The 70,612-nt window shown below is 35.8% G+C and overlaps 5 protein-coding genes, 1 long non-coding RNA gene and 2 pseudogenes across 12 annotated transcripts; 6 read left to right on the top strand and 2 right to left on the bottom strand.

The window, feature by feature from the left end:
- Positions 1-6,403: 6,403 nt before the first annotated feature.
- Positions 6,404-7,801, bottom strand: LOC147483875 (uncharacterized). The gene is made up of 2 exons (XR_015205312.1): positions 7,664-7,801; positions 6,404-7,301 (listed from the first exon to the last, which is right to left on the bottom strand). It is a non-coding gene; the product is annotated as an uncharacterized LOC147483875 (long non-coding RNA).
- Positions 7,802-13,876: 6,075 nt separating this feature from the next.
- On the top strand, positions 13,877-14,839 carry LOC147483874 (protein IWS1 homolog 1 pseudogene; annotated as a pseudogene).
- Positions 14,840-15,193: 354 nt separating this feature from the next.
- Positions 15,194-29,691, top strand: EMB2247 (protein EMBRYO DEFECTIVE 2247). 3 transcript variants are annotated; one of them, XM_086577430.1, is made up of 27 exons: positions 15,194-15,335; positions 15,431-15,521; positions 15,607-15,733; positions 16,687-16,770; positions 17,341-17,435; positions 17,889-17,980; positions 18,130-18,183; positions 18,804-18,856; positions 18,945-19,012; positions 20,890-20,965; positions 22,137-22,220; positions 22,429-22,577; positions 22,668-22,785; positions 22,901-23,017; positions 23,321-23,541; positions 24,864-24,953; positions 25,443-25,554; positions 25,637-25,747; positions 25,848-25,985; positions 26,737-26,787; positions 26,876-26,988; positions 27,141-27,288; positions 27,578-27,682; positions 27,795-27,896; positions 28,611-28,683; positions 28,801-28,967; positions 29,087-29,691. In XM_086577430.1, exons 1-27 carry the CDS (start codon positions 15,194-15,196, stop codon positions 29,201-29,203), a joined length of 2,898 nt encoding a protein of 965 aa, XP_086433556.1. In that variant the 3' UTR covers positions 29,204-29,691. The 3 variants fall into 3 exon arrangements, with proteins under 3 accessions (XP_086433556.1, XP_086433557.1, XP_086433558.1); XM_086577431.1 differs by having other exon boundaries at positions 15,196-15,335; positions 15,594-15,733; XM_086577432.1 differs by lacking the exons at positions 15,194-15,335; positions 15,431-15,521 and having other exon boundaries at positions 15,691-15,733; positions 16,687-16,756.
- Positions 29,692-29,731: 40 nt separating this feature from the next.
- On the top strand, positions 29,732-32,786 carry LOC147483872 (uncharacterized). 2 transcript variants are annotated; one of them, XM_086577434.1, is made up of 7 exons: positions 29,732-29,883; positions 29,968-30,168; positions 30,248-30,389; positions 30,475-30,545; positions 30,646-30,785; positions 32,236-32,341; positions 32,585-32,786. In XM_086577434.1, the coding sequence occupies exons 1-7, from the start codon at positions 29,766-29,768 to the stop codon at positions 32,677-32,679; spliced, it is 873 nt and encodes a 290-aa protein (XP_086433560.1). In that variant the 5' UTR covers positions 29,732-29,765; the 3' UTR covers positions 32,680-32,786. The 2 variants fall into 2 exon arrangements, with proteins under 2 accessions (XP_086433560.1, XP_086433559.1); XM_086577433.1 differs by having other exon boundaries at positions 30,245-30,389.
- A 520-nt stretch (positions 32,787-33,306) lies between these two features.
- On the bottom strand, positions 33,307-45,826 carry LOC147483871 (ubiquitin C-terminal hydrolase 13-like). Of its 2 annotated transcripts, none has more exons than XM_086575607.1 (32): positions 45,661-45,826; positions 45,487-45,553; positions 45,176-45,329; positions 44,916-45,073; positions 43,597-43,862; positions 43,242-43,460; positions 43,037-43,145; positions 42,828-42,943; positions 42,622-42,720; positions 42,259-42,368; positions 41,226-41,300; positions 41,000-41,078; positions 40,762-40,908; positions 40,577-40,657; positions 40,357-40,476; positions 39,581-39,703; positions 38,999-39,076; positions 38,829-38,917; positions 38,636-38,744; positions 38,428-38,496; positions 38,225-38,335; positions 36,600-36,655; positions 36,310-36,487; positions 35,870-35,971; positions 35,716-35,787; positions 35,528-35,593; positions 35,140-35,205; positions 34,726-34,812; positions 34,509-34,625; positions 34,290-34,364; positions 34,105-34,191; positions 33,307-33,926 (listed from the first exon to the last, which is right to left on the bottom strand). In XM_086575607.1, the coding sequence occupies exons 1-32, from the start codon at positions 45,688-45,690 to the stop codon at positions 33,885-33,887; spliced, it is 3,357 nt and encodes a 1,118-aa protein (XP_086431733.1). In that variant the 5' UTR covers positions 45,691-45,826; the 3' UTR covers positions 33,307-33,884. The 2 variants fall into 2 exon arrangements, with proteins under 2 accessions (XP_086431733.1, XP_086431734.1); XM_086575608.1 differs by having other exon boundaries at positions 34,509-34,622.
- Positions 45,827-46,543: 717 nt separating this feature from the next.
- On the top strand, positions 46,544-47,436 carry LOC147483870 (protein CHLORORESPIRATORY REDUCTION 42, chloroplastic-like). Its single transcript, XM_086580448.1, has 2 exons — positions 46,544-46,843; positions 47,012-47,436. The coding sequence occupies exons 1-2, from the start codon at positions 46,578-46,580 to the stop codon at positions 47,115-47,117; spliced, it is 372 nt and encodes a 123-aa protein (XP_086436574.1). The 5' UTR covers positions 46,544-46,577; the 3' UTR covers positions 47,118-47,436.
- Positions 47,437-48,087: 651 nt separating this feature from the next.
- On the top strand, positions 48,088-52,419 carry LOC147483869 (leucine-rich repeat receptor protein kinase HPCA1-like). 2 transcript variants are annotated; one of them, XM_086580446.1, is made up of 14 exons: positions 48,089-48,256; positions 49,240-49,363; positions 49,468-49,539; positions 49,729-49,803; positions 49,915-49,986; positions 50,087-50,248; positions 50,339-50,413; positions 50,491-50,562; positions 50,663-50,734; positions 50,837-50,905; positions 51,038-51,112; positions 51,210-51,281; positions 51,537-51,665; positions 51,782-52,419. In XM_086580446.1, the coding sequence occupies exons 1-14, from the start codon at positions 48,160-48,162 to the stop codon at positions 52,260-52,262; spliced, it is 1,647 nt and encodes a 548-aa protein (XP_086436572.1). In that variant the 5' UTR covers positions 48,089-48,159; the 3' UTR covers positions 52,263-52,419. The 2 variants fall into 2 exon arrangements, with proteins under 2 accessions (XP_086436573.1, XP_086436572.1); XM_086580447.1 differs by lacking the exons at positions 50,663-50,734; positions 50,837-50,905 and having other exon boundaries at positions 48,088-48,256.
- Positions 52,420-53,058: 639 nt separating this feature from the next.
- LOC147483868 (leucine-rich repeat receptor protein kinase HPCA1-like) lies at positions 53,059-64,175 on the top strand (annotated as a pseudogene). Its single transcript, XR_015206015.1, has 14 exons — positions 53,059-53,392; positions 61,088-61,214; positions 61,359-61,430; positions 61,616-61,690; positions 61,808-61,879; positions 61,990-62,151; positions 62,229-62,303; positions 62,389-62,460; positions 62,576-62,647; positions 62,753-62,821; positions 62,972-63,046; positions 63,141-63,212; positions 63,501-63,635; positions 63,752-64,175. The product of XR_015206015.1 is annotated as a leucine-rich repeat receptor protein kinase HPCA1-like (transcript).
- Positions 64,176-70,612: the final 6,437 nt, after the last annotated feature.

Here is a 70,612-nt window from a genome sequence, read left to right as displayed (position 1 = left end):
AGAAGATTTGGCTGACGATTATCATTATGATAACAAGAAACGAAGAATCACGAGAGTGAAAGGAAAGAAGAATAACAAGAAAGTGGGTAAGGTGAATCTTCTTTTCTAGCATTTGAGGAATCCAAATCATGATGTAACATGGAAACCGAAACCAATTCTAACTTGACAAGGTCGATCTCTATAAATATATATTCCCATGGTGTGTGGTGCATGCATATACTTACCACTTACCGGCTTCCATCAACCAAGAGAAAAAAATACTCACCACTTACCTAGAAACAGAGATTAGTGAGAGTAACTTTTTTACATATTCTATAAAATAAAAACCTCAACATACTATTTCTATTATTATAATGAAGCCTGATATACTTGTACGTGCGTTAAAACATGTTGCAAATATGGAACGTGAAACTATGAGGGAAAATATGGACTTGGAGTTAGAAGAGGGTGAAATTCCGCTATCACCTAATGTGGGGAAGAAACTTGGTGATCAAGTAAGTGTGTTTGTTGATAGTTTTGATACTGAGACGAGGAAAGGTGATAAGGGTAAGAGAAAGCTAGAAGAGTGTTATGATGGTGAAGAAGATTTGGCTGACGATTATTATTATGATAACAAGAAACAGAAGAATGCAGTAGTGAAAGAAAAGAAGAATAACAAGAAAGTGGGTAAGGTGAATCTTCTTTTCTAGCATTTGAGGAATCCAAATCATGATGTAACATGGAAACTGAAACCATTTCTAACTTGACAAGGTCGATCTCTATAAATATATATTCCCATGGTGTGTGGTCTGTGCATATTACTTACCACTTACCAGCTTCCATCAGCCAAGAGAAAAAAAAATACTCACCACTTACCAAATAACAGAGATCGGTGAGAGTAACTTTTACATATTCTATAAATATAAAACCTCAACATACTATTTCTATTATTATAATGAAGCCTGATATACTTGTACGTGCGTTAAAACATGTTACAAATATGGAACGTGAAACTATGAGGGAAAATATGGACTTGGAGTTAGAAGAGGGTGCAATTCCGCTATCACCTAATGTGGGGAAGAAACTTGGTGATCAAGTAAGTGTGTTTGTTGATAGTTTTGATACTGAGACGAGGAAAGGTGATAAGGGTAAGAGAAAGCTAGAAGAGTGTTATGATGGTGAAGAAGATTTGGTTGACGATTATCATTATGATAACAAGAAACAGAAGAATGCAGTAGTGAAAGGAAAGAAGAATAACAAGAAAGTGGGTAAGGTGAATCTTCTTTTCTAGCATTTGAGGAATCAAATCATGATGTAACATGGAAACCCGAAACCATTTCTAACTTGACAAAGGTCGATCTCTATAAATATATATTCCCATGGTGTGTGGTGTGCATATTACTTACCACTTACAAACTTCCATCACCAAGAGAAAAAAAATACTCACCACTTACCTAGAAACAGAGATCGGTGAGAGTAACTTTTACATATTCTATAAATATAAAACCTCAACATACTATTTCTATTATTATAATGAAGCCCCGATATACTTGTATGCGTGCGTTAAAACATGTTGCAAATATGGAGCGTGAAACTATGAGGGAAAATATGGACTTGGAGTTAGAAGAGGGTGAAATTCCGCTATCACCTAATGTGGGGAAGAAACTTGGTGATCAAGTAAGTGTGTTTGTTGATAGTTTTGATAATTGAGGCGAGGAAAGGTGATAAGGGTAAGAGAAAGCTAGAAGAGTGTTATGATGGTGAAGAAGATTTGGCTGACGATTATCATTATGATAACAAGAAACAGAAGAATGCAGTAGTGAAAGGAAAGAAGAATAACAAGAAAGTGGGTAAGGTGAATCTTCTTTTCTAGCATTTGAGGAATCCAAATCATGATGTAACATGGAAACCGAAACCATTTCTAACTTGATAAAGGTCGATCTCTATAAATATATATTCCCATGGTGTGTGGTCGTGCATATTACTTACCACTTACCGCCTTCCATCGACCAAGAGAAAAAAAAATACTCACCACTTACCTAGAAACGCAGAGATCGAGAGTAACTTTTACATATTCTATAAACATAAAACCTCAACATACTATTTCTATTATTATAATGAAGCCGATATACTTGTATGCGATGCGTTAAAACATGTTGCAAATATGGAGCGTGAAACTATGAGGGAAAATATGGACTTGGAGTTAGAAGAGGGTGAAATTCCGCTATCACCTAATGTGGGGAAGAAACTTGGTGATCAAGTAAGTGTGTTTGTTGATAGTTTTGATACTGAGACGAGGAAAGGTGATAAGGGTAAGAGAAAGCTAGAAGAGTGTTATGATGGTGAAGAAGATTTGGCTGACGATTATCATTATGATAACAAGAAACAGAAGAATGCAGTAGTGAAAGGAAAAAAGAATAACAAGAAAGTGGGTAAGGTGAATCTTCTTTTCTAGCATTTGAGGAATCCAAATCATGATGTAACATGGAAACCGAAACCATTTCTAACTTGACAAGGTCGATCTCTATAAATATATATTCCCATGGTGTGTGGTCTGTGCATATTACTTACCACTTACCAAAAGCCAAGAGAAAAAAAAAATACTCGCCACTTACCTAGAAACAGAGATCGATTGAGAGTAACTTTTACATATTCTATAAATATAAAACCTCAACATACTATTTCTATTATTATAATGAAGCCCTCGATATACTTGTATGCGTGCGTTAAAACATGTTGCAAATATGGAACGATGAAACTATGAGGGAAAATATGGACTTGGAGTTAGAAGAGGGTGAAATTCCGCTATCACCTAATGTGGGGAAGAAACTTGGTGATCAAGTAAGTGTGTTTGTTGATAGTTTTGATACTGAGACGAGGAAAGGTGATAAGGGTAAGAGAAAGCTAGAAGAGTGTTATGATGGTGAAGAAGATTTGGTTGACGATTATCATTATGATAACAAGAAACAGAAGAATGCAGTAGTGAAAGGAAAGAAGAATAACAAGAAAGTGGGTAAGGTGAATCTTCTTTTCTAGCATTTGAGGAATCCAAATCATGATGTAACATGGAAACCGAAACCATTTCTAACTTGACAAGGTCGATCTCTATAAATATATATTCCCATGGTGTGTGGTCTGTGCATATTACTTACCACTTACCAGCTTCCATCAGCCAAGAGAAAAAAAAATACTCACCACTTACCTAGAAACAGAGATCAGTGAGAGTAACTTTTACATATTCTATAAACATAAAACCTCAACATACTATTTCTATTATTATAATGAAGCCTGATATACTTGTACGTGCGTTAAAACATGTTGCAAATATGGAACGTGAAACTATGAGGGAAAATATGGACTTGGAGTTAGAAGAGGGTGAAATTCCGCTATCACCTAATGTGGGGAAGAAACTTGGTGATCAAGTAAGTGTGTTTGTTGATAGTTTTGATACTGAGACGAGGAAAGGTGATAAGGGTAAGAGAAAGCTAGAAGAGTGTTATGATGGTGAAGAAGATTTGGCTGACGATTATCATTATGATAACAAAAGAAAGGAAAGAATGCAAGAGGAAAGGAAAAAGAATAACAAGAAAGTGGGTAAGGTGAATCTTCTTTTCTAGCATTTGAGGAATCCAAATCATGATGTAACATGGAAACCGAAACCATTTCTAACTTGACAAGGTCGATCTCTATAAATATATATTCCCATGGTGTGTGGTCTGTGCATATTACTTACCACTTACCAGCTTCCATCAGCCAAGAGAAAAAAAAATACTCACCACTTACCTAGAAACAGAGATCAGTGAGAGTAACTTTTACATATTCTATAAATATAAAACCTCAACATACTATTTCTATTATTATAATGAAGCCTGATATACTTGTACGTGCGTTAAAACATGTTGCAAATATGGAACGTGAAACTATGAGGGAAAATATGGACTTGGAGTTAGAAGAGGGTGAAATTCCGCTATCACCTAATGTGGGGAAGAAACTTGGTGATCAAGTAAGTGTGTTTGTTGATAGTTTTGATACTGAGACGAGGAAGGTGATATAAGGGTAAGAGAAAGCTAGAAGAGTGTTATGATGGTGAAGAAGATTTGGCTGACGATTATCATTATGATAACAAGAAACAGAAGAATGCAGTAGTGAAAGGAAAGAAGAATAACAAGAAAGTGGGTAAGGTGAATCTTCTTTTCTAGCATTTGAGGAATCCAAATCATGATGTAACATGGAAACCGAAACCATTTCTAACTTGACAAGGTCGATCTCTATAAATATATATTCCCATGGTGTGTGGTCTGTGCATATTACTTACCACTTACCAGCTTCCATCAGCCAAGAGAAAAAAAAATACTCACCACTTACCTAGAAACAGAGATCAGTGAGAGTAACTTTTACATATTCTATAAACATAAAACCTCAACATACTATTTCTATTATTATAATGAAGCCTGATATACTTATGCGTGCGTTAAAACATGTTGCAAATATGGAGCGTGGAAACTATGAGGGAAAATATGGACTTGGAGTTAGAAGAGGGTGAAATTCCGCTATCACCTAATGTGGGGAAGAAACTTGGTGATCAAGTAAGTGTGTTTGTTGATAGTTTTGATACTGAGACGAGGAAAGGTGATAAGGGTAAGAGAAAGCTAGAAGAGTGTTATGATGGTGAAGAAGATTTGACTGACGATTATCATTATGATAACAAGAAACGAAGAATCAAAGAGTGAAAGAAAAAAAAGAATAACAAGAAAGTGGGTAAGGTGAATCTTCTTTTCTAGCATTTGAGGAATCCAAATCATGATGTAACATGGAAACCGAAACCATTTCTAACTTGACAAGGTCGATCTCTATAAATATATATTCTCATGGTGTGTGGTCTGTGCATATTACTTACCACTTACCAAAAGCCAAGAGAAAAAAAAAATACTCGCCACTTACCTAGAAACAGAGATCAGTGAGAGTAACTTTTACATATTCTATAAATATAAAACCTCAACATACTATTTCTATTATTATAATGAAGCCTGATATACTTGTACGTGCGTTAAAACATGTTGCAAATATGGAACGTGAAACTATGAGGGAAAATATGGACTTGGAGTTAGAAGAGGGTGAAATTCCGCTATCACCTAATGTGGGGAAGAAACTTGGTGATCAAGTAAGTGTGTTTGTTGATAGTTTTGATACTGAGACGAGGAAAGGTGATAAGGGTAAGAGAAAGCTAGAAGAGTGTTATGATGGTGAAGAAGATTTGGCTGACGATTATCATTATGATAACAAGAAACAGAAGAATGCAGTAGTGAAAGGAAAGAAGAATAACAAGAAAGTGGGTAAGGGGGCAGTGAAAAGGACTAAAGAAAGAGCCCCGAGCCTTTGATGCCAAAAGGTATGAACGATATTATTAATAAGGTAATGAAAGTGAAAGATATTAGGTGGTTAAATACGAAATATATATATAAGAGTGATGTATGCAAGACTCAGAACCGTCTTTATATGCCAAAAGAAGTTGTAGAGCTTTTAAGAACTGAGGAATTAAATGCTCTGAATAAAACTATTCCCTTTATGGTGCATGTTTTAAGTACTAGGGATGAAGTATGGAAACTGAATTTTAACTATTGGGGTGGTGTTGATCAGTATGTTTTCATCACATGGTGGAATGACTTTGTTGTCGACCACAGGCTCCACGAGGGTCAAACTGTGGAGATTTGGTCATTTAGATATCGTAATGAGACTCTGTGTTTTGCCATTAATATTCGTGATAATGGTGCTTCCAAGAAAGAGGCTCGCACAAGTAGTCCAGTCTTCACAAATAGGGCGAGTAAAGGTGGTCATGGAGGTAATGATGATGGTGCCATCACAATTAAGGCGTAGGCAGAGGTAATGGTGTTGATGTTGTTCCGAATGGGGCTAGCACTAACGATTGAGCCTGTGAGGTGGTGGTTCCATCATCACAAATGGGGCTAGTACGAGTGATGATGGCAACTGTGGTGGTGATGCTACTCGTATGTTGCATAAAGCTACATTTGCTTCTCTGTATTTTGTTGCGCACAACCACGTACTGTATTTGTAGTTCCAATTTCAGTTAGCTCTTTAATTAAATTTTGTGTAAAAATATAAAGATTCCTGGTTCAGTTTGGTTAGCTCTCACTGATCTCTGTTTCTAGGGAAGTTATTAGACTTATTTCTTGCTTGTCTTTAAGAACTTGTGGTTAACCAAATTTGTGTATTTTGTTCTGAGTTTCATCATGCCTTCAAAAAGGTTTCTTCGATTAACTTTCCTTCTTGTCTTAAGTTCGTCTACGACTGTGGAATCATATCCACGGGTCAATAATATCGCCAAGGTGGTTTCTGATGCCGGGTACCTTGCTATGTCCACTACTTTGATCCTAGGAAGAAACACAACAACACAGATTGCCTCCGCTTTGAGTGGAAACTATACCCCAACGGGATTTACTATCTTCATTGCACCTGACAAGGATGGACTCCAATCCACAAGTGCAAAAAATAGAAATCAATAATGGGTAGATTAAGAACCTCTCAATGGTTGTGGAGTTGGGTTTCGCTTATTCTGCTCCCGTCTATATTCTCTTTTGGGCAAAGACTGCTTTGTGCACCCTTTAAACAAAAAGTGGATCGGTAAATTAAGAACCTCTTGCCGGCTGACATCATACTTCTTGTTTCCTTTGATACTGAACCACTTCAATACACACACTTCATGCGCAAGCCTAGGATCACCCTTGCAACTGCACTCCATCTTAAATGTATTTCCTCCTTCACATAATGAAATGAAGCAGATCCTGCAAACATCTTCCTCTTCTGGAATCTCTTTATCATCAGCTTCCATATCAACAAAGCATATCTGATCCTCAGTAGCAAGAAATCATAGATGCCCAGACCCAACAAAGCATAATGGTCTTGTTTCGGCCTTGATTGATTTCTTTTTCCTTGCTGCTATATGAATCTGGTGATGCCACATATGATTGACCCTTGTCATTAGGCAGATTCTTGTTTTCATCTCTACATCTTCATCAACGCAATATCCGCAAAGTTTAAGTGCTACCGAAAGTGGAACACGTGCCCGGCCGGGTTCATAATTTGCAGCCTTGGTGGAAGACAATTCGATGAAACATATAAAGGTTGTCCATCTACAAGCTCTCCTTCGAGTGAGAAATAAGTCGAAGTCTCGATGAGACGAGACATTGTATTTTGCAGACCGATTCAGTAATCACGGTTTGAATAGCCCAAGTCTTCAAAGTTATGCCCAAATTTAACAGTTCTACTCCAGTTCAGTGAATACCAAATTGACTCCAGCTTTAAAACTGCATCAGATTGGAACTTGGTTTACAAGTGAATACAAATATATACAACACATTCTAGTACAAGACCCTTTCCTCTATATTTAAATTTCTGAGTTTTTACATTAATAAAAAAAAAACAGTTATTCAGCCCCAGATTTTAGATTGTCACAATCCACCTTACCCCTAGTTTTTATTGATGTGTTTTGTTGTAGATTCTTTTTGAATCTGTGCAACATGACTCACACGATTAATCAAACAATTAGATTATGTATCAAAGTTTGTGAGGAATCATGACAAGCTTTTGCAAGACTTATTCTTCACTATACTAATTACTTTAGGGCGACAGAAATACCAATTAGCAAAAAGAAGGTAGAGAAGCTTACTTGAAAACCACAATCAACTGGCAATGAGCAACAACAGCCTCCACTAAATCAGACGAGAGTTCTGTAAAGCCTGAACAAGATCTTTTTATAAGGACATGTTACGTGGGGGAGTACTTATATGACCTACAACATCCAAACTAGGTCTGTGCTCCTTACAAAAATAGCGTGAGGACATACATGAGATCCAAATCATATGAGAAAAAGTTATTAGCCACTAGCCCCTTGAGTTAATCTAGGTTAGTCCTAGCTTAGGAACAGTGGCAGACTCTTCATAGTGGAAATGGGCCAATGATACTTATAATCCTGATACTTATATTTCCAGCAGCAATATTATGTTTTATATCCTCAATGTCAAGGAAAAATATCAATCACGTGTTTTTATATGATGACAACTAGACACGATAATAATGAAAATAACTAATGATTGTTAAGAGAAAATGATAACTTCTAAGACATGTAAACATTGCAAAACATATTAGCTAAAATACGAAACATCATTATATTATTCTCAAATCTATAGAAGGCCCAAATCTCTTTGTAGTGTATAGACCATCGATACTAATTACATGTTACTATGTAGTGATAGTCCATAACCTATTAAACTATTAGACCAAAAAGAGAACCATCACATAATGCTCCACGAATGTGTTAGATTTGAGTGTAAGGTGGGAGTGGATCAGTGAGAAAGGGAAATTTTTCTTGGAAGATCGATCACTCTATTAATGACATGAGCAAGCTAAGTAGGTGATGCAACTGCTTTGAACTAACTTCAAAGAATAATTAATGGGAAATCATAAACTAGATGTGAATACATCGATCTAACCTCAATTAACAGGAAATCGAAAACTAATAAAAGCAAACGCATCGAACTAAACTAAAAACATAATTAACGCCAAATCATAAACTAGACCCAACTACTTGGAATTAACCTCAAAAAATAATTAATGATAAATCAAAAACTCTGGACGCAAATATATTGAACAAACCTCACAAAATAATTAACGGAAATCATAAATTGGATGCAACTGTATTGAAATATCCTTATAGAATAATTAATGGGAAATAAAAAACTGGATGGAAATGTATTGAACTAACCTCGAAGAATAATTAACATAAAATCATAAAGTGGTTGGAACTGCATCGAACCAACCTAAAAGTTGAAAACTAGATGCAAATGAGTCGATCTAACCTCAAAGAATAATTAACGAAAAATCGGCAACAAGATGCAAATGCATTGAATTAATCTCAAATGATAATTAACGTGAAATCGAAAACTGGATACAACTGCATTGAACTAACCTCAAAGAATAATTAACGGGAAATTAGAAACTTGATGCAGTTGCATTGAACTAACCTCAAAAAATAATTAATGGGATATTGGAAACTGGACGCAATTGCATGGAACTAACAACAAAGAATAATTAACGGGAGATCGAAAACTGGATGCAAATACATTGTACTAACATAAAAAAATAATTAACAGGAAATCATAAATTGGATAATCTTTGATGATCACACTTAGTGAATTATGTATAATATATATATTTTTTTAGGTCAAGTTTGTAAGGAAACTACAAAAGAATCAATAAAAGTTGATATTATACACCACCTTGAAATCTTGAATAACTAATGGGAAATCACAAACTGGATGCAAATGCATCTAACTAACCTCAAAAAATAATTAACGAAAAATCAAAAAATAGATGCAACTAGATTAAACAAACCTAAACAAATTATTAATGAGAAATAAAAAATTAGGTGTAACTGCATTGAACTAACTTCAAAGAATATTAATTAACGGGAAATTAGAAACTGAATGTGAATGCATCAATTTAACCTCAAAGAATAATTAAAGAAAAATCGAAAACTATATACAAATGCATCAAACTAACTTCAAAACATAATTGACGGAAAATCAGAAACTATACGCAATTGCATGTAACTAACTTCAATAAATAATTAATAGAAAATCAGAAACTATATGCAAATGTATCGAACTAATCTCAAAGAATATTTAACGGAGAATTAAAAACTAGATGCAAATGAATTGAACTATCCTAAAGAATAACTAACGGAGAATTGGCAACATAATGCAAATGCATTGAACTAACCTCAAAGAATAATTAACGGGAAGTCCAAAACATGATGGAAATGTAATAAACTAACCTTAAAGAATAATTAACTAGAAATCGAAAACTGAAAATGCTTTTATGATCCAACATAGTGAATCATGTACTTGTATGATATTTTTTTAAGCCATGTTTACAAGGAAACAACAGAAGGATTAATAGAATTTGGTATTATACACCACCTTGAATTACTAATGGGAAATTGAAAACTGGATGCGATTGCATCCAACTAACCTCTAAAAGTAATTAACGGAAAATTGGCAACTGGATGCAAATGCATTGAACAAACCTTAAAGAATAATTAACAGGATTGTTTGTTTGTTTGTTTTTTTTTTTTTTTTTTTTTTTTTTTTTTTTTTTAAAGATAATTGTATTGATTAAGAAAAGGTTACAAGTTTAAAAAAAGAGTTAAAGTTAATATAGGTATCATGTCTTCATTTCGACAGATAGCTAATTTACAAATCTATAGTATATAAGTCATATTATTGTCTTCTATCCTGTATAGAAAATTAGGAGTACCGACCCACCATTTGTTTCCCCCTTTGCCAAGATGACAACAGTTTTAGAGCAAATGTCTGCTCCAAAGTTTACCTCTCACCATGTGCTGGTGATTAGAATCTAATTGGTTAGATGCTTGACTTTTTTCCATGTCACTCGCACTCATCAATGTATTTGGTTGTTATTAAATGACTTCATTGCAATAGTGGAATCCGACTCCACCTATATATGCTTTAATCCCAGTTCTACTACCTTGCTAATGCATCCAACTAACCTCAAAAAGTAATTAACGAAAAATAAAAAAATAAATGTAACTGCATTGAACTAACTTTGAAGAATAATTAACGAGAAATCAAAAATTGATTGTAAATGCATGGAACTAACCTAAAAATACGATTAACGACAAATTGAAAACTGGATGAAATTGCATTTATCTAATTTTAAAAGATAATTAACGGGAAATCAGAAATTGTATGGTGCATTGAACTAACATTAAATAATAACTAATGGGAAATCGTAAACAGGATGTGAATGCATCAATCTAACCTCAAAGAATAATTAATTGGAAATCATAAACTGAATGCAAATACATAAAAGTAACCTAAAAGAATGATTAACGATAAATTGAAAAATGGTTGTAACTGCATTTAACTAACTTCAAAAGATAATTAATGGAAAATCGGAAAATTAGATGCAAATGTATTAAACTAACTTCAAAGAAAAAAAAACTAACGGGAAATCGAAAACTGGATATGAATGCATCTATCTAACCTCAAAAAATAATTAACGAGAAATCAGAAGGTGGTAACAAATGCATCAAACTAACCTCGAAGCATAATTAACAAGAAAATAAAAAATTAGACGCAACTGCATGGAACTAACCTCAAAAACTAATTAACGGGAAATCAGAAACTGGGTGTAAATGCACACATCGTACTAGCCTCAAAAAATAATTAACAGGAAATCAGAAACTGAATGAAAATGCATCGGACTAACCTCAAAGAATAATTAATGAGAAATCGGAAACTTGATGCAAGTGCATCGAACTAACCTCAAAACATAATTAACTTAACGGAAAATTGGAAACTAGACGCAACTACATAGAACTATAATGATAAAGTACAAGAGTTTTGCGGGATATTCACAAGTCTACATGCAACCAAACTCGAGGACGAGTTTCTTTCAAGCCGGGAAGTATATATTATATAATTAGTAGTATTATATATTGAATTAGTAGAGTTTCTTATTTGTTCTAGATCGATATAGGTTAATTAACAAGGTTTCTATTTTGGTTTCTAAATAGAATTAGAAACATTGGTTATTATATAAAGGTAACTAGGCCTTCATAATTAGATGGTTGTTATTGAATATTTATCCTAAAGGAATTGTTTTTCATGATCGAAGGTTTATTCTAACCTCAAAGAATATAATTAATAGGGAATCGAAAACTTGATGCAAATGCAACGAACTAACCTTAAAAAATATTTAGCATAAAATCATAAACTAAATACAAATTGATCGAACTATCCCCAAAGAATAATTAAGCGAAAATTGGTAACAGGATATAAATGCATTGAACTTACCTTAAGGAATAATTAACGGGAATTCAGAAACTGAATGCAAATCATCGTACTAACCTCAAAACATAGTTGTATCATATATAATGAGAATGTCTTGACAAGTATAGTTTTTGCATTTAAAATGATGTTTATCGTAATGCTTTGTTATTCAATTAGCGTCAATGTGATCTTCGCCTCCTTAGGCATTATCCCAAAACTTCAATCAAACTTATATTATTAATTAAATAACAAAAAAAAAATTAAAGAATTTTATCAAAAGTGATTTCTTTTTTATTGAAAGTGGGATTTTTACGTTAAGTTGCAAAAAATTTGGACGAGTGGTCAATATAATATTCATATCTTATAGTTATGGATAACTACTAATACTTTTATAATGACACCCATTTCGTAGGACGGATTCAAAAGTTAGTGTTAAACTATGAGAATATTTGAAGAGTCTATTGTTAACTCGTTATACAGGTGTAATCTGCACTTATCAGGCCCTATGTTGTAGTAAAATACTATCAACAGCTAGAGTTACATCACATCTCTATACTATATGATAGTCGGGTCTTTACGAATCCCTATTTGCTCAAATTAGAAACACCCCCCTCACAAAAATTAGAACAAACCCTCCTATTTATTAATAATTTAGAATAACCTCTCTAATATCACTTAAATTATATAATTATTCCTAATTTCCTCATTGAAATTAGAATAACCTCTCTTTTATTAATAATTTAGAAAAACCTTTCTAATGTCACTTAAATAACATAATTATTTCTTATTTTTTGTTAAAAAAAAATAGATGAGCTGTCCTTATATAATTACAATTAGAATCCAAAAAAATCATACTAGTTATCAATCTCGAGGAATGGGTTTAAAAAAAAACGGATGTATAGCACGGTTTGCATATTTGTATGGTGTTAAAAGCAACAAACGCTTAGATAATGAGGCGTTCTTTCACCTGGTGTGTACAGTAAAAACTCTCATTCTCTGGCAATTCACTACAATTCCCATCTAATGCACAGAGGAACAACTTCACATGACAAAACCTTACTCCGAATGTCTAAATATCACCAGTCTCTAAAATTAAACTTACAAAAGTGAACACCAAAACGCGCCTACCCTTCTGCCTGAAGTGAAAATTGCAAGGTATACTCAAAATAATTAATCCTAACGTGTAATTCATAATTGCGGTTCGTATGCATAATAGCAAAATTTTCAAGGAATGAGTAGGTACGTCCGTGACTCCGTGAGTACGTCTACCAATATATTGCGCTGAGCTCAAGTTAGTTCTACAAGCAGAACAAATCCAGTTTTAGAAACAGAAAAAAGAAATTCCAGTTTGTAAATTTTATAGGGTCTTCTAAGCATTCTAATTTGAGTCCAACGGTTGAGGTCTTGAGGATGGCTAATGAAAATAGAATTAGAATTCAGCGCCCAAAAGGCAAACATGTACCAACAAGGATACAGAGGAGAGGTTTTAACTTTAAGGACAAGTCTCTTCTTAGTTCTCTCTATATATATATGATTCTCTGTTAACCCCTATTACTCCTTCTGTTCATGTTTTGGTTTCTTTTGTATTAAGTTTTCGTTTTTCAACAGCACTGAAGTAAAGCAGATATGGGATTCGAAGAAGACGGTGTATATCGCGATGAGGGTGGAGAACCGGTAACGGAGCTTGACGACATGCCTTCAGATAACGGTGAGGGTTCGGTTGAGTCAGAAGATCTAGATTGGAGGAGGGTTGAGAGAACTCCAACTCCTGTTCATGATTCAGGTTCTGGGGATGAAATCGCTAAACCGAGAAGAAGGCTTGTTAAGCAGAGTTTCAAGGCAGACAAAACTCCAGATATGGATTGTGGACATGATGAAGAAGAAGAAGAAGCTGGTTCTCTTGAGGGTGATTCTGGACGTGTTAAACCTTTGTCGAACAAGAGAGTTTATGGCGCGAAAGATGGTCGGAGTGGAAAGAGACGGAGGCAAAGAAAGCATGCTGATGATGGTGTTGATGATCCGGAGATATGAAAGAGATGTGGGATGCAGTTGCTGGTGAGGATACAGAAAGTGGCAATAATGGGGGTGATGTAGGAGCTTCGGGCGATGACAATGCCCCTCCTCAGGCAAACAAAATACCTGAAGAAGAGGATGACGAGATTAACATGCTATTCGGCAAGAAAAAGAGGAAAGTTGAGATGCCTCCTGCCGACATCGCAATGTTCGTCGAGAAGGTTATGGCTGAACTTGAAATTGCAGCAGAAGAAGATGCAGAATTGAATAGGCAATCTAAGCCGGCTGTAAACAAACTCATGAAGCTACCACTTTTAACTCAAGTTCTTTCAAAAAAACAGTTTCAACTTGTGTTCTTAGGACATGGAGTGCTGGGTGCTTTAAAGACCTGGCTAGAACCGTTACCTGATGGAAGCCTGCCCAACATAAGCATCCGAACTGCGATACTAGAAATTTTAATTGATTATCCACTTGATTTAGAGCAGTATGATAGGAAGGAGGAGCTTAGAAACAGTGGTCTAGGCAAGGTTATTATGTTTCTATCAAAATCTGATGAAGAAACTAACGCCAACAAAAAACTTGCCCAGAAATTGGTGGAAAAGTGGAGTCGGTCAATATTCAATAAGAGTGCACGGTATGAGGACTCGAGAAGCCATGTCGAGGAAAGAGTACCCGACAGGAGGCCCTCGAAAAAACCAGCAAGCAGACCTGCTGCTAGGATGGAATTTATTAGAGATGACGACGATGAACTTGATTTAAAGGGAGTTCCGGAGAGAAGAAAAACTCGCCAACCAATGCAAAGAGCTATTCGACCTGAAGAAATGCCAATGGACTTTGTTTTACGTCCTCCATCCAAGATAGCCCCTGCGGAAGTTAAACCAGTTAATCAGTGGCGCCTAAGGATGTCCAAAAGGTTGCAGGTGTTGAAAACACCAAAGAACAAGAAGCTTAAGCCTATAAGCTACTTTCATCTATGAGCATGCGAATACATATTTACTTTCCTTTTTGTTTCTGTAAGGCACAGTACCACCAGGAACGAACCAGAACCATTGCTGACTGTAATATATAGTCGATCAGTTATTCAATTAAACGTTATCTTTCAAAGTTTCAAACTCTCAATATATAATGTGGTGTGTGAAAACTTCAGTTCAACTTGTACAAGTTATCATTAAATGATTAGACTCTAGCGGTTTCGATAATCACATTGAACCGACACTCTAAACTTTCGTGCAGATTGATGAGATATCAGTATATACCAAAACGATATTTCAACGATACTTTGTACTATAAAAGTGGCAATTCATTCATTTCCCTCCCCCCCTTATCTGAAAATGGCTTTATCAAATTCTTCAACATTATTTTCTTCTACTCGTTCAGTTTACAGATTAAACCCACTTCTCTTCTCTCGTCACATTCGTGGAATCAATTTCTCTCTCTTGAAGTTCAATAGTTTTAACCATAAATCTCTTTCAAGTAAACTCACTCACTCACTCACTTACTTAAACTCATTTTATTATATTGCATTATTATTATTATTTTTTTTAATATTTGTTTATTTGTGTTTTTAGTATCAGCAGCATCTTCAAACGATGGTGTTTTTACTTCTCCAGAGACAGCTAAGATTTTTGACTTTACTAATGAGGAACGGATATATAATTGGTACTCATTTTTTTAACCTTTGAAATATTGTTTTGTTTTTACATGAATTTTGTTATTTATAATGTGGTGTAGTGTTGGATATTAGGTGGGAGTCTCAAGGGTATTTCAAACCAAATATTGATCAAGGAGGAGATCCTTTTGTGGTTTCTATGCCACCTCCTAATGTTACTGGAGCGTTACATATGGGACATGCAATGTTCGTCACTCTTGAGGTCGGTAGAATTGAATGTTTATGTTTATTACTTATATTTTAGCTACATATTTGTGTTTCCTGCTTTGTACTTATTTTACAGGTGAACTTTTTACTTGTAAAAATAATATCTTGTAAAACGATTATGTAGCAGTAGACAGTGCTGAAAGACAAATTTAAGGAAATTTTTAGTGGATTGTTTCTTGTATAGTCGACACATTTATCCAGTCCATGATAGGACTTGTAGACAGTCTCCAGAAATTGTACCCAAAAGCCGGAAAAGAAGGCGTCCATATTGAGTATCCCCAACCCATCATTTCACGCTGAAATCGTCTTTTAGTAAATAAATAAGATATCTTTATATGCATATGCTTTGCTTGTCTAATAATTACTTGGGCATTATTAATTCAAGATACAAATGGTAAAAGGCGTCTATACCATTGTCTCTAGTGATGGACATGATTGCTTATTCATCTTCATTCTTATAAGAAGACCTGCACTTCTCTCCTGATTCTATCTGTGAAATACTTAGATACAGTTGCATGTACAATAGCTTGTCCCTAAACTCTGGGCTTTTTGAGGAAATTTGTTTGTTTCCTGTTTTCGTTTTCACATTGAACTGTAGAAATCCGTGGCGTAATTGCCTGTCAGATTCCAAACTCTTTATGTACAAGTTTGTAAATGTTTCTTTGTTATGGAGCGTTTATGTACTTTACACACACGTTGATGTATGCATGAGTTGACGCCCTGAACATGTATTGTCACAAGGAAATCCACTGTATAGGGAGTTTGATGAATCGCTATTGCTATGATTGTATTATTTTTATATTTTTAAATATCATTACTACCACTTGTACTTGTGAAAAGTAGGATATAAAGCTTCAGTTCTCTTCAATCAAGATTTTTGGTTGGTCAAAGCCTATAAAATTGGCCCCTTTTCTGCCATCATAAGATTAATGTTATATTTCTTTTCAGGATATTATGGTTAGATATCATCGAATGAAAGGAAGGACCACACTTTGGGTCCCTGGAACTGATCATGCTGGTATTGCTACTCAGGTTTTTCTTCCATAACTTTGCTACATACGCGTGTGACTCATGAAGAAGTTTTCTATTTGGCTTGTAACAACACAAATCAGCTAAAATGTCATTGAAATCTAAATTCTCAACCCCCCCATCAGAATTGGTTAAAAAATGGAAGAACTGTGGACCATCCACTTTTACCGGTAATTAGGGGCCCGTATTTGGTAAGGTTACAAACTCCAGAGTCAGCTATATTTCCTGCAGGAAGAACTCACGAGATAATGCTCATGGAAAAATCTTATGAATCCTACATTTCTCCAAAGAATATATATATGTACTATGTTTTCTCTGGCTATTCAGATATTTTATGTGGGTCCTATTAACTTCCATCACATCTATGCGCACAATGTGCTTGCAATATTTTTAGAAAGACTAATTCGTCATGGCCCAGAGTCTTTTCACCTTTTGTAAATGGATGAAGCTAGGGTTTCTTTTAAGACTGTGCTTGTACTTGGAAATCGCATATAGGTTTTTGGAAACAGATGTTTATATTTTCAGTTTTTTTGTTTTTATTGGGTTAATATGTCGATCTTATACTTTTTGCAGTTGGTTGTTGAAAGAATGCTTGCATCTGAAGGAATAAAAAGGGTTGAAATTGGTAGAGATGAGTTTACAAGACGTGTCTGGGAGTGGAAAGCAAAGTATGTGGATTCATACTCCTCAACCGGTTTAAACTTCTCTTGGAAAGATGACATTTTGTCATGCTTATTCCTTTTGTTATCTCCAACTAAAAGTGGTTTCCCTTTGTTTCTTTACTTTTGTTTTCTGTTTTTCATTTTTTAAATTACACTAAAAAACCATATATAGATAGTGGATATAAAAGTTATGAAAATTTCCTCTAACATAGACTTCCGTACCTGAGAGCCTAACGACAACAATAATGAGTTCTGAATAAAACACATATTTTTTACCCCCAGAAGAAAAACATTCACCCATATAATAATTTATAATGTAGATATGAACAAGTTACCAAAATGTCCCTTTTTTTGTTGCGTTTTTTTAAGATGAATCTCTGCTAGCATTTGTGCTTTGCCATGAACTCAAAATTTTACAGTGGTCTTTTTGTTTGCTGATATTGTATCTCCGTTTTTCAGGTATGGTGGAGCCATTACAAAACAGATTAAGAGACTAGGTGCTTCTTGTGATTGGAGTAGAGAACACTTCACCCTTGATGAGCATTTAAGTAGTAAGATAGATTTCTATCCAATCAATGAAATTTATACTTTGTGCAAAAACTGTTTCCTAGGAGTACGCGCGTCGATGGACCACATCCTACATACTTTTGTTACATGTGGCTTTGTTATTTTTTCCCTTAATTTGTATTTCTGACTCCAGGGGCTGTGGTTGAGGCTTTCATTAGACTTCACGAGAAAGGCCTAATTTATCAAGGTAAGAACTTCAGTGCCATGGCCTTATTCATCTTTTTCAAAGGATTTGGTAACTATTGACAAGTATCATCGTTGACAATCACCACTCAAGTAGTCAAGTCACTTTGGAACTTCAATCGTGTTACTCAAATTCAGAATCTTGTCTTTTTATTCAGAGAAAGAAACAAATGCGCTCATAGTCGATCTTCGTCTCATTTTGTGTCTTTACCATCCGCATCTTTTTGTATTTTAGGACTTTTGTCTCAATTACATTTGTCTTCAGAAGGCTATTTGCATTCTGTTTCTCCTCCATAAAAATTTCATGGAAAAATAAGGTAGGACGAAAAGGCTTACGAGTACACAAGAAAATGAAATCATTACACATTTACACCAAGCAAGGAAACCTAAAATACAATTCGTCACCCATTGTCCAAAAGAATCCTGTTTGCTTTGTATGAAAATTGTACAGAATCTAGTGTGTGTGTGTGTGTGTGTGTGTGTGTGTGTGTGTGTGTTTTTTTAGTTTTTTTTTTTTTAATGTAAAAACACTGCATGGCAGGCCAAAGAACTTCTGAAATGATATTAATTGACAACCTGTTTATTTTTCTTATAGTAATCTGATAGAGTAATGTATATCTTCAGGATCTTACATGGTCAACTGGTCTCCTAGTCTACAGACTGCGGTTTCAGATTTGGTATGTTGTATTCATGGTTCACTGAGTATTCTTAAATTTATTGTCTTTGCTTTGTATATAAGACTTGATCTCGACTCTTTTTGCTTAGGAAGTGGAATATTCAGAAGAAACTGGTCTGCTTTACTATATCAAGTATCGTGTTGCTGGAGGATCCAGGTAATTTGGAGTTTGGGACATGTGTTTTACAGGTTCTTTATTAGTTTATTCATTGTTTCATATGGCATTAATATTGTTGTGCATCCTCGGTAATCCAATGCTACAGCAGTGGCAGTGGATTATATTAAGACTGCTCTGGTCCTCAAATGGAGGCTGCTTATTTTCCCTTTTTCTATTTGTTTTTGTTGTAGAAGTGATAGGAAAGAGAATGAGAGAACCAACATTGGATGTTTCCATGTGGGATTCAAAGTGGGTTTTAGGATTCCTTAGGCTGTTATTTTCTATTCGTTTTTGTTGTAGAAGTGATAGGAAACAGAATGAGTGTACCAAGATCGGCTGTTTTCGTGTGGGATTCAAAGTGGGTTTCAGGATTCCTTACCCTGGGAATTGTGTCTAACCTACTAGGGAAGAAGTTTTCAGGATCAGCACAACCCACAAGTTGGTTTTGTTGGGTGATGGTGTGCAAGGTGCCAAGGTGGATTTGTACCTAATTCCATATCTAGGCCACTCTTTAGCAATTTCTCATTGATCAAAGTTGATTTGGGCACTCATTTCTGGAGAAGTGTTATAGAATTCTCTGGCTGTAAGAGAAACCGATTTCTGAAAAGGATACTTTCCCTGATAAAGATTACCTTCTTCAACCTCCTAATATATCCGGTCATCCCATTTCATTTTAGTTGCCAATGGTTTGTTGGTTCGTATGAAGTAATTTCTTTATGGTAGGTGTCGTCTGATGAGATGGGATAACGTGTAAATTTCTTAAAAAGAAGGAGATTCAGGCAGTAGAATAGATGAGGCCATTGAGGCTTTGGAGTTCTGGGAGGAAATAGAGACTCCATTAAAGAAAGTCATAGGAATGAGGCATCAGTATAGTGGTTTGGGAGAGTATAGTTTCTAGGAAACCGTTCGGATGTGGTTTGATGCGATATTTGTAAATGAAATATGACTTTATACAAGATTTATAAACTCAGTATGGCTTCCGTTGAAGCATAACATTCCTTGGATAAAGGGGGAAAAGTTTATGTTCAAAGACATGGCTGTGCTCAGTACAAGGTTTTGCTTCCCTTTATGCTGACTTAACTATCAACAAAGAATTGCACAATCAAAATCTTCAGGTGATTGGCCTGGGGGGAGCCATTTTTGTATTTTGGCTTCATGGGTCGCTTGACTCAGAGCTGGAGGTGGTCCTATTTCATGTTGTATGTTTATCAAAGTAACATGGACACTCCATATTCTTAGATATTCTGTGTCGGACAGACAGACACATTGACACTCATGCCCGAAACCTGGACAAGCTGTGCATACGATTTTAAAGTAGCCTAAAAGACTAAGAAGATAATCAAGTAAGTTACAACTCCATGGTACGCAGTTTTCATTGTTATTTCTTTGTAAGGAGGCGCTTTGTAAGGTCTTGAGCCCAAGAAATAGTTGTGTAACAAAAGAAAAGTAATAGTTTCTTTCCAATTAACTATGTCCCTGTGTCTTACTCCATAAATTCGCCCTATCAGACACTCTGTATCCGTGTCGGACACTGACACACGTATCCTTATCAATGCGACCTAGATTTGTATCCATTATGTATCCGTATGGAGGAATGGTGGTCTTGTTGGTACTTTGAGATTCTCAAAGGCGCCTTTTGAACATCAATGTAGCCACATTAAAGCCTATAAAATAATTTCAAGGGCAGTTAAATTAGGCTGTAGATTGTGCTCATATTATTTCTTTTGTTATTTGCTATTTTCGTTTTACTATATATTTGTCGTTACGCTCCCTTATGTCTCTTATTACTCTTAATTTATCCAATTAGGGGATGTTTATGTACTTAAGATTGTATCTTTAATCTTGAATATTGAGTCTCATTTTTGTCTTTATTGAAGGGATGATTTTATGACAATAGCAACAACACGCCCAGAGACGTTATTTGGTGATACAGCCATAGCTGTGAACCCAAAGGTAGGATATGTTTTTCAATTTTAGGTGATACTTTTCAGCAGGATAATTTTTCTTTCTTTCAGAAAGTGGTTAAGGTTTAGTATGGTTTATATACTCTTGTGTTGAAGATATCTAACCCTTTGTCTGTGTTTTTCTGGGTACTTTTTTTTGTTTTCCTTTTGTACTGCTGATGAACCCGGACTGTCAAACTGTCATTTGTCTTGTTGAAAATTCCTTGTCTTCTTTCATATTTAGGTTTTGTCTAACGAATTCAAATCTCAAGTTTCAGATTTTGTGTTTGGCTGTAATTCTCTGTAGATTCTGTAATTGGGATTAAAGCTTTAGTACATGCTAAGAGGCGGGGTGACACATGATGGGTGGGCTAAGAGGTTGCAACCTAATTGGGAACTTGGGATCAATGTATTCAAACCAAGGAGGTTCAAGGGGCAAAGGCAGCAAATTTAGTGACAATAGTTGCAGTTGTTGTCAATGGGGTTCCCAAGGCGTCAGTTGGGAACCTAGCGCCTTGCACCTCACTAGCCTCGTCCTTGAAAATATAAGTTGGGATGTCTTAGTTCCATAAATATACCTATCCTTCCCCTCTCCGGTTGCATGCACTCTTAATTGCTTTTATTTTGATATAAATTCATTACCAATAATGCTAAAAATTAAACATGTAAATAAACTTGTCCAGATTTCTTAGCTGCACAGTTTCACCTTAAAACCCTCAAAGTTTTCTTTCTTGAGATATCCACCTTGCAGCGTTGTGCTTAACGTAAGATGGTTTTCGTAAAAAGAATCAAAAGAAAATAAAAAAGAAAAAGATGGTCTTGAGCGACATTTTGTTTTTTCCTCTTTGAAGACAAATCTTGTGTAGAAAAACTTGCAAGTTAAACATCCTGTCATGCCTCATGTTTGTAGGCTCTACATTCTTTGGACTTCAAGCAGTTTTTGCTCGTGACTGTTCATATTTTGTTTTCAATAATGTTATTGTAACTTTTTGAACATCTTCTGTTCTCAATATTGTCATTGGGTGCCTGATTTGTATGAGCTTGTAAAAATTGTTTTTATTATATTTGCATGTACTCCTATCTGAGTTACTTATACATAATCTAGCAATACATATTTATTCTTCTTGCAATGCCCTCAATTTGCTCGCTATCTAATTTTTTTTCTTGTTGCGTACTTGTAGGATGATCGCTATTCAAAGTATATTGGCAAGCAGGCTATAGTACCTATGACATTTGGACGTCATGTCCCCATCATAGCCGACAAAGTAAAAATTCCTTCTCATGCAGCCTATCTATGAGCTCCCATTTTTGGCCAATTTGTGTGTAGATGTGAACTCTTTCACCTCAATACATGTTGTCTTTGACAGTTTGAGTTGCATACAATTTATGTTTAAGCCCTTAATTGATGTCTTGACATATCTACATATGATTATAAACACCTTTTATCATTCAACTTTGGCATTCATTTTGCAGTATGTTGATAAAGACTTTGGAACTGGAGTATTGAAGATAAGTCCTGGGCATGATCACAATGACTATCTTCTTGCAAGAAAGCTTGGTCTACCTATACTTAATATAATGAACAAGGATGGGACACTAAATGAGGTTGCTGGAGTATACTGGTGAGTAAAATTTGGATTTAAATGCTTGAAAATATTTAGAGCTCACTAAAAATGGTTATGTATCTGTAACTTGTATTTTTACTGTTTCAGTGGAATGGATCGGTTTGAGGCAAGGAAGAAGTTATGGTTAGCTCTTGAGGAGACAGGTTTAGCAGTCAAAAAGGAACCCCATATTTCACGAGTTCCCATATCTCAGCGCGGTGGCGAAGTATGATATCATTCTTTTCTAAGTTTGTTGGCTAAGTTGATTTTGTGTTTATTCTTGTGGTAATGCTACTTGTAACTTTCTCTTTCGCTTGCTTGGCTTTTTGGTGTTTTATTAGGTAATAGAGCCATTAGTTAGTAAGCAATGGTTTGTTACCATGGAGCCTTTGGCTGAGAAGGCCCTGGATGCAGTTCAGACAGGACAATTAACCATAATGCCTGAAAGATTTGAGAAGGTACTTTGACTAAGATTTCTTTTATATGTTACCAAGTTGCCTAGGCGGCACCTAGGCCGATTTTTGAAGCACTGATCTTTCCCATCCTTTTATGCTAGTTTTGTGGTCTCTCTATCGAATGTTGATTCTATATATTCCCTAACTGTATTCTTCAAGTCTATATTGAAGGAACATTAGATTTTTCATGCTTATGGGTCATAATAAGGATCAGTATATTTCACTTTTACTGCAATGTCCTCACCTCAGTTTTGTGATGGCCCTGTTTATTTTTTTAAAATCCATTTTACTGGTTGTTGATTGTAGATATATAACCATTGGCTATCAAATATTAAAGATTGGTGTATAAGCAGACAACTTTGGTGGGGGCATCGCATACCTGTCTGGTATATTACGGGGAAAGATTGTGAAGAAGATTATATAGTTGCTCGGAATTCTGAAGAAGCCCTAGTAAAAGCTCGTGAGAAGTATGGATATGGTGTTGAAATATATCAGGATCCAGATGTTCTTGACACTTGGTTTTCAAGGTTATGACTTTTAGCACTTCGCTCTTTATATGATCACTGGCAAGTATGGTTCCCTGTTTTTGAGTTTGGTTGTTAAGTTTTACAAGTAATGGATGCAAAACTGCAACAATTTGAAAGTATTTCATTGGCTAAACCACAGTAGAAACAACTATTGAATTGGCTGTAGCATTCTCTAGTAAAGTACAGACACTCATTATGACCGTTATCGCTTAATGGGTTGAAGAGGCTACTAATTGAATGCCTTTTGCCCCCTATCTCATCTTGTCTACATATTTTTCTAATTAATACAACTACGTTAAGAAAAAAAAACATTGTGTATCCTGCTGGACAACATTGAGCTTAGAGTGTGGCTGTTGGTCTCTTTGTTGTCCTAATAAAAGTATTATTTATGAAGCATTTGGTAACATGAGAATCTAAAGGTGCATCACCATTTAGCAATCGTCATGGTTCACATGTTTACCAATGTACCATCATGATGTATAATGGTACCTAAGCAATGTGAATGTTTCCTCTGGGATATTGCCTATCAACTTATTAAATTACTGTTTCTTATGTGTTCTCTAGTATGGTTCTTTCCGAAAGTTCAACTGGACAAGTCTCTTTGATTATTTAAAGAGAATTTTCAAGTGTGGACCATAGTTGGATATAGATTACAGAAGTACATAATAATCCGTTTCCCAAGTATAAAGTAGCAAATTCTTTAAAGGATTTTTTTTTCGTATTTTCAAAAAATTGTGAATTGCGTTAATTATGATGGAAAGTGTAAAAGCTGTAGAGGATTGAACTCCAAAAAATTACATCTCTAATTCATATATATTTCTAAGCAGAACTATAGTATATCTGATCAGGATTCTCTAATCTAGGCACAAATGGTGTTCTAGACTTCTAGTGTCACTTCATAATGGGTCTCCTTTGTCAAATGAAGCACCATGTTGAGCAGCTGATTCTGCACTAAAGTTTCCTTCTTTCCAAATGCGTCATATCTTCCAAGTATGTAATTTGTTAGTTGCTCTTGTCCATCTTGATCTGAGGTTCCAACGAATGTGTCCACTGTTGAAAGCTTTAGCCACTGACTGTGAATCAGTTTCTATCCAAATATTCATCCAATTTTTGAGAAAAGCAAATAAGTCTTTTCTATTTCCATTATCCAATTCTTAAGAAATGCAAATATTTCTTAAAGCATGTGCTCTCTGCAGATATTCTCTTCCTTGATAGTGATAATTTTCTATTTCAAGTTTCTTCTTGCACTTCAGAATGGACAATTTCTCAGATTTTATATGTGCAAGTGCCTGAGTTACATTTGCTTTTGTTCTATATTCCAGTGCACTTTGGCCCTTTAGTACTCTTGGATGGCCAGATGTATCAGCAGACGACTACAGACATTTTTATCCAACAGCAGTTCTTGAAACTGGGTATGACCTTTCATCACTAGCTTGTAGCTTCACTGTGTAATACCGTGTGTGTTGTATTATCTGCAGTGTTGGTGGTAAATGGTGACATAGTTTTATCTTACCTAGTTATCTACTATATATATTGAGTCCCACATGTGTTATTTAAGGATGTAAATTATTTATATCTTGGTAATCGGCTGAAAATGTAAAGGATTACGCCTTGTTTCATAATCTCATAGGGCCGTAAGCAAATTTTCTTAGTGCATACATTTGTATCATATTTTACACAGCCCACATTGTTTGGATGATACTTTCACTAAAGTTATCATTCTTTTGACTGACTTCATTCTGTTAAGTAGATGAGGATGGTGAAACAAAATTTGGTGAAATTCGACTCTTGGAAATTAGAACTATGTTTAATTAATGTCGATGTTGACCAAATTGTAATCTTCCATAAATCGCTCTGGTTCAAACAATTTCAAGTCATATATGAGTTACGTCTTTAAACAGGCATGATATTCTGTTCTTTTGGGTGGCACGGATGGTAATGATGGGAATCGAGTTCACGGGGACTGTTCCTTTTTCTAATGTTTATTTGCATGGATTGATCAAAGACTCGCAAGTGAGTACAGTTGCTTACCTTATACTGGATCCCCAATTCTGATGGAGCCAGTTTTAACTTTTTCAAACATTGAGTTGTTTAGGGACGAAAAATGTCTAAGACATTGGGAAATGTGATTGACCCAGTCGATACGATCAAGGAATTTGGTACAGATGCCTTAAGATTTACACTTGCTTTGGGAACTGCTGGCCAGGTAATTCAAGATTTTCAGGATGTCATGCAATGTTGTCTATCCACATCCCATAATGATCATTGCCTAATTTACATGTTTTTTCCTGCCATGTGTTCTTCAGGACCTTAATTTATCTATGGAGAGATTGTCTTCTAATAAGGCCTTCACTAACAAACTCTGGAATGCAGGCAAGTTCATCTTGCAGAACTTGCCTAGTCAAAGTGATGTGTCTGCTTGGGAAAACATAATTGCTTATAAGGTTTGCCCCTTTCGCTTTTTCCTTATCCAATGTATATTTTTCATCTTACCAAGGTTCCTAAGATTAAACACGTCGTAGAATTGCATTCAAGGCTATCTTCACCACTTTGAAGTAATCGTGTGGGGTGTCTGGTAAGCCTTTTATCCTAGCTTCTAATGGGGTTTTTTTGAAAGCATATGAGCATTCTATGTTTTCATCACCATCTATAAGGTTGTCATGATCATGACAAACGTTTCTTATAGTTGGATTCATAGTTAAAAAGGCGTGCTCAATCCCTGAAGCAGAAGCCTCAAGTTTGTTGTCAGTATCATCACCGTCACCGTCATCGTCATCATCATGGTCGTGGTCATTTGTAATTATTATCAGTACTAAGAATTGAAGTTACCACTCAACTACAACTAAACCGATACAAAGACACCCTTTGCTTCAAAATAGTATCCGAATGACATTAAGTGATGAAACTTCACGTCCCTAAGAGGCAAGGCACACCCCTTGCTCAATCCTTCAAGATTTCCTTAAACTCCATCATCGTTGAATGCGTCTGCTTATGTAAAAACTCAGTTCATCATAATCCCATGATTTACATACTTAAACAACATGCATACTTCATTCAGTAACATGTTTATCATGGTGTTTCTTATATGTTCTAACTTCTAAGAAATATTGTCAAATACTGTGATGTCACCAAAATGTATTGTCTGGTATTGCTTGGTGCATAGTCGGCTAATTTGAGGGTCATTGTTTGCTCCAGTTCGATTCAGAGGAATCTCTTCTCAAACTTCCGTTGCCAGAATGTTGGGTGGTAAGTTAGTTATTATTCGATGCCATCTCTTATGTAATCTCTGTTACCCTTGGACCCATGTTTTACTGAAGGAAACAACGTTTTCCAGGTATCGAAACTTCATCAACTCATTGATGCTGTTACCATAAGCTATGAAAAGTATTTCTTTGGCGATGTCGGGAGAGAAATATATGATTTTTTTTGGGGAGATTTTGCTGATTGGTATGTACCTGCCAGTATTTCCTCGTCAGAATGAGAAACATAGGCAACAAAGACTCCGTTTTCCACTGGATAATGCGTGAAAATAACATGATATTTTTGGAACGTGTATTCAATTTTGAAACTAATCGTAGTTTTTGTTCACTTCTTTCTAGGTATATTGAAACTAGTAAAGCTCGCCTGTATCAATCTGAAGGGAATTCTATGGCTTCTGTAGCGCAGGCAGTTCTTTTATATGTCTTTGAAAATATATTGAAGATGTTACATCCTTTTATGCCATTTGTAACAGAGGAACTATGGCAGGTAATGTGGATTCTCCTTTCCTCATTCTTGTACGCGTGAATTTGTTTTTAGTTAGCACATGTTATATCCTGTTTTATATTTCTAAGGAACATGTGTTTTGACATACTCAACAGTCGACGAAGTAAAATGTTATTTTGGTCTTCTTTCCATCCTCGTAAACCTCTTTGAAAAGAAACAGTCTCTGTCTTGCCATTCCAGGATATTTGCTGTACCCAAACAACAGAGTCAACAGATATTGGACCCTTTTTTATACTCACATTATCACATTGCTTTGTTTGTCAAACCATAGTCATTACCGCATCGGAAGGAAGCGCTTATAGTGTCACCGTGGCCTATTACAAAACTTCCAAGGGATTTAAACTCCATTAAAAGGTTTGAAAATTTGCAAGCTTTGGTGAGTCTTACTAATCTGATACTTTGATCTGTATATTGCTAAGTGTTTTCTGTGGAATAAAATTGTCACTAGTCCTTCAACCGTTGGCAATTTTTTTTTAATGTTGTCTCAGACTAGAGCTATTCGGAATGCTCGAGCGGAGTACTCTGTTGAGCCTGCCAAGCGTATATCTGCATCTATAGTTGCTAAGGAAGACGTTCTACAGTACATCTCTGTAAGTTTGCTCCGTCAATCTCTCCTCATTGCTTTTGTGCAACTCATATGCTATTTCTTTTAATATTTTTTTTCATTGTTGTAAGATCTATACTAGGATCGATAAAAGTAGTAGGAATTGTGCCTTCTCTAACGAAACTACTGTGTTGAATGTACACATTGATTCACACTTTCACAGTTATTATGTGATAATGTCAGTCTCTTTGTTATGTGATGTTGAACTCAACTACTCAAATTTCAATTTTCCAGTTATTATAGAATTTGAAATTTAGGATGCTTGTTTAGCCTGCAAATTTTTTATAATTTCCCATGGTAGTATTTGAACTATAGATCATGGGTGATTCAAAGGGGATCATGTTCAGTTTAACTTTGCTGCCACCTCATCGCATAGTTGTAGGGATTTTGGTGGTGGAAAGACCTATCAAGTCGTTGAATCAGCCCCTGTTTAGTTCAAATTTCTACCAAGATAAATTTACAGATTTGCAAAGTAAACAAGCATAGCGTTGGTGTCAATATCCAAACTGTGCCATGTGGCACTGTAGTACAAAAGAGAGACCAAGACTTCCATATTTGATTAACACTGAACTTGGTATTGCCCATGTTGTGAAGACATTTTCATGTAAAGAACATCATTAGGAACTTTGCATGTGGGCTCACGTTTAAAAATGTCATACCAACTGCCAAGACAATAATTTGCGTCAATTACCTCTTGCAGACAGAGAAGAAAGTCTTGGCATTGCTCTGCAAGCTAGATTTACAGAATGTTGATTTCACAGACTCTCCTCCAGGCATGTTTCATTTTACATTTTCTATGTTATCCGAATGGAGCTTCAATTGAAATAGTTCTGTGGACATCCATATTACTTACTGGTTTCCCTGGTTGATCACGACCAACTTTACTTTAGGTGATGGGAAGCATTTAGTGCACCTTGTGGCTGATGAAGGTCTTGAGGCTTATCTTCCTCTCGAAGATATGATAGACATTTCTGCGGAAGTCCAGCGTCTTTCAAAGCGTCTTTCAAAGATGCAGATCGAGTATGATGCACTTGTAGCTCGCCTTAGTTCGGAAAAGGTATAACCCGCATTTCCACCATTATGTTTAAAGACATGCAATCACATACGGTTTTTCTATGCGTGCTTGCGTACTACATACCGGGTTGGTGGTTATACTTTTTTTTTTTTTCATTTCAGTTTGTGGAGAAAGCACCTGAGAAAGTAGTCCTTGAAGCAAGAGAAAAAGCAGCAGATGCGGAAGAAAAAATAACTCTTACCAAATCCCGTCTACAACTGCTTCAATCAACAATTTAATCGGTTATTAAATTCGTGTTCTTCAGCAATCAGCATACGCCGCATGTTACCAATTGCAGAATCAGCCCTCACCTAGCACAAGATAGTTGTATCTTGTACAGCTTGCATATGCATTTGACTGCTTTGCTCAAACCACCCGAATATCAAACTTCTCCAGGAAGTAAGCACGAAATGACTGCCAAAACAACAAAAAGTAGGCCTGGCGATATCTGCTGAAAGAGCTTTTGTCACAAAGTTTTGTAGTTCATCCACCTCCAGTTCGATTTCTTTATGAAAGAAGACCAGTGACACTGCGTTCCTTTGTATATTTTACCATTATTTACAACTGCTCATGTACATAACGACATTATAACAAGCACCTGGTCTTGGTCTTGTTTCGTTTGAACAACAACACTCTCACCTATTTGAGTCGGCCCAAATCCAAGTGAATGGGCTGTCAATCATGGGCTCAGGCCCAATGAAATAGAATCTTGATCAGTTAATAAATTGGTTTCCCTCCATCTCTCTACTGAAATTTCAAATTCATTCTGAAAGTAAAACATAAAAAAACAAAGAAGAAGAAATGGGGGATTCCTCAAGCATCTCAAATTTCTGCAAATCACTAGGCTCATTTTGCAAGCACCTACAATCCAGTTCAGAAGCTTTAAAAGAATCAGTGGAAAGAAGACCCATTCCACTTGGTAACTAATTCATTTCTCAATTACTCAATTTCTTTAATTTCTAGCTATATACTAAAACCATTTTGTTATATTAATTGTTTGAAGATTCGGCGTCTACTACTTTCATAAATTGTTTGAACAGAAGAGTGACATCAGCAAGTAATGATTTAAACATGCTTGAATCAATGGCATTTGGTACTGTTTCTTTTGAAGAACTTTTGGGCCATTGTAATGAACTTTATAAGAAGAATGAAACTGATTTGCTTGAAATTGAAGACCGGTTTATGGACTTTGGTTATGTTCCTGGTATACCCTTTCTGCTTTAAACTCTAAAATTTTGTTTGAGTTATTTTGGTAATGCCCTTTTATTTTTTGGCGGTAGAAGTTGAGATTGAGGATGAAGTAGAGGATGTGGGATTGAAGACGCCGACTGGGGTGGACTCGAAATTGTTTAGTTCTACTAAGGATGGACTAGATTTCTCGTGTGGTCGTGGTTCTATTATGAAGAGAATTGAAGAAGACCCTATGTATCCTTTTTATTGAAATGAGTATTGATTTTTATATTGCTATATATAGTGAAATCTACTTTGTGATTCCTTGATGTAATTTAAGATTCAATGAGTCATTGAGTTTACAAAGTCTTGGCCTATCAGATGTTTGTCTTGCTACTTTAGCCTCTGAAGGTTAGTGAAAAGGAATATCTGTTGAAACTAATTTGTAGTTTGATAAATTAGTTGATTTTGGTTTTGCTTGCTTGACACTGAGTGTTGTGAAATTTGGCAGGTAGTAGTACTATATCCAAGGATGAGTATGATATTCTTTTTTCTTTCTCCAAGGATAGCGCAACGAAAGCGGTAATCCATTTGTCCAAGGATGATTATGAGATTCTTCCTTCCTTTATGAAAAACTTAGCATCATGGGAGGTATGAGTTTCGTCATTTTTATTTGTGTTACTATATGCAATATATTCTGGTCTTTATGGAAAACTAAGGTAAGTAGAAGTGGATGAGGTCATAGGACTAGAACAAAGGTGCAAGTACTATGAGTATATACCTATTATCATACTTCTTAGTCAGCAGAGTAAGTTGCTAATAATACCAATAAGAAGCAAAAACTACAGCTTGTACTTAAGAGTAGTGGGATGAGAAAGTACTTGAAGTCTGTGAGAATTACTAATGAACGTGCTGTACTTCAACAAAGAAAGCTTCATTATTTGTGAATTGCTTCTCTTGTATTCCTCCTACATTGGGAATTGTCTTCTGTGTGAAAAATGCCTTCCAATCTTTATGTAGATTAGCGTATTCAATGGTAATTTGTCCTAGGAAAGGAGTGTATTTCCATTATATCCAATGGGGCATTCACATTGACCGTAGGGAGTTGAGGCCCAAACTTGAATATCATTCAAGCGAGCGACAAGTTGCTAGGCACAATCAGTTCTTTGCACCTTGGTGCAAAAGAAACAGAATACTACTCTTCTAGAGTTCTTAGTGAAGGGCGAGTAGCTAGGTCCTCTCAATTTTTAGCACCTTGGTCCAGCTTTTGCAAGACTCCCATCCTCACTTGATACCGAGAAGTGAATTTAAGCATAATATAATCGGACTTTGTGATATTTGTTATTATATACTTGTTATCACTCGAGGATCATAGTCCAGACTTGGGAAAGCTTTTAATAACACAATCAAATTAGCATTTATCTTTATCATGTACATTCCATAAGGTATGTTTTGCTGTGTTGGCTAAGCTGCAAGACTTGGGAACCACATCACACTCATTACTACAAAAGAATCCTGTTGTGGGAGAGCGTCACTCAGACCTCGTCTATGGTAGAGGTGGTGGCTTGGTGATGTTACTAAAGTGACAGCTCTGGTGGTTATTAGCATGTAGAAGTAGTTGGTAAGGTGGTAGTTCTGAAAAGGTAGGGAGTTGGGAGGGAGGGAGGAATGTTCAAAGTGGAAAATGTGAAATAGAAAATGAAAACAAGATTTTTTTCAAACATGGGAACATTGTGTTCGTCTTGCATGTTTACACTGTCACTATATACATTCACTATTATGTTCTTTGGTATCATTTTGAAATTCGTTTTCCAAACATGGGAACATTGCGTTCGTCTTGCATGTTTACACTATCACTATATTATTTTTTATTCACTATTATGTTCTTTGGTATAATTCTTTTATCCATATACACATGTAAAACAAAGCTATGGTTAGTTTTCATAAATCTTTTAAGGTACTATGTTGAATTGATGATGCTCATTATCTGATTATCTATGAAAGAAATTGCAGATTTATATTCTCATAGATCGTCTTCTCACGCAAGATGTTAATGAGTGGTCTTTTCAGCTAATCACCACTGTTTAAAAAATGGACGCAGGAATTGAACGTAGCAGTTGATAAAATGAACTCCTTTCTAAGCAGTCAAGAGAAGTCGAAAGAACAAAACGTACTTCACCAAGACAAATTAGCATCTTTGGGCTTGGGTATGTGCCAAATGTTTTCTTTCTTTTTAAGTAATTTTTCAGTAAGCAGACGATTCATTCTCTTGAAAAGCTTCTTAAGCATGTGCATAACATAGGTAAGGTGTATACATCCCAATTCCCAACTACAAGATTGTGTGGCTCTGCAAATTTTCCCAAGCTTGGTACTTTGGCTTGTCCATTGTCCCGTGGTATTTTACAGTCAGGGTATTAATGACTGACATTGGTGTCAATGTATTATTGCAGGACCAAAAGTGAGATCTTATCTACTAATGCTCTTGCGCATGCATCGGTTGGTTGTTGAGACTGTTGACGGTTCTGTAGTCTATCGTGTCCTGTAAAATTTAGTAGACATTTGAAAGGAGCTCTCCGTATTGTCTGACGTAGAATTGAAGTGAAACATGCACCTAAAGAGGTGATAACTAAGGTTTATCAAGATTGTCAGTCCCTTGCATATGTTTATAAACGATTTAACGTTGGAAACATGCAACTATAGAACATTAGAACTTCAGGAGTTTTGAAAACTCCGTAGTTTCTCCTCATTTGAGAGACCTTCGTAACCTTTGATCTCTTTGAGACTCTGGGCGTGTCAATAACTATGAAATGGCTTTGAGCCCAGCATTAATCTCTATCATCCCACATTGTTTGAGACTTTACCTCAATTACTGTTCGGATGGTTAACATGCGTCTATTTCAATGCACGTTAATTTCAACGTACTAGGTACGTAGGTTGGATCATTGAGATCAGTAAGCATTGCATACTTTGTGCCCTTTCAAGCGATTAGAAAAGTGAATCACAACTTGGCTCAAAATCAACCGAGTCATACGAAATCTTGAACTATGAGGTTAATGATAAAACGCCTTAAACTAAGATACATAAATGTTTTCTCCGTGCAGGCCTGTAGGGCATCTAGCATCACCACATTTTAAGTAAAACATGACAAAATCTTGATAAAGACAATAAGTTATTAGTACAAAATTGAGATGGAGGTTCAGAAGTGGCCTTCCATATGTAATTTGATAGCTGCAGAGCAGAAATGTCAATCTTTTAGACTTTTACACGACACTAGAGAAGCTCACAACCAAAGGAACCAGCAATTGTACAACTCGCTCCCTACACACATCTAAATGAACCCCAAAAAGAAAGAAATTGCAAAAAGGAAAAGGAGATGTTCCAACACCAGACTATACCTGTATACATCCTACTCCAAAATCTTCTTTATGTACTAGTAAATTACATTGGAAACTGAAGGCCAACGACCTCACCCTATAAGCGGCCTTCATTAATAAGAACAGAAAGAAAAGACCTCAAGGGATCATTGTCAAAGCTAAAGAAACGACACTGCTTCCAGGGAACACTTTCCCCAACCCTCTGTAGAGAAAGAATACATAGACAACAAAATCAAAACCCCAAACTCTGCACCTTCACACTAACGTCAGCCTCCATAAGTACTGCTCAATGTTCATCTCTTCAACTCCTAACCACGTCAGTGCCAACGACATACCAACATCAGACTACGCATTTCGCAGTCCCATCAGGCTTTTCCTAATTGTATATCTTTACAGGTTTCTCATATGTGTGCCGATTCTGCCAAATTTAAGACAATGTCAAGACAAGCGGTAAAATTCAAACTACAATGGCAACTACCTCGAAAACCAGTTAACATATCAAGTAGAGATAAGCAGTCAAAAAACGTCACTTCAGATAGAATGTCACGCAAAATGATGTTTAAACTTGTAATTTTAGGTTAATTGTATCAACCTACCTGATTGGCTGCATACGCCCTTTTAGGAGCACTGTCAGAGTGCTCTAATCCAAGGTATTGCTCCCAAGCTCCATATACATCTCGTCTCTGTTGGCAAATAAATCAAACCATGTCACTTGCACATTATAAATGTTAAAGACAAAAATACACAGAGTTATACATTAGATTTAAGTTCAGATCAAAACCTGGAAACGAGTGAATAGAATGTCGGAATCCTGAAGGTACTCGGGGCGACTCAAAGATAGAAAAGCAAATTTCCACTGGTCCAAAAAAAAGAGGGGGAGAAGAATTAGTAGACACCAAAGTTATTATGAAAGAATGACTTGTTATAATCACACTAGGAGAGTAATGTGTAACTTAAAACTCCAACTCATCCCTGCTCCGGCATTAAGAAATGGAAGTACCTTAGCAAACTCCTCATCTGGGATTTGCAGTTTCTTCTGAATGCGCACTTTAACTTCAGATAAAGTCTCTCCATCATGAATGACCAAGAAAAATGGCTCTCCAAAATTCTGAATCTGCTGCTAACACCAATAATTTTTTTGAGTAAAATATTTTATCAGTTGGAATCACTCACCATATATCAAGAGTTCCTTATAGTTAAAATCCACAAATATTTACCGCCTGGGCTTGAGCTGCATCCTTAGAGAAGTGATAAACATGAATCAAGCGATCCTGAGCACCAAGGTTCTTCTCTTCCTCTGGAATCTGCGCCATTGAAAAAACAAATCGCTAAGCTTCCAAATGTCAAATCTGTTATTAACATTTAACACTTATACTCATATCACACCAAATTTAGAACAAAAGGCTGCTGGGTGCAGAAGAGTATGCCAAAGAGCTAGAATGAAAAGGTTTGAAGTCAATTGGCGGGAGATTTTAAGAAACTAAGATACTTTTACAAGAGGAATTGTTTTTTATTAAAAAAAAATGTAATAAAGATAACCTATTCACCCCTTGCTTAAACTCAAGCGAAGAAAAAAAAATGGACTGTCAATTATATCGTTATATAACTAGTAGGAAGCAAAAAAAACTTGCCTCTTCCGCACGTAATGTCCAGTATTGATCATTTATGTTTTCAATCTTTTCACTAGGTGGAAAAATCTGCAAGTATAAAACCACACAATCAGAAACGAGCACAGAGATGAATAATAACACTTAGGTACAAACGATGGCATTAATACACAACAAATTCCTAAGAACTTTATATCCCATCTTCTTGCAGATGGTGAATTTGCAATGAGCTCTTCCTTATTTAAAGATGAACTACTAAATAGCCAGATTGACGAAGTCTGATATGATTGACTGATACCAGTTTGCTAATCAAAACTGCCAAGATTTCAATGTATAATAAAGAAGAAAGGATCCATATCGATTGGTACTATTAACCCATCATCAACTATTGGAGGTCAAATAAAATGAATACCTTGTAGATCTTATGATAGAAAACTTCAAGCAATCTAAGTTCTGCATCAGGATGAGACAGCTCGACCTGGTTAAAGAAATATCCACACATGCAGACATGGTAAGTGAATTTTCTTCATAGCAATGGGGAGATGAGGGGGTGGGGGAGAGGGAGGGGGTTATTAAGTTACTACATGTTACAAATCCTACCTTTGTTTTTAGGTCATCGATCACATCACCCACAGTACTTTGTTTTGGCAGTCTAATACTGTGTATCACAACCTACAAAAAAAGAATCCAGATTTAATAGGAAATGATAACTGTGTCAATACCTCAAAATATAGATATAAACAAATATACTTACTTCTTCCTTTGTCGCATGATGATAAGCAACTTTCAGAGTTTTCAAGCCTTGTAATTCTGGTAGAGGAATGTCTAATACCTCATAATACAAAATGTCTGAAGTCTAGCAAAATGAAAACGGTTGAGAAATATTCAGTTCACTGAAAACACATAATATTCATTGAAAAACTATGACTGCATCTGGTATTACCTAAACTTTTTGAAATACCTTCCCTGGAAATTTTATTCTATTAACAGCCTCCATTATCATTTTGACATAAATAAATTACACTTTTATCTGTACCAAATGCCTATTTTTAGATGCTTCTGCTGATTGCTTTTTAAATGGTAAATATACACAAATCATTGAGACCACATACTGTCATTGTGCTGCAAACATTTTCAAAAGGTACTTAAAATTTAAGCAAAAGCCAAAACACGGCCCATGACTGGGTAAACTACCTGGTTGTAGTGAACCAGCATATCTGACAAATGATCTACACCCCGGAACTTGATCGGCTGAGGTTTAGGCTGTTGTGAGTAACAGTTGTGAGGGGTGAGTCTGATTTTAGTTGGATCATCCAAACCAAGATGGAAAGCCACTTTTTCCACAACGTCATCATAGGTGAAAGTCTTCGACCTTGCAATCATAAGGGAATATGCATTCTAAGAGGTAGCATTTTACAACGGAAAAATCTCCTGTCACGTAAAAAAAATACAACTTGTAGAAAAGTTAAAATGAATGTACTCACAATTCTAGACAGAAATCATCCTCCTTGGGTTTCTCCAGAGATCGAAAATGGACAACCTATAATGACAAATGATTTCATGATTTTCTAAATAATCATTATCCATGGGGATACAATAACATAAGTTAACAGGCATGTCATCAACAAGACAATTTTCTTTTGATCTATCAACAACAGGACAGATAATTTAAAAAATTGTTTATGCATAACCTAAACACTCACAAAAGCATGCAGGAGGTTCACAGAAAAAAAGTAAAATATATATCCCTACAACTTCAGTAACCCAAGATATAATTCCCTATTAGAATGATAGAATGAGAGTAAAATTGTAATACATAAATCAGAAATGAAGAACATATTTCCTACATATGTATGTAAACCTAGATACATGTATGATGAGAGGTCAATTTCAGTTAAACAGGAATACAAGGGAATGGTTATATGAACTCCACTTAAAGTGACATAAAAAAACCTCCACCACTAAATACAATGAATTAGAGCTAATTTTTGGTGGAGATGTTCTCCACACAATAGAGATCATCCTTACAAAAAATCAATTCATTTGAAGATGCACAACCTCGTCAAAAATTGTTTATAATGTTTTGAAATTATCCAACAGCCCATATTTGTTTAATTTCGGTATAACTTTTGACAACATTAAACATATTCAATTGAGTTGATTTTTTATGGGGGCGTTCTTCATCATGTTATGTATATCTCCACAAAAAATTAGCTCTCAATTCATCTTATAAGTCCACTATTAGGAGTGGAGTAACTTTGGAGTCACTATAAGGTGGAGTTTGTATAACCATCCCCAGAATTCAATCATCCATATATATCCGAAAATTCACAAAAACAATCTCTTTTCCCTACTAGGGTTTACAAAGATAAAAGTTAATGCTACTCACAAAAACCGACAAATCACAATAAAATTCTTGAAACTTGCATCACATGCCAAACCGTACCGACAAATCACAATAAAATTCTTGAAACTTGCATCACATGCCAAACCCGTAATGCTATCTCTAATTAAGAAGAGGAGAACTAGCTAAGTGAGCATTACCTCTAAACTCTTCAAATATGTAAATAATACTTCTAAAGCTGTAACTAAAAGCATGACTAACCTCCATTCTCGTGAAAAAGTAATGATTTACTGATTTGATAGAGCTCAGGGTAATTAAACTTTGGAACTCGATATTATGCAATTACAAACTCTATAACAAATAAAAGCCTTTACCAATATGTCATGACATCAAATTTGGTTTTCCAATTATTATAATCTTTTTACGCCAACTCAAAACACTTTTACTGATTTCAAAAACTTTTGTGAACATGTCTAGATCTGGTACTTTCTAAAAGGCCTGGACAGCAAACTAAAGCTCATTTGTCTGTTATGAACAACGTTTTAATAGTACATGCCTGAGAGAACTCATAAAGCTGATTTGCATGTAATTAGTTTCTTCACCCTACTGCTTTTCCAGGTGCTCTTAAAATTTTAACATACTTGTTGGTGACAAGTGATTAGTGGAAGCAAATATCGTTCTATAAATTAGCAGTATAGATCGTACTTTAACCACCAAACAAAATCATTCTAGGAAATCAATTCTAATATCCCAAAATTTTCACACCTGGCGGTTATGTACATATTCCAGGAATAAAGGAACTTCCGGATGACGGATCTCTTCCCCATTTTCAGCTGTAAGAGATTTCTGGAAACAAATAATATCACCATCTTCTAGCTGGAGATAGGATAGAAGAAAAGTTATACATTAGAAAAAAAATGTGATTTTGTATGACAGTCTATTCAAATTGATGCACAATATATGCTTACCTGGCTAGAACGAAATGTCAGTTTCTTGTCAATAGGTTCACACATGACAGTAGGTTCAAACTTTATTTCCTGCGTATCACATGAGACAATACATAAAAAAAATTGTCACTAGTAGTCCAATACTAATTGACTGATCTAACCAAACATTCTTAGTGAGAAATGACTCAAACTTAAAACTGATAGGCACCATTATCTGGTAAAGTACTACCTCGTAAAGATCAATCTCTTCGTCAGGAGAGAAGCCAGCCATCTCATTCAATTTTTGAAGAACTTCGGTCGGTTTACCACTGCCCTTCACAAAAAGTCTCCCAACATACCTAACAACACAGATGAAAAATCATTACTATCACATGCAATTATTACAAAGGGAAAACAGAAGCAAGAAAATCACTAAAATATACCGAAGTTCCTGCTTTTTGGGATCGTAAAGCTTAAAGAAAAGTAAAATGTCTTCTTTTGTTTTCTCAGGCGGAGAAACAGGACAAGATTCCTGTATGATTTACAAAGAATTAGTATCACACTCAAGGGTTTAATAATTGAATAATTGTCACAATACTGAGAGAACCATTACCGGCCCAAGCTCCACTTCAAGGAACAACTTCAACTCCGCATTATGAGCCTTATTTGACACCTCCCTTAATTGTCCAACCTAAAACATGAAAAAAAGAATTATTGACACATTACAAAAACATGCAAGAAAGTAAACTCAACCAAGCTGCAAGGACAAAACACCAAAGATTCAATCATTTGAATCATTCTCCAAAAACAAGAAACAACAATAGGAGTATAGAGACACTGATTAATAATAACACGCAAGTTTGAATTCTTTTGTTAAACAGAAACATGAATCCAATAAAATTAGAATAGATATAAGCCAGTTAATGCTGGGTTATATCTAATAATCAACAGTATCTCCAAAGTACGATAAGATTGGTTTTGGACTTTGGACTTCGGAGTTCGGTTGCTTCAACAGCAAGAACTTTTATCTTATTTTATCCAATAAAATTAATAACAACACCAATAGTAATAGTAGAAGTAGTAAGTTCATTTATCAAAGCCAAAGCCAGATGTAATTACAGATATCAAGTATAATAGTGCAAAGAAACTCAAAACGGAAGCAAATATATTCAAGCAGAGAGTATTCAGTATTTACAGATTGTGCTTCTTCTTGTAGTGTCAATGGCCGATTTGGCCTATAGGTATGGTTTTGGCGCTTTGCCCACAGCCAAAAACGCTGAAATTGCACTGGAATACCAAACTCTTTGGCAACCTCCTCCTGCAGGTGTTTCAAAACAGATAACTAGCAAATCAACCGAGATTCAAAATAATATAATGCTATCAACAATAACTTCTGCAATAATAGTAGTAGTACAGAGCTGACCAGCAAAATACATGCATGTGTACATATGAATGTATGTATGTATGGATTTTTTTTTTCCTGATTGGTGTATGTATATATGGATATAGAATGTAACAGAGTTTCTCCAATTAATCTGATATGTAAACTTAGATAGCAAGCTTATAAGAAACATTCAATATACGAGAAAACATTGTGTACAGCAACCTCTTCAGTAACTATTAACAGGTAGACCACAAAAACTGCAAATTACAATGACGACTAAGAATAAAAATATAAGTATAAAAGCATAAAATGTTTCATACAAAATATAAAATATATTTTATATTGTCCAAAGTATATACTTTCGTATAAAAGAATTTATACTTTTATCCAATGTATATATTGAATTGTCAATTTGTATAAACAAGTTGATTGCAAATTGCAATTTTATACTTTTATAAGATCTTTTATACGAAAGCATAAACTCTTTTACAATTTTCCAAAGTATAAAAGTATAAAATATATATTGAATTGTCAATTTCTTTCTCCAAAGTATAAAACTAAGTTTCAGCGTAAGTTCCGAATACTACCTTGAACATGGTAAAAGTCATCTGCTTCTGGATACGGAAACTACGAACTTTGTCATGGTCAACAAGATCAAAATATATATCTCGTCCAATCTGTTCAGAAAGGTCTTCATTTCTTGCAACCTAGAGGCACAGAAAAAATAAAAGAAACAATCCAGAATTAACGAAGACTACAATGGGAAAAATACTGGAAATATACGAAGGTATGCCAAAAATTCAGAACCTTAATAATAGTATAAAGGTGTGCCTCTGCTTTTTCCTTTTTCTTGTGCTCCTTTTCTTCTTGTTCTTTCTTCAACCTCAACTGTAGAATGGTGTTAATATGTTCAGCAAGTGTCTCCATTAGTTAAGGGAAAAGGTCAAAATCAAGAAATAGGATCTGAATATACCATCACAAAAGAAACTTACCCGAAGATGCTCGGCAATGTCCTTTTCATCAACATTACAGATTATTTTGTCCTTATCACTGTCGCGTATGTACACGAGCATGTAGGCATTTGAATACTTCGTAAATTTAAATGGAGCGTTATTAAATCCAGGATTTTGTTGTGGCAACTGTAACAGGTTTTGGGAGAAAAAAAGTTACAACAAAAAATTGGGTGGGGAAGGATGAAAAGTAAAATATATAATGATTGACTAAAATCACCTCTTCCTCCCCACCATACTGCTCCTCTAATGCCCTCTTCATCTCTTCTTTCGTTACCCGTTCATCATCAAATTTAAACCTATAAATAACAATTTCTGTCAAGATGTTACGAAATGAAACGTACCATACGATAGTAGCTACATCGCTTACAAAAGCATGCAACTGAATGCACAAACAATCAACCACATGACAAAAATACTAAAACTCCCAGACAAATAGTACATACCACTGATCAGAAAGCGTCGGCCTGATAAAAGCATAATAATGGCCTCCATGCACCCCTCCACTGTGAACCAAGACACTGAAAAGAAGCATGCATTAGGTAAGAACACAAAAAAAGTAGTGGTAGTAGTAGTAGTAGTACTAGCAGCAGCAGCAGCAGCAGCAGTACTAAGAACGAAAACGACTGCAACAACAATACCAATGATATAAAAAAACACCAGTAATGATAACAATTGTGGTCATATAGTACTCTTTGCAATTGATAAAAGATGTTGTATTGATATAGATTTAGGTTTACATAAACACCCAAAAAATCAGCCAAGGCCACTCTTCAAGGACCAGAATCAGTACCCAAGCATAGCATCCCCTCCTACTACTACCAGGAAAAGGAAAAGAAGTGGGAAAAACAAATATAAGAAGACTACGAACAACAATTCTTAATGATAATACTATTGCAGCCAGGGCCATTCTTCAAGGACCAAACCCCGTATCCGCCCACCTACTACTACCAAAAGGAAAGATATAAAAGGGAAAAAAACAGGAAAAAAATTGAAAATAAAAATGTCCACATTATTGTTCTTTTTTTAATTATAACAAGGATATTAGCATTATTATTACTAACAATATTAGGAAAATTACATATGTGCACAATACAACATCGACAACAAACCCACAAGAAAATAGTATCAACGTGAGAGTAAAGTGTATCTAGAGTACTGGGGTATAACACTAAATATATACTTTTAGAATGGATAACTATAGTTATTAGGACTTAGGAGAATGGAACCCTGATGTATCGACTTGATTACTGTGTCTATATCAGATTAGATACAACCTACCATGGTAGGACCACACTCTCACCATATATTCTTCTACAGATGCTCCAAATAAAATACATCAAAATTGCATCTAGACATAAATAGAAGAACTCCAGACAGTTCTTATTTATCAGAAGGAAAAAACAATTCGTGTACTGCATCATCTTGAAACATTAAAGACTGTTTACGTCCAAATTAAGACAATAACCAGCTAACTACCTGTGAAGTGTGTAAAGGTTGCGGACTCCTCTATCTGCATCAGGTGACAAGTACTTTCCATTCTCTCTGTCAAGGTCGAGTGTTAATGGGAACTCATAACGGTCATTTATCTGCAAAATATAAAGCACCACTACCAATTTTATCACTGTGCCCAATGAGAAGCATAAAAAAGAGTACTACTTGATGAAACAAATAATCAACAGTGACATTCTTTTTTTCACAATCACAGTTAGGGATTGTTTGTGCCTAATCTAATTCCCAGCCTATTCACATCGTGCAAATAAAACATCAGGACTCGTTAAAGAACCTTTGACAAGGCTCAATTGTGTAAAACAAAACATTAACTAAAGGTTCATTACTAACCTTTACCATGGTGTCTCGCATAAAGTCGTACTCAAACCGTTTTAGCTGAAGTTGCAAAACAGGGGGGAAGTCTATGAACAAGACCCCCTTCTTAGCATCCTGAAATGGTCATGAATGGCAAAATCAAGGGAAAGTTTCAGCCTATAGTAACAAAGAAAAATCACTCAATGCTACGAACTAGAAGGAAACAGTAGCAACTGACTGACCTGTAAGCCGTGTTGTTCAGCATGATACTTGTTGTCGCCTTCAAGACGTTCAACTTCAACGTACTTGTCGAATGAAGCATAAACATCTCGACACCCCTTGACATCAAGCTGAAGGTCTACAAACACATTAAGAGTTCAAAAGTATAAGACAAGCGGATATACCACAGGATTTCACTTGAGACTGTCAAATTGTAAACTCAAACAAATACCATAAAATGACTCCTTTCTTGTAGATTTGTAGTCCACATTGATGCATTCAATGTAATTCATGTGATGCCCTTCAAACAATTGTTGTATTGTCCCCTCCACAACGGTTCCCTGATCCAGAAACATTGACAATCAAGACAAAAATAACCTTGAAAAACCCAATCAAAGCTATAGTATTATTGCTCCTAAGCTTTCAACTAGCTATACCTTCATTTTATCTTCAAGCTTCTCACAGAGAACCCTATTGAGTTCTTGGACATCATGTTGCATAAAAGAATCATATGTGTCCCATCCAAAAGATTTGGTGAGTTCTTTTGTTGCAACACTATTGTCGCTGTACTGGAGCTTATAAAACAAGCTCTGCAGAGCCAGGGGGATACTTCCTGATGGCATATCATTCTCAGTTGTTGGCATATGGTACACTGCCTGAAACACGCAATCCAACAGACATCATTTCTTTTGATAAGTAGATAATTACAATTTTAAGAAAATGGATACTTAAACACTCCAAAAGCATGATTTATGATGAGCTAAAGAAAGTGAGACAAGTGAGGATTTTGACCTTTCTGAAATAGGGAATATGGTACAGAGTTTGGAGCAGAGAGTTCATGTAACAGGTTGCTCCTTGGTTCTTAAGGCCAACATAGCCCGTTTCCTTCTTCGAATCGTATGTCCAGTAATCAACAACCTTACGAACAGTAACCTCTGCTTCAATTACACATGTCTCGTTCACAAGATACCCTCTTGTCGGGTCGTAAAGTTCACCTAGTGGCATGAACGATGTGAAACCCCAATCACTTTCTCTTGCATTGAATTGGTGTTGAGTATCTGTATAATGTAAAAAGGGTCAAGAGGTGAAGTACTAAAAAACTGCAAAAACTCAACCAACACCCACGTCAAAACATGACAACAGGTATTGGCCAAAGACTAGCTCTTCTGTCATATTTTCATTTCACCACTAGCTTTCTCCTCTTCTTTTTGTAATTGAAGCAAATATATCTTGCTCTTTTCTGTTAACAAGTGAAGTGAAACAACTACTTATTATGAACAAAAAGGGAAGAGCACAGTGTAGGTTGTGTGACCTATGCAAAACAGTAAGATAAGTTGTAAATCAAAAACAACTGTCATGTGGTGAAGAAGAAGAAGAAGAAGAAAAGTGATTTCCTTTCGAGGGGGCAAGAGCATTTCAGTTGAAGCTTATGACGAGAATGGTCAAAACCCTTCTGCCTTTTACATTGGAACAAAAAAGAACATCCACAGTTAAGCCGCAAAGGTTGTAGAAGGAGGAAGGGTGAAAGTACCTTCTCTTCCTCTTGTTTTACTAATCGTTCTGGTATGTTATCGCTGATAGGAAAGTATGTACTTTACTCATTTTTTCTTTTACTTTTCTCATGAGCTACCAACCAAATATAAACCAATATTTAAAATGAGTGTAAATGGTAAGACAAAGCATCCAACAAAAGAGATGGAATACTGGAATCAACAAAGGTACACAACAAAAGAGATCACTCTCCAAGCATAACCTAATCACAGAATCTCAATCATCTAAATTCTTTATCTTTTTATCGGTAAGCATCTCAACTTCTCACACCAAAATATACCAACGACGCCAAGCACAGTATGCTACACCTAGGGCAGAATAATGGAAATGTCTACTATTACACTACAGAGAATTTAACTATCTTCAAGTTGATAAACAGTTTTCATCATTTTTTAAAAGATCCCAGGCTCATATGGAAAGCATACATAAAGTCGTGGTTATAGAGCGTCTTTTGAACAAAGCTTTTGGTCGATTACAACTTGTAGAACTAGATGGAAGAGAATGCATAAGTGCAACTACATTGCAAAGATACTGAATGGAAAAAAAAAAAAGAGATATACCTTTCCTGACGGTGTACTTGCCATACACTTGATTAACAACAGACAAACTGAACTGTGCATATCTACTCCATCCATAAGGCAAACTCGGTGAATCAGCAACGTCTAAGTACATTGACAACTGATCCACATTGTTCCCTTTTGGAAAAATCAATACCCGCCTATTAAAAAACAATGCAATTACTCAAAAAAAAAAAAAAAACAATCCAATCAAATAACAAAAAATCAGAATCAAAATTTTAACAAAAATCTCCACTACTTACCATTTAAACCCGCCAACAACGAAAACGTCAGAATAATGCTTCTTAGTATTGATTCTATTAAAATTCTCTATCGTCCAAGTAAATCTCGACGATGGTGGATCTTCAATTGGCTGATTATTCTCTACTGTACTAGCTGCTTCTACTTGTGCCGCTACTAAAATTATTAAAACAAAAAAAAAAAAAAAAAAAATTAATCCAATTTCTAAAACCCTAAACTAATTACTAGTACAAATTACAGTCAAAACCCCAACAAAACGAAATCTAAACCCTAATAGACAATTTTAAAGTTAAATAAAAAGAGAATTTATTACCTTCCATTGGTTGTGGACCTTCAACTACTAAATCCGAATTAGGAACCAACATCTCCTCGTCTTCTTGCTGCACCCAATCAAAACGAGACAACTTTTTAACATTTAATCGAACAAATATATTATTATTATTGAATCTGAAAATTAAACCCTAAAAAAAAATGTTTAGAGATTTACATCTAATGGTGCAGGAGTCATCATAGTCATGGAAGTCAAGAGATAGAAAAATAATAAGTATTATTATTATTATAATTATTGTATTTATATTTATTTTTATATATAATAAAGTGAGAGAGGAGAGAGAAATAAAATGGAGAAGAAGAAGAAGAAGAAGAAGAAAAAAATAATAAACGAGGAAGGAATCGGGTTGCAAATTTGGGGTAGGGTAGTTTTGGAATTTTAATACAACCGTTTTTTACATTGTGTAAAAAAAAAAAAAAAAAAGGAAAGTACACGTGTCACCGCTTTTTTTTTTTTTTACTGTTTTTAAGTCCGAAACTTTTTTTTACTTTTGTTAAGGAAACAAATGATGTGATGTTAGTGGAGATTAAAGGTATGAAAAGGATTTCAAAGCTCCAATCATTTGAAGGTACATTAGTACTTTAGATATATATATAGACTAAAAACTACTATTCTCTTGGCCGACCTCGTCTGCCCATTATTCAATTTCAATTTGAATGAAAAAATATGTCTCTGAAAATTCTTACTGTGACTCCGAAATGATTGAGATTTAATGTTAGGAGATTGAAATTCTGGGACACAGCAGATTCTAAACAGAGAAAGTCGATCAGAGCATCTTAAGTGGAACAATGAGATGGATATGTTGATGTCAGGACATTTATGTTTTTTTGGTCCTTTAATTTTACTACTTTCTATTCTATAGAATTTACATATCTTAAAATTTGGAATTTTGGAGAACTCTGATACTAGTTTATGGCATTGGGTACTTTACTAGCCCAACCCAGTAGATTTTGTGGAGGTGGTGTTGGGCTTGCACACTATTCTAGCCCAACCCAAGTTGTATGGTTTGCATCCCTGGGAACCACACGACCACCATTTCCTTAATTCTTATCTCTTTGTTGTTGTTAGCACTGATGGCTTTGTCTTTCTCAAGTGTTATACTTCCATCCTCAAAATTTCCAACCAATTCAGTCTCTAATCATGGATTCCAAAAGTCTCTTATTATCACAAAATGTGAACAAACAAATGATTCTTCAGAGTTATCTGCAGACCGAAATTCAACACTCAAGATAGGGTCTGCAATCATAGTGGTTGATGCTCCAAAAACCATTAAAACAGCTGCTTCAGTACCGTGTCTCAGAGTTAACACAGACTTAGTCAAGGCAGGTGATGTAGGAAGGTAAGTAGTGTAAATAAACTCATCTAATTATTTCAAGCTCAGTTAAGCCTTGCTTTTAATTTGCTCCTACATGTGTGTGCATGTCACGCTATCCCAAGTATTGAACTTAGAGCTCGAGTGTTTTGTCCGTGCATTGTAAATATTAATGCAGTTACTTATTTCGTGCAGAATCGTTGCAAGAAAGCCTAAAGATGTATGGGCAGTTCGGCTTGCTATTGGTACATATCTAATAGATGGGAAACATTTCAGGCCATTGGACCTTGATGAACAATGAATATATTTACATAATGATCTTGAAGAGGTGATCGAAAGAAGAATTTCTGATGGTAAAATCTGTGATGTTTAAGTAGATCAGTGTTACAGTGTATCAGTGAATAGTTCTTAGATGTGGTTCAACAGTTACTGTGAAACTTCAGAGGAATGAGAATCATTTTGTAATCTAGGCAATGCATATGGTTATTTGTAAATTTCCCCTAATCATCATCTTTGGTAACCGGCCTTTTGGGCTAGCTGTCTGTCGGCGCCTATATGTACAAGTGATGCGCAATGTGATTTACTGAAACAATCATCCAATAATAAAGGGTATTAGATAATATGACTTCTTTATACTCAGTTCTAACTTCCTAAGCTCCCATCAATCTAATGAAAATTTTGTCCAAATAGCGTACAGCGCAATGTGATTTCACGCATTCACTGTATATGTTGTATGTGCGTGGGTGTGGGTGCGCATGTAATAGTGTCAAAAGCGTCATACGCATATGTTGGCATTCAACTTGTAATGAGTCCATGGCTTATGGGTGGCCGGCCTATAGATATATAGTAAAAGTGATTTTGTACAGTGAAATTAAAAGACGAGAGTTCTGAATCTTGTGAGAAGGAGTAGCAGACCTATTTTAGAACAACTATGACAAGCTGATTCGAACTTTATTTTAGAACAAGTACAGAAATAATAATAGGCAAATTATTATATTGTGATAACCTTTTATGTTATTAATTGTTTACAAAGAAAGCCAAGAATTTAGATTTGATCGTTGACAATATATATGTGGTCAAATGTTTGTGTAGTCTCTCAACACTACAAAATTATCACGTACCCTGTTTACTGGATAGAATGGTGTAGACAAAAGCGAACAGTCCATAGACATTGAGACAAATGTTGTGAGTCCCTCCGCCTGGTATTTAAATCTAAATGTTGTTCTTTGGCCGGCAATATAGCTCCCTTGTTTTTTCAGTTTAAAGGGAACATCTCATGCATCTATAACCATAGTGAAGTTAACAGTTTACTTTGAGAAGGCTTATCATCACACCCCAAAAGTATGGGTGAGAGACCAGAAATGAGGTTGTTGCTGTTGTTCATGGTGGTCTACTTTGTGGGAGTTGAGCTTATATCAGCAATAACAGATCCTGGAGATGGTAAGTAATTAATCTCCATTTTTCTTGACTTGGGGTGTCAAGGGTCAGGTACCTATGCTTCTGGGCCTACGGATTCCCGGCTGCTAGGTTCAGCTATATTTGGGTTTCCAATGAGATCCACGTACACTCATTATTTTTCATTTTTGTGCTCTTTTTGGATCCATGTATTTATTCATTTTCGTAGAAATAAGTTATATTTCTATCTTAATGAAATGATGATCATACTTTTTAACATGCTCTATATAGTCTATACCACGAGCATTTTTGCCCAAGATGTATATAGGAAACTAGGCTCACTTATTTTAACCAACCTAAATTACCAAATGTCTTAAGAGAGTGAGTAGCATCTCCTTATTCTTTCGATAAACTTTGGGAATTTGAATACAATCAGATTGTTAATTAAAATTTTCCCTTTTCATTTTCTCAAAAATTGACTCATTATTGACATATAACCAGATGAAGACATTTCTTGGATGTTGCTGTAATGCATTATTCGAGCCTTAAACTAGCTAGGATATGATCAAACAATGTAACCTGCAATGCGATTCAGCATTCATGGAATGTTGGTTTTGTAGGAATTACAATTAGTACCGTTGGGATGTTTAGCATGACATTACTAGGGGCGCTTAAGGATGCTGGAACTGATGTAGCATGGCGTGTATCAGTTTGTCCGTTTGGGGCATAAAAAGGAAGGCACGGATCACTTGGTTGACACGCTGCACACAAAAAAAAGACACTAGAAACTCTTTCAAACCTGTCTAGAAATAATGATCGTATGTGGAGACAAGTGTAGTTGTACCGTAGACATTTAATGTGTTCTCTATAGGAGGTTGAAACATATTCGACGGGAAGGGCCAAAGTGGCTGACAACATATGGTAGTGGATCGGAACACTCTTGATCCCTCAATTGAAAATTAACATAATAAAAGTGCACTTGCACTGCACTATGGACATTGATATCGAGAAATACTGGGGTGGTGCAGCTGCAGCACTCCAGTCTCTTAAGGATCAGTGGCAGAACCTGCCACCAAGCTGGGAAAATTCCACAGATCCATGTGGTGCACCATGGGCTGGAGTCACCTGCATAAATTCCAGAGTGACGCGACTGTGAGTTGGTGCTCGTCCTTTTGTTGCTTCATCATCTTCATATAACAGTTGATCCATCTGCATAATAGATCTTCTAATTCACCAGTAACGCTGATGGCTTTCAGGTCATTGTCCGCCATGAACCTCAAAGGTACATTAGGTGGTGACATCGCAGAACTATCCGAGTTGAAATCCTTGTAAGTTCTTCCCTGGGACACACGCAGCTACAGCTGTGAACAGTTGGAATCAATATTGAAAACCACAGTAATTCCTGAGTGTTATATTTGACAATGAGTACTCTTTGACAATTTGGAAGAACTTTTATCTACAAAAAATTTATAATTTTATCTTCATAACTGTTGAAAATGCTGTCCTTATACATGCAGGGATCTATCATTCAACCCAGGCCTTACAGGACCGCTCCCTTCAGAAATTGGAAATCTAACAAATCTGGATATTCTGTAAGATGCACACAATAGTCTAAGCCAATCTACTTTGATCAGGTTATGCACTTAAGTTAGCCTTGAAGAATTTTCTCAACTAGCAATAATAATGTCTTTCTGATTTCTCAGTATCCTAGCTGGCTGTAGCTTCAGTGGTAGCATCCCAGAAGAGATAGGCAATCTAGCAAATTTATCATTTCTGTAAGAATTTTTTTACTGAAAAAAAAATATATATTTATCTTCCTTCCTCTGAACGTTGTTCATAGAATCAATATAATCAATTTGGCAATTCTCTTCTCAGGGCTCTTAACTCTAACAATTTTAGTGGAAATATACCACCTACTTTGGGTAGCCTTTCTAACCTATACTGGCTGGACGTAGCTGACAATCAGCTCACAGGATCTCTCCCAGTCTCAACAAACACTGCCCCTGGGTTGGACCTTCTTTTAAATGCAAAGCACTTGTAAGTGTTTTTTATTTACTTTTTTAAATCTTTGAATTCTCTAAGAACTCTAAACAGAGCAAACATTTAATCTGAGTTCTTTACCTGCAGTCATTTCAATAAGAACCAGCTAAGCGGCTCCATCCCCTTCAAGCTTTTCAGCTCAGAAATGGTTCTCATCCATGTGTAGGTTAATCTCCACTATTTTATTTTATTTTTTTTTCTTCTATTATTTCATACTAATTGAGCGTCTTTGTTGGCAGAATATTGAATGACAATCGGTTAACTGGAGAGATTCCAGCCACTTTGGGAGTTGTTAAGACTCTCGAGATTCTGTAAGTTGCCTTCTGATCATACGTGCTCACCTTTATATAGTTTGTTCACTTCTTCTGATCTATGTTGGTTTACATGCCACTGTTCTCCGCTCTTCAACAGTCGACTTGATAGGAACGCTCTAACTGGGACAGTTCCTTCCAACCTTAACAACCTTACTAGCCTCAACGAACTGTGAGAAAACTATGTTATTGCTTGAACCTGTAGTAGTTCTGCTGCATGTTGGTCGAGATTTCCGGCAATGTTCCTTTCTCACTATTCTCTCTTTTTTTCAAGGCAATTAGCAAACAATCTGCTCACAGGTCCAGTACCTGATCTAACAGGAATAAACTTCCTCAATTATGTGTAAGATAGAGTTTATGTTAAATAGATCTGATTAAATTTGATGTCTTTTTTTTTGCATCCTGCTGTCTCCTTCTTACGCGTCTAAGTCTAACTACTGGATGCAGCCTAGCTTATTGTTTGTTTATTACCCAGGGACTTGAGCAACAACTCATTTGATCCATCTGAAGCTCCAAAATGGTTCTCAACCATACACTCCCTCACGACTTTGTGAATTTTTACTGTACCCTTCAGATACTAGGAATCGAGTGTTTGTACTTTACTCAATTATCTATTGATTGAAACACCTTTTATGGTGAATGACCAGGGTGATGGAAAATGGGAATCTTCATGGAGTTGTGCCGCAAACTCTATTTAGCTTTCCACAGCTACAGAAAGTGTAAAATTTGCTTTTTTACTATTTTGTTTTTGTTTTTTTTTTTTTAAATCAATCGAGTAAGATGCACAGATCTTAAATTTGGAGCATCCAACACAAAACCCAAATTGTTCTTGGAACTTAAATATTATTATGCAAACTTTAAATTCCCTGTGTGGGATTATACTATATGTATCACAAGTACCAATATACGACTAGAAGTTTTAATATATATGCACGAATATAAAAGCTAATGCTTTTACACTTTGCAATTGACAGGTTGCTGAAGAACAATACTTTCAATGGTACTCTGGGAGGCAATACTGGCCAGCAACTTCAGCTTGTGGATTTTGAAAATAATCAAATTTCCGGATTACAGCTAAGCTTTTCTTACAAAATTATTCTAATGTGAGGACCTGCTCAGCCGCTCTGCCTTGCAATTTTTTTAAGCAGTGTGCTAGCTTGTACATTCACTTGTATTATGTTTTCACTATTTTGCTTCCTAATTGGTATACACATTGCAGACTCAAAGGAAATCCTCTTTGTGTCGGTCATCTATCCAACGCTAGCTTCTGCCAACTTCAGCAAGAACAGAAACCTTACTCAACCAGCTTAGCTAAGTGTGGCTCCAAATCATGTGCTTCTAATCAGAAGCTTAATCCTCAGACTTGTGACTGTGCCTATCCCTATGAAGGAAAAATGTATTTCTGGGGACCTTCCTTCCGAGATTTGTCCAATGCCACTTTCTTCAAAGAACTAGAAATGAGCCTGTGGGTGGAACTTGTCCTAACTCCTGGATATGTTTCCCTTCAGAATATTTTGTTCAATTCGGATGGCTACCTTCAGGTTCAGTTGGATCTCTTTCCAGCCAATGGCAAGTATTTTAACAAGACGGAGGTTCAGAAGATTGGCTTGGCGCTGACTAATAAAACTTTTATAGCCCCTCATGAGTTTGGACCGTACTATTTCATTGCATCACCTTATGCTTTCCCTGGCTATCCTTAGTATACTGAATCACTGTAACTAGTTGCTATTGGTACACATCTAATAGATAGCAACATTCATCATATTAGACTATTGGTTTTGATACTTCAGAGGTGAAATCAAGATTAATTATTAATACACATTTCATATAGATCCAATAAAGATGTAGTTCTTCTCAGATGTGCTTAAATTAAAGCAATGTGTTTGCGCTTGTTAATTAGGCCATGCAGTGTAATAGGCAAATCTCCCAAAATAAATAATCTTAAAGCCTCTTTTGATAGCTGGGTGTAAACAGCAAATTGCTTGTTTATTTATGCATCAGGTGAAATATGGTTTCACTGAAATATATAACTTATATATATTTTGCTATAAATTAGCTTTCCAAAAGAAAATGACTTTTCAATATACTAGATATATGCACAATTTTTCCTTGTTCTGTCAGGTCAACGCTCGCCTTGTTCATCTAATCATTAATTCTTCAGATGGTCAATATTTTTTTTTCTCCTATTCTTCATCTATGGATAGCAATGCCATGCATTATGCATTTATGCATACGTTGAGATTGGATTTTATTTTTCGCTGATTTTGAGATTGGACTAGTGATGTCTGAAGGGCCTAAACTTTCATTAAAGAAGAAAGTTGCAGCAGGGGATTCTTGAGGTCGTAACCTAAGAGTGTTTAGGACTTCAGAGGGATGCTACATTTCCTCCAAATTTGATCTCACTAATGCTCACCTTCTTTATGTTATTAAATGTGTGCACAGAAATTAACTAGTACGTCAAGCATTTAGATTTGTTCATTAGCAATTTCCCAAAACTACAAAAAGATCACCCCAAATTAGTGGATAGAATGACAGACAAAAGCAAAACAGGCCATGGACATGGAGACAATTGTTGTGAGTCCCTCCGCCAGGTCAATTTATCTATATGTTCAGCTTTGTCTGGCATTATCACTCTCTAGTTATTTTCAGTTTAAAAGGAACATATCATGCATTTATAACCATTGTGAAGTTGACTATGTGAAAGGCTTATCGCATCACAAAAGTATGGGTGAGAAACCAGAAATGAGGTTGTGGTTGTTCTTCTTCTTCACGGTGGTCTACTTATTTGTGGGAGTTGAGCTTATATCCGCAATAACAGATCCAAGAGATGGTAAGTTAATAATCTACATACTTGTCAAGGGTCAGGTTCCTAATGGTTTCGGGCCTAGTCTGCTTTGATTAAATTATTTTTGGGGTTCAAATGGATACCCCTCAATATTTTCTTTTATATTTCTCTTTTGTGTTTTTTGTTTTTCATAAACTCGTCACGAAGTGATCTTATTGTTGATATTGTTAACAATTTGACTAAATTCTTTAACATGCTAAATACCATGAACACTTTTGCCCAAGATTGGAACCTAAATTTTGATCAACCTAACAAGTTTTAAGAGAGTGAGTAGCATCTCCTTATTCTTCTGACAAACTTTGGGAATGCAATCAATTTGTTACTGAAAATTTTCTTTTTAATTTTCCCAAAATATTGTATCGTTGACATATAACTAGATGAAGGCATTTCTTGAATGTTAATGCATTGTTCGAGCCTCAATACATGACAATTCGATTCAGCATCCATGGAATGTTGGTTTTGTAGGAATTAGTACAGTTGGGATGTTTAGCATGACATTACTAGGGGCGCTTAAGGATGCTGGAACTGTAGTAGCATGGCGTTATTGTTCATGTAACAGTTTGGCCTCTGGGGCGTAACAAGTTATGTTAGAATAGTTGTATGAACACAAAGAACTAAAAGTAGAAACGAATGAACAAGAAGAATGAAGAAACAAGGACAGAAGAATCGGGAATAACCAAGGCGCTGGATTAGGTCGTCCTTAAGGAAAGATTTGCCTTCCAATGGTGTAGAAATGTGGCGTCTTCCTCACAGATTCAATGGTTAAAGGCGACTTTGCACTAGAAAAACTACCCTCTAGAACATCAATATAACTCTCTCTGGGGCGGCCGACAGTGAAGAAGAAGAAGAAGAAAAGGATTTGGTTTGAGTTTTGTTTTTCTCGAGTTGAGTTTCGATCAAGTCTATTTTCTCTATGGACTTGTCCTATTTATAGAGGTTAGGAGAAAGAGAGACCAACTCCTAATAGAACACTGAAACTTGCTGCTCAAGAAAAAGGCAAAACAAGTTTAGGCTATTGGTCAAACCACTACCCACAACAGTAAGCCCAAGCCCAAGCCCGAACCCTACCCGATGTGGTGGATAACCAATGTGGGACTATCTACTATGCACTAAAGTGGCGAGAATACCATTTGTTCATCTCCTCCACTTTGCACACACACACTAGTATTTAGAAATACACAAGAGATTCCAACAATCCCCCACTATTTCAAAATACTAATAGTCCCCCACTATTTTGGAATAGGATATTACAAAAGAAATGGGTTAACGAAATGCCAGAGAGAATCGAAAAAACAATGCATAAGATACTGGTGCTTTACGGGCTTGAACCAGTCATAGGGTAACATGTCTTATTGAAAGTGGTGGATAAAAAATCTTTGAACCAACATTCCCTTGTAGTAAAATAGAGGACATGCACCCACATTGCTCTTTCATTATATGCCCGATTGTTGCTTTTTGGCCCCTCATTGGTTATGTGAATGCTCTAGAGTACTTGCACGAATACTCATAAGAGAGACCCAGTTCTACATTCACGTAGGTGGATATCCATCAAGTGTACATAGCGTTAGAATACACTATCTCATAAAAAATAATGGACTATGGATTCCATTAAGAGTAAAATAACTCAGCCTTTTCTCATTGCTATTCAAGTTATACAAAGTATACAATAATGCTATCTAGTCATAGGGTGGGACGCCCCCAAAGAAAACAATAGCATACCGAGGCGGCGAGGTGACTTGTTTTTCCCTTTGAACCTAATTCATGGGATCTCCAATCACAGGTGGGGTTGCCCATGTCGCCCTCTATCTAAGGCAAAAGTCCCATCCCCTCGACGATAACCACTTGCCTCCAAAGAAGTGGTGCGCAGTTAGACATGTAGCCAAACTAAGTCCAACCTAACATAATCTCTAAACCTTGATTAAGTTATATCTCAACTTACATGTATTCTTTTCCTATCAGACATAAGATAACATGTCTTAGCTATTGCAATGAGACGGTTGCAAAGCATATACATATCAGAGGTCGCTTTTTAGAGCCAATGGGAAGATTTGCCAAGAGGTTGCTAACCCACTCAAAGATCATCACATGCCTTTTCTAAAGGCGATTAGCTTGGATGATATCCAAGACACTCAATTTCCACCAAAGGTAAATACATAAACATTCTCGGATCCGGTTTATAACATATTACCCTTCTAACAATGATGGAAATCTACTAAATATCATCCATAATCAATGGCTCTGCTATAGTACTTGGATAATCGACAATATACATCAAAGTTCCTTATAATGACACAATGGGTTATCATTTCGGTATGCCATTAATGTAGGCAATGTCATGTCTCACATACATTATCCATCAAGTACAATTGGCTACCAATGATATTGACATATTTAGTATGAAAAACACAAGGAAATTATTTTTCATAAGATGGATATTTGCCACAAAATGTGTTAACACATGCTTACTATCATAATACCCATACTTTTCAATGAAAAATATTTATACTAAGTGCTATAACAATATAATGAGACCAACATGAGTTTTAATTCCTATATTCACCCGGTCATTCAATTCAGAGTGCCCGAAATTCCCCTATACCATCCGGCCGGTCCGGTTTAAGGATGCGTTGTGGCCTTCAACCATATTCAAACGTCAACATCTTGACAACTCGATTATAGCGATTCATGTAAATGAGTTTAACAACATAATAAACTATCATTTTCAATGACGGTTTATGGCGTGTTTCAAATAGAATTTCTCCTGTCTCATACACATTCTCAATGCTAGCACTCATGATATGAAATCATCTAAACAAAGAGAGATTAACACATATGTCTTGCTTTGCTCTAAAGAAAGTACACATTTTTTTTTTTATCAACAACGGTACTTTGACATCCATATGACACTAATATGTTGTTGAATTGCTCATGCCATTTATAGGCTTGAATCAACTCATACAAAGATTTAGCTAAATTGTATACCTAAAATTTCATCACCTGGTACTACTTGGTATTGTAGTTCAAGACAACAACTACTCAACTAGAGTCTTTAGAATTCGTAGAAGAAATTCTAGTTATATGAGCAAGGTTTCAAAATAGTATAAATTTTGTCTCGATTGAAACCCTTGGCTATTATTATTAACATTGTATTTTGCAATACAAGTATCATGTTTTAGTTTTCTCTTGAAGATCCAATTCAACCTATAGATCCCCCAATAAATCAAGAGTCCGGTTTATAGGAGTTGTATCCTTCAAAAAGACACTTCTCATAGGCGGACAACTTCCTTATAGGTTAATGAATCTTCCTTAAGAAACATATAAACATCATCACCGTTAATGGTGGAAATACTCATTGATAGTCTTCCAAATTTCTTATGGAGAAATAATGGGATTATCTTATGTAGTTCATTATGAACATTCAACCACTCTATGCCAATTTCTAAAGGAAAGCACAACCTCAAATAAAATTAGCATATAAGACATTCAATAATAGTGTGGTATCTACAAAATTGTTATCACTCATGACAACCTAAAACAAACATCACTATTATGAGTTTTCACCAATGAACATCTACTTGATAATTCTAGGTCTCAAAAAATATATATATATATATATATATATATATATATATATGGGGTAGGTTCCGTTTACAACACTTTTTATACAACGTTTTATACAATACCCCTTAAAAATATGAATTAAGCATTGATTCCTTGTAGATATGATCTCCACGACATGGAGATCATCTCCACAAAAATTCAGCTCATTTGAAAATTCCTAATCATGAGAAATATTGTTCTCAACCTATGAATTTTTATCAACGGTCCAAAAATATCGATTTTGTAACTTTTTTTTGGCAAACTTAGAAATGTTCAAAGGACCCAATTTTTTGTGGAGATCATATCCATGGTGAGAACATCTTATCTACAAAATATTAGCCCTTAAAACATCTTGAAGGGTCCGGTGGGAGGTATTGTATAAAACGTTGTATAAAAAGTGTTGTAAACGGAATCTATCCCTATATATATTTCTTTTAGATTCATTCACAATAGCCTTGGCAAGACACCCCCCACATTTTGAAACATTTTTGGATAGGCCCAAGACCTTTCCATACTTTGTAGTTCAGTGTCTTTCCAATTATCTTGTGAGATGAACTATGGTAAAAAAAAATGTCATGCATATGGGTCACTACCCCCCACAGTTCAATGGTTACTCAACCTAATCAAACTTACATGCAAAACACATTATACCGCTACAAACACTAAAAGAAACAACAACAATAAAATGCACTCTTATGACAAGAATATACTTTACTCAAGTCTATGATTCTAGATCATATTAAACATAGTCATATTATGTTCATGCTATCTATATGAAAGGAAATCCACAAGTGATTCAAATGAATTTTAAAGAATAGAATAATTAGATGAAAAAGGTTTTACCCAAGATAATATCATTATCATCCTTCTTTTCATCATTCAACATTCCAACTGTCATAGGGAGACAATCCACGCACTTGTACATCACCTTGGCTATTTATCCATAGTCATAGGAGGATAATGCCTAATAAGACAATCTACATGGCGTTACATCTCCTTGTCTAAAATAGTCTTTGGAGGATATTGTCTAAGAAGACAAACCATTACCTTACATCTCCTTGACTAAATTAGGTTTAAGAGGATATTGATTGTTTCCCATATTGTTTTCCTCTCGAGACAACGATGCTCATTACTTAATAATATATGACATGGTTAAACTTCATGTCAATGTTAAATAATGCATTCATGCCAAACATGGTAAATATCATATCATAGGTTCGGGGGAAAAGTAAACTTTAACTGTACCCTCACAAAAAAAAAAGTATACAATATTTAAGCAAATCTAGCCTTTGAATATGCAAAACAACCGAGGACTCCACCTCCTCTTTTTATATGAGCTCAAGTAAGATAGAATACCTTATCAACAAGACCTCAAGTACTACCATAACATCTAATGGCTCAATCCATTAATGTCTTCAACTAGAAAAATTTACCAATAAACTATTATCAAGTTTAAAGTAAATCCATCGATGATTAATATCCAAAACTAGCATGCTACACAACTTTAACATATGCTATATTGGATATAAGCTACAAGTTACTTCATCTAACATGTATTTTCACAATAAACACAATTATAACCATCATCTAACAACACGTTCACTCAATAAAGATAAGCAATTATGCATTGAATACATTATAATTACTATCCAAGATTTGAGTGTGGTTGATATTAACTATCTTAAGGTCTCTCTTAGACCATCTACATACATCTACATATGTACAAAGAAAATTAATATCAAACTACTTCTAGTCAAACCAATTAATTCCTCGATGATAAACACATTATAATTTGTTGACTAGGTTATTAAAGAAGTTTAAGCTTAGGGATTTCCTCCTAAGAAAAACTAGCATTCAACTCAAGGCAAGAATATTACCATATAATCAAACCAAAAGAATTGCCAAAGAGTGAAAGAATACGATACCTAACCGATTGAAAAATCGGATTACCATATTTTCCTCCTAGAAAAAACAGTTCAAAAGAACTGTAATTTTGAACCAGCTCATGAAGAATTGGGTATCAAGCCTTATACCACTGGAAAGCTCTTTGAATCAGCTTTTCAACCCAAAAAGAGGATTGCAAAACCGAGTTCTGAGCTGAAAGTTATAGCAGTTTCGTAACGAGTGACGCAAAGCCCAAAAAAAGACGAACTTTGACGTTTTTCTTGATAGAAATCTCATATTTGACTCCCACAAACGTAGGAGAAAGGTCTATAACCATATAGGGTTTGATAAACCACAAAAGATCAATAAATATTGAATTTTTAATTGGTTTTCCTCACAAAAACGAAATTATTAGAAAATTTCTAAAGTCATAACACAATAACACAAAAATAATTCAAAGTAAAAGACTTATCTTTTGATTGCCGTATTAAAGCACTCTCATTTGTTCTACTACAAAACTCTTTCCTTAAGATTGTTAGAATAGTTGTATGAACACAAAGAACTAAAGTAGAAACGAAGGAGCGATAGCAATGAAGAAACAAGGGGCAGAATGGCGGGAATAACCAAGGCGGATTAGTCAGTCCTTAAGGAAAGATTTCGCCCCTTCCAATGGTGCAGAAATGCAAAATGGGCGTCTTTCCTCAAGGATTCAATGGTTAATAAGCGGCGACTTTTGCACTAGAACGGACTACCCTCTGTAAAAACAATATAACTCTCTCGGCCGACGGAAGAAAAAGAAGAAAAATGGCTGGTTTGAGTTTTTTCTTTCTCTCGAGTTGAGTTTCGATCAAGTATATTTTTCTATGGACTCACGGTCCTATTTATAGAGGTTAGGAAAAAGAGAGACCAACCCTAATAGAACAATTTGAAACTTGCCGCTTTCAAGAAAAAGTCAAAACAAGTTTAGGCTATTGGTCAAAACCACTACCCACAACAGCAGAAGCCCAAGCCCAGCCCGAACCCCTACCCGATGTGGTGGATAACCAATGTGGGACTATCTACTATGCACTAAAGTGGCGAGAATACCATTTGTTCATCTCCTCCACTTTGCACACACACTAGTATTTAGAAATACACAAGAGATTCCAACAAGTTATAGAACACTTGGTTGACCAAAAAAAACACGTTAGAACCTCTTTCAAGCATGTTCACAAATATTGATCGTAGTTAATGACAAGTGTAGTTGTAGATATTTGGAGTGTTTTCTGTAAGGCGTAGAAACCTGTTTGGACGTTTGGTGGAAAGGGCCAAAGAGGATGATATGCTAAGTTTTCTTCTCCTCTTAAGTTGCCTGTCTTGGCTGACCGAATAGGACTGTCCTTCAAGTATAAGAAATCAGCACTACAACAGATTTGATGGTTACTTCCTCCTCCTGGTTACTTTAAGCTGAATTGCGATGGGTCAATGAATTTGGAGGATGTTGGATATGGTGTTCTAGCTCGTAATGAACATGGTCATGTCATGTTTGGTTTTAATGGAGGAGGAAATGTGCACCCCATTTTGTATCAAGAGCAAAACGCTATTGAAATTGGGATTGGTTTGTGTGTCGCTTATGATTTTAAGAGAGTCATAGTAGCTTCAGATTCGTTAAGAGCAATTGAAATCCTGAGGGAAGTTGAGACATCTCCATGGGCATGCTGGAATCTGGTGGCGACAATCAGAAAACTATTGTTGTGTCTAAATGAGGTCACACATTACTCCATGTTTTCAGAGAAGAAAACAGAGCCGCGGATCATCTTGCCAAGCTCTCTTTAGGAGCCAATATGGAGCCTGAGATTTATGAAAGGTTATAAAACAGATGGGGATCTGCAAAATCCCAAACATCTTTTCGAAAAAACAAAAGTTGCCTGTCTTGTTAAAAATCAGTTTATGATTCTTGAATGAGTTCTTCTGTGTAGCCACAGTTTTGGCTTAAAGTTTGGCGGTGTTCTGAATATAACCAAAACATATATACCATTCCGAATCACAACTGTCTTGAAACCAACTAAGGACTTATATGACCATAGATGATCTGCAGTACTTTCTATTACCTGCAAACTTCACAAAACACAAGTGGGATGGTAAAGAAAGAAGCAACATAAATTTGATATTGTGAAATTCATTACTAAATACATGTTCGTTGCGGTGGTGGTGCAGCTGCAGCACTCCTTTCTCTTAAGAATCAGTGGCAGAACCTGCCACCAAGCTGGGGAAATTCCACAGATCCTTGTGGGGCACATTGGGATGGAGTCGACTGTGACATTAATTCCAGAGTGACACAACTGTGAGTTGCTTATGTAAAATATAAAAGATAAATGCTATAACAGAAAATGATCTACAGGACTTTACATCAGCGTAATGGGGTCATTACTAAATAACCTTCGTATAATACATCTTCTGATTTTCATTAACATCGGTGATTTTGCAGGGTATTATCCACTACGAACCTCAAAGGTACATTAGGTAGTGACATTGCAGAACTATCTGAGTTAAAATCCTTGTGAGTTCTTCCCTGGGACTCATAGTATGTAGCTATAGTTGTTTCTCAGCATTTGGTATTAATACAAGATTATGAGAATAGCAGTTGTTCAAAAGTATTGATCACTAGAGCCTAGAGGGAAGCTCAAGTAAATATTCAATATGATCGTAGAATTCTTGATTGTTGGACATGTTGTTTACGTGCAGAGATCTATCATTCAACTGAGGCCTTATGGGACCACTTCCTCCACGAATAGGGGATCTGAAAAAGCTAGATAGACTGTAAGATCAAAACAATAGAATAGTCTTAACTTATATACATTGATCAGGTTATCCGCTTATGCAAAGATTTTTTGAAGTAAGTGCATGTTGCAATAAGATTGTCTTTATATTCCTCAGTGCCTTAGCTGGCTGTAGCTTCAGCGGTCGCATCCCAGGAGAGATAGGCAATCTTGCAAATCTATCCTTTCTGTAAGGATTTTTACTCTTATTTTCATTTTTTGTTTTATTTGAGTATGAAAACAATTCTTCCTTCATCGCAATGTCAAACAAGTTTATCAACTTGGCAATTCTCTTCTCAGGGCTTTGAACTCTAACAATGTTAGTGGGAAAATACCAGCTAGCTTGGGTAACCTTTCTAATCTAAACTGGCTGGACCTAGCTGACAATCAGCTCACAGGACGTCTCCCTGTCTCAACTAAAAGTACCCCTGGATTGGACCTGCTTCTAAAGGCAAAGCACTTGTAAGTATTTTGATCTTTGAATGCTCTAGAGACTCTATACAAAACAAACTGCTAATCTGATCTTTCTATGCTTGCAGTCATTTCAATAAGAACCAACAAACAGGTTCCATCCCTCCCAAGCTTTTCAGCTTTAAGATGGTTCTCATTCATGTGTAAGTTGATATTCACTTTCCACTTATTTTTTTATTTTGGTCATTCCTTCTATTAGTTAGACTGATTTAGAGTCTGTGATGGCAGTATATTGAATGAAAATCAGTTAACTGGAGAGATTCCAAGCACATTGGGAGTTGTTAAGACTCTTGAGATTCTGTAAGTGGGCGTTCTGATCATATGTGCTCACCATTTATGTGTATTTAAGCGCCAAATTTTTTTGTTTTTTTTGTCTAAGTTGGTTTGGTGCCAACTGTTCACCGCTCGTGAACAGTCGACTTGATAGGAACTCTCTAAATGGGACAGTTCCTTCCAACCTCAACAATCTTACTAGCCTCAATGAACTGTGAGTATATTGTGCTAATGATTGAACCTCGAAGTTTTGCTGCATGTTGGTCGAGATTGACAACGACAATGATCCTCTCTCTCACTTTACTCTCTTATCTTCCAGGCATTTAGCAAACAATCTGCTTACAGGCCCAGTACCTGATCTAACAGGAATGAATCTCCTCAATTATGTGTAAGACATATTTCAATTTAAAATTATCTTATGAAATTTGATGTCTCATACTTATTTGTATCCTGCTGTCTCGGTATCTCCTTCACGCTGCTCCATTCTAAGTCTAACCCCTGAATAGAGCCTTACTGTTGGGATACACCACACCTGCAGGGACTTGAGCAACAACTCGTTCGATCCATCTGAAGCTCCAAAGTGGTTCTCAACCTTACAATCTCTCAGAGCTTTGTGAGTTTTCACTGCACCCTTCTTATATTGGAAATGAGTGTTACTTTACATTAATTACTTCGATTGATTGAAACGTCTTTTATGGTGGATCCAGGGGAATGGAGAATGGGAAACTTCACGGAGTGGTGCCACAAAAGCTATTTAACTTACCACAGCTACAACAAGTGTAAGCTTTTCTCTGTGTTTTTTCCTATGAAATTGATCAAGTCAAATGCACTTAATTATCCTAAATTTGGAGCATCCAACTCAAAACCAATTTGGCAATGAGCGGAGCACAGGAGCGTTCTCCAGGAATTTATATATACTACTATGCATGCTTTGAATTCCCTATGTGGGATTATAGTATCATACTATAGGATAGGCCTATATGTATCTCAAACAACCTAAATATGACTACATACGTATCTTAAGCACGTTCATATATGCTAATGCTTTTACACTCTGTGATTGACAGGTTGCTGAAGGACAATACATTCAATGGTACTCTAGCCATGGGAGGCAACATTGGTCAGCAACTTCAGCTTGTGGATTTTGAAAACAATCAAATTTCTGCAGTAACGCTAAGATTTTCATACAAAATGATCATAATGTGAGGACCTGCTCTGCCTTGCAAATATTTTTCAAGATGTCAAGCAGTGCGCTTGTACATTCGCTTTGGCATTGTGATCTCACTATTTTGCTTCCTAATTGGTATACACATTGCAGACTTAAAGGAAATCCTGCTTGTGTCGGTGCTCTATCCAACACTAGCTTCTGCCAACTTGTGCAAGAACCCCAAGAACTGATACCTAACTCAACCAGCCTACCTGATTGTGGCTCCAAATCATGTGCCTCAAATGAGAAGCTTAATCCTCAGAATTGTGAATGCGCCTATCCAAACCATGGCTCCAAAGGTTCTTTTATCTCACTGAATTTAATTCTGTTACTGCTTGCTATTGGTACACATCTATATAGATAGCAAAAATCTCAGGCCCTTGGACATATATATCTCAGACTATTGGTTTTGAGAGGTGAAATCAAGATTATACTTTTGTAACACATTTCATGTATAAGGGGATCAGTAAATTAAATAGAGAAGTAGGCCTTCTCAGATGTGTTTCAATGGTCAATATGCAATATTTCATAGGAATGTGTTTGTGCTTGTCATTTGGTCCATGCAATGCAGGCAAATCACCCAACATAAACCTATAAAGCCTCTCTGGATATCTGGGTCTGTGTAATCAGCAAGTTGCTTGTTTATTTATGCAGCAAGTCTGACGAAGTACGTATGGTTTCACTGAAACAATCATCCAATTACAAGAGGGGCAAATATAACTTATATACATATATGTTTGTTGTAAATCAGCTTTCAAATTGAAAATGACTTTCGATATATTATACATTGCACAATTTCTTCGTCAGGTCAACGCTTGTGTAGTTCATCTATCTAACCATCCTTACGTCGATAGGACTTCCTGGTTCCTTTTCTTTTTGGGATAACAATGTTCAGGCGTACTATTACATGCACAAGTTGAAATTTTATATAGTGATGTTGATCTACAGGGCCTAAAACTTCCATTGAAGAAAAAAGATGCAGCAGGGGGTTCTTGGGTAGCATAAGGTCGTCGGTGTAGGACGGATCCTACTATTTCGACTTAAATTTTGGCGCCATAAAAAACTAGGAAGACATTAGAAACATGGGCACGAACCGCACGACGGTATAAACTAAACAGCATAAAAGTTAAACAGAAATGTTAAAAAGACAGATGTGTAAAAAACGCGCTTTGATACAAAAATATATTTTTTGCTAAAATACAAAAATATATATGCAAACAAATGGAACGAAAAAATTGCTCTATTCTGCCTAATACAAATTTCAAAGAGTGACTAACCCATACAATATTCTACAGTACTCGTCTGATTGTGTATTGTTTAGAGTAGATAGAAGAGGTCTCAATTCATATTTGCCAGGACCTACATGTACAATATAATGACTGGGTAACTTAAACTTTGCTTCAAGAACAAGAACAAAATAATTGGCAAAAGTGATCACCTTTTTGTTGTGTTCTTTAAAAGGATTTAGATGATCGGATCACTGACATATGTGATCAAATGTTTGTGTCATCTTTCACAAGAACACACACACGCACACAAAAAGGAAACGAGATTAGACGAAATAGAAGTGGCCATAGAGATGGAGACAGAGTTTGTTAACCCTGGATTTGTAAATATAAAGTTCTGTTTCTAAACACCCCCCGCCCACTATTTAGGCCCAAGACTCACAACAGACCGAGTCCACTACTTTTGACTGTGATCCTACCGTTTGGGGCATGATGAAATGTCCATACTACCCTTGGCCAGTTAAATTACCAAACTAACCTTTGACTTTCTCAAAATCAATAGAGAGCTCCAATCCTATCAACTCAATCTAATGGCTTAAACAAAGAGAAAGTTAGTGACACATTGAAAATGAATTACCCAAATATTCCATACTCAATTTGTTTCCTTATGTTTCAACACTATCATTTCTTTTAATGACACTATCATTTCTTTTATGGAGCACATCCAGACCAAGTTTTATAACCTCTATAGAAAGTCTTCTAAGAACCTACTACAGATTTGATTAGACTGGCTTGTAATTCTTAGTTTTAATTGCATGTAACAAACTCACCTCTCTATAACTCTATTTCTGGTTCTAATAAAATCATTATTTGTGTGCAAAAAATTTCTTTTAATGACAATAGCATTTTGGGCATGCTCGATGAGCGTGAAACCTATTCTGGTACGCGCGATGCGCATGTTGTTTTTCACACTTATTTTATGTTATTTATCCGAAACCAAAATTAATCGGGTTAATAAAAAACTCCGATTCTAAAATTCAAATTTGAATCCCCAACCCGATTTGTTGCTCTAGATGTAAGGAGATCTCACTAAGCATAGTTAGCAGCGAATTATTCGGTTAATTCGGAAAACGTTTAAAAATATCGTATTTATCAATGATACGGAATAATTCATTAATTCGGTAAGAAATCATTTATTCGCAAATTATTCGTATTTTCACTATAAGTTTGTTGAGCAGATTTTGGGTTTAATCTCTCTCACCAAAAAATCGTTACACAAAAACCCCCCGAAAGCGAACAAATGCATAAAACCTCCCTATTATTTAAAACATAATATCAAAGCCAAAACATACCAAAATACCCCTGTGAAAATCGGGCTGACGTCATCAATCTTTACTTATAATTTCGGCTTAAGGACAAACCGGGCTGACGACATCCTATGTAAATTTGTATTTACATATGACAATATAAAATTACACAGTCTTCTTAACCTATTTAAATTTAAATTTTCATATGAAATTTTTTTTCATAAGAAAATTTAAATTTATATGCATAGTATTTTTACATATTAAAATTTAAATTTACATATGTAAATTTAAGTTTTCATATGAAAATGTAAATTTACTTATGACAATATAAAATTACACAGTCTTCTTAACCTATTTAAATTTAAATTTACATATATTATGTGAGGAAAATTTTCAAACCCAAAAGTTACTATGTAAATTTAAGTTTTTATAACTCCAATGACTATGCAAATATAGTTTTACACACACACACACACACACACACACACACACACACACACACACACACACACACACATATAATTGGGAAAATTTCAATCCCAAAAGGGTAAAAAATGAAATAAGATAAAATGGTAAATAAAAACAGACTAGATTTTATCTCTTTTTTGGAAAACAAGGAGGTTATATGATATAAGCCGATGGAAGGGAGTTTATACTCAACTAAGTTAGAACCAAGGGGCTGAGCCTCATTTCTTGGTTTGCTGAGTATGTTGTCAAGTTTTATCGTATTTTTTTTTTTTTAGCTTCGTATTATACTCGAATTACTTACGAACCCAAACTTTTGCCGTTTATGTTTTTTTTAATCCGAATTGAAAAATGAATTCTTATCAAGCTCGAATTTTATTTGAATATTTTCTGTATCGAATTTTTACCGTATTACGAATTGCTAACTATGACACTAACCCACTAATTTAGACTAAATATGTTAAATTTGTCGAGATTAAAAAATAATAATAATAAATAAATAATTTTTGAAAATTTATCCGGAATTTCTTATGAAAATGTCAAAATTTCGAATGGAATTGTTAAAATTTCGGATGGCATAGGATGTAGCATGGGTTGTAATAATAGTGTGAAAATTTGTCCAGAATTTCCGATGAAATTGTCGAAATTTCGGATGGCATGGGGTGTGGCATGGGTTGTAATAATAGTGTTTGGCGAGGGCAAAATCGGAAAAACAAAAAAACGACGTATGAAAAAAAACTATAGGTAGGGTGCGTTCTTTAAAGGAGAGAGATAAAGGAGTGTTTGTCATCTGTTAACAAGTGATAGTTATGTGAGAAGGAAGCTAGTTTAATTGCCATTGTATATAGGGTTTTTTTTTTTTGAAGCAACTAGGGGTTAAGGTAGACCCCAACCTTTATTAATCATCAATGAATTCTCTCATACATTATTCCAGGGCAAATCTAGAATATTACAAAGTTTTGCATCATATGGACCTATGAAAAACTTCGGATGATCGGGAAGCCTTCCTTATTGCACTTAGAGAGAAAATCACCGCTTGATTGGACTCTCTAAACACATGTATCACATTTACTCTCTCAAAAGTTCGGATCTTAGCCATGATTGAAGCATGTAGATCAACCAATTACCATGGGACTTCTTCTTCTTCCTTGTATTGCATTGATATTTGGGAATCGGATGCTATCCTCGGCTTTCTTACACCCAAGAATGTAGCACCAACTAAACCTTTATCTATCGCCATTAACTCTTGATCAAGATGCGATTTCTTTGTAGAGGATCCCGTGTATGCTAGGAGAGTGTTCCCTTGTTTGTTTCTTATCACTCCTCCATATCCGTTGTTGTTATTCGACCCATCACCATTTAACATGAGTTCATCTTCTTAAGTGCGCACCATGTACACCATATAGAGTTCTTGGCTTTGAATCTCACATCAATGCCGAGTCCGAGAAACAATTCTCTACATTTTTTGGTGTGTGGTTTACCTCCTTTATACTCCCTTGCAAGTAGATCTTTAGTTCCCGATCATCTTGTCATATACTTGTTGCATACTTCTCGATTTAGCCCTGAAATTGTTTGGCTCCATCCATATGGCATAAATCATTGCATTGATAAAGACTTTCAACACTTCGATCTCTATAGAGTTCTTCCTACACCTTTTGAATATTGAATACCATTCTTCATTCGATTCGAGCCCAAGGAAACTTTTAGTTTTTGACCAAAGCCACCTTGTTTGGGGCATTCAAAGAAAAGGTGTTTGAATTTTCCCTACTAGCATTCTGAAGCTACAACTTGAGTGGGCAATCACTTTCTTGTTCACTAATCATCTTGAGTAGGGATGTGTCGACCAAAGAGCATCCATCCCGTGAGCGAGTGTCTAGGCAAGACTAATTTCCCCACAACTCGATACCATTTAACGTTTGGTCTTACCTTCTTCAATCTTTGAATAGGCTGATTTTTTGTAAATCTTCCCATGCTAGTCGGCGTCCATACCACCATATCATCTTCAAGATTAGAGTGAATCTTCGTTTTGAGAATCGATCCTTTAGGCCACGGTTTGATGTATCACTTCATTCCACTCACCATTAGAAAATTTCTTTGTAGCATTAGATTAGCTGGTATTGTCGGAAGGCTAGCATTTTCATGGAACAATAGAGGTTGCTTTATTGCACCAAGGGTCGTGCGGATCAAAGTTTGAGCTCCTCTTGCTATCGGCATCGGAAAAAGATGAATAACTTCTTTTCTATGCTTGAGGATGTTTCTCCATACCCAAGAGGCATCTTTGGGTATTTCCATAGTCCAGAAGAATTTTTGACCAATGTGATGCTTCCAAACCCATTTCACCCAAATGGTATCGGCAAAACATGCTATCTTATAGATAAGGCCCTTTGTTTGCCTTGTTCCACACACTGGATCAACTATAGCTAGTCCACCTTGTTCTTTACTCATCCCCGACACGGTCCCACTACCGGCATGGTGCATTTTCTTTGACATTTCGGTCCATCCCATAGAAATCTATTACAGATTTTTTGCAACCTTTTCCAACACCTTTTGGGGAGAATAAAATTTCTTGCCCAATATGTATGTAGAGATGACAATACCGAGTGCACTAGTTCGGTCTACCTGCCTTTGATAGTGATTTGTTCTTCCGGTTGCTTATTCTTTTCCGTGATCTTCTCAACTAATGGCATGCATACTCGATTCCCAATCTTGTGGGCCGTAGGGGTAATCCCAGATATATTATGGGAGGTTCGACTAGTGTGACTCCAAGCGGATCGGACCACTTGGTTGCTTTTCGGTGCTAGACATGCTACCAATAAGGATTGAAGTCTTTGAATAATTGATGTGAAGCCCCAGTACACTCTGTAAACTTCATAATAACCCCTTTGATGGCTTCTAGAGATCTCATATCTCCCTTGCTAAACAACAAGATATCATCTCATAAAACAGATGTGAGTGATGCCCAGCTCCTTACATTTTGAATGATACTTGAAGTCCCCTTCTAAGACACTTTGCTCTAGTAATCCATTCAAAATCTCCATGACTAAAACAAAGAGATATGGGGATAAAGGGTCTCCTTGTCTCAAACCTTTCTTTCCTTCAAAATACCCTTGGGGAGAGCCATTGACTAGGATTGAATAGGTTGGTGAGGTGTAACACATTTTGATCCAACCAATGAATTTTTCTGGAAACCTTAGGCGATGCAGCACTCTTTCAATGGTAGCCCAACTAATTGAGTCATATGCCTTCTTTATATCAATTTTCATTGAGCAGCGTTTCGGACCATGGCTTCTAGCATATCCTCTGATCAATTCATGTGCTAACAGAAGATTGTCTTGAATTGTTCTACCTGGGATAAAAGCCGACTGATTCAGGGATACCAACTCAGAGATAATGAGCTGAATCCTATTTGTGAGCACTTTGGATACACATTTGTAGACCACATTACAACATGCAATTGGTCTAAATTCCTCCACCTTTGTAGGTTTTGAAATTTTTGGTATCATGCACAAGTGAGTTGAGTTCACTCCTTTATGGATGCAATTGAGTGAATACCGAAAGTGGATTGCAAGAAAGATATCTTTCATACATTCCCAATTCCTTTTGAAAAATTCTGCATTGAACCCATCAGGCCCCGGGGACTTATTGTCTGCCATACTAAAAAGAGCTGCCTTGATTTCCACATCCGTAACATCTTTAGAGAGCATCTGAGCATCATCTTGTTGTACAACATTCCTAAAATGTAACAATTCAAGGAAATCCGGAGTGCACAAGGCTTGAGAAGGAGAACCGATTAGGGTTTTGTAATAAGATACAAAAGCATTGCTCACAAGTTCATGTCCTTCTATTCTATTCCCAGTATTATCACTTAGGCACCATATCAGTTTCCGTCCTTTCTTCTCCTTCATTGCATTGTGAAAATACGCATTACACCTCTCCCCATAAGTCAACCAGTCTGTATACGTTCGCTGTTGAAA

The sequence above is a fragment of the Coptis chinensis genome, chromosome 8, assembly GCF_015680905.1.
Source record: "Coptis chinensis isolate HL-2020 chromosome 8, ASM1568090v1, whole genome shotgun sequence".
Classification (NCBI taxonomy): Eukaryota; Viridiplantae; Streptophyta; class Magnoliopsida; order Ranunculales; family Ranunculaceae; genus Coptis; species Coptis chinensis.
The sequence above is the reverse complement of the archived record's forward strand: the minus strand, read 5'-3'. Positions and strand labels throughout refer to the sequence as shown.

Excerpts from the sequence above, each read along its gene's own strand:
- LOC147483870 (XM_086580448.1), top strand. The coding sequence starts at position 46,578 with ATGGCTTTGTCTTTCTCAAGTGTTATACTTCCATCCTCAAAATTTCCA. Across the intron at positions 46,844-47,011 it reads AAGGCAGGTGATGTAGGAAG|AATCGTTGCAAGAAAGCCTA; the intron begins GTAAGTAGTGTA and ends TATTTCGTGCAG.
- EMB2247 (XM_086577430.1), top strand. The coding sequence starts at position 15,194 with ATGGCTTTATCAAATTCTTCAACATTATTTTCTTCTACTCGTTCAGTT. Across the intron at positions 25,555-25,636 it reads GATTGATCAAAGACTCGCAA|GGACGAAAAATGTCTAAGAC; the intron begins GTGAGTACAGTT and ends TGAGTTGTTTAG. Across the intron at positions 26,989-27,140 it reads TGGGGAGATTTTGCTGATTG|GTATATTGAAACTAGTAAAG; the intron begins GTATGTACCTGC and ends ACTTCTTTCTAG.
- LOC147483869 (XM_086580446.1), top strand. The coding sequence starts at position 48,160 with ATGGGTGAGAGACCAGAAATGAGGTTGTTGCTGTTGTTCATGGTGGTC. Across the intron at positions 49,364-49,467 it reads AATTCCAGAGTGACGCGACT|GTCATTGTCCGCCATGAACC; the intron begins GTGAGTTGGTGC and ends GATGGCTTTCAG. Across the intron at positions 49,540-49,728 it reads CTATCCGAGTTGAAATCCTT|GGATCTATCATTCAACCCAG; the intron begins GTAAGTTCTTCC and ends TTATACATGCAG.
- LOC147483872 (XM_086577433.1), top strand. The coding sequence starts at position 29,766 with ATGGGGGATTCCTCAAGCATCTCAAATTTCTGCAAATCACTAGGCTCA. Across the intron at positions 30,546-30,645 it reads TGCTACTTTAGCCTCTGAAG|GTAGTAGTACTATATCCAAG; the intron begins GTTAGTGAAAAG and ends GAAATTTGGCAG. Across the intron at positions 30,786-32,235 it reads AAAACTTAGCATCATGGGAG|GAATTGAACGTAGCAGTTGA; the intron begins GTATGAGTTTCG and ends AAATGGACGCAG.
- LOC147483871 (XM_086575607.1), bottom strand. The coding sequence starts at position 45,690 with ATGACTATGATGACTCCTGCACCATTAGAT. Across the intron at positions 45,554-45,660 it reads TGACTCCTGCACCATTAGAT|CAAGAAGACGAGGAGATGTT; the intron begins GTAAATCTCTAA and ends GATTGGGTGCAG. Across the intron at positions 40,658-40,761 it reads ACATTGCCGAGCATCTTCGG|TTGAGGTTGAAGAAAGAACA; the intron begins GTAAGTTTCTTT and ends ACCATTCTACAG.